At 40.5% G+C, this 72,089-nt stretch overlaps 1 protein-coding gene across 1 annotated transcript; it reads left to right on the plus strand.

Annotated features, from left to right (window-relative positions):
* The first annotated feature begins 21,933 nt into the window (after positions 1-21,933).
* Positions 21,934-54,925, plus strand: GYPC (glycophorin C (Gerbich blood group)). The gene is made up of 3 exons (XM_063161823.1): positions 21,934-22,146; positions 46,717-46,767; positions 49,001-54,925. The coding sequence occupies exons 1-3, from the start codon at positions 22,113-22,115 to the stop codon at positions 49,195-49,197; spliced, it is 282 nt and encodes a 93-aa protein (XP_063017893.1). The 5' UTR covers positions 21,934-22,112; the 3' UTR covers positions 49,198-54,925.
* The last annotated feature ends 17,164 nt before the right edge of the window (positions 54,926-72,089 follow it).

Raw genomic sequence — 72,089 nt, forward strand, 5'->3', positions numbered from 1 at the left:
TTGTTTTGTCCTGAATAAATGGTTCCACAAGTGAGCTAGTGAAATAAATTGCCTTTAATTTAATTCACAAAAAATGAATTGAAAACAAAAGGACCTTCACAGTTTAAAGGAGAAACATTAGGTTCTGGTCTTTCCTTCTTGTATCTGAAAGTCCTGAATATCTTGTAGAAAAACACACATACAATATAAATGCTGCAGCAGATTTGTTTGCTCAGAGAATTTGCCAATTGACTCAGTATAAAGTGAATCCATTCTCAGCTAATACTCCAGCTGAGCCCAGGGGGTGAAATTGTGTGATAACTTTGTAAAGTGCCTTCCATGGGTGAGGCTTGCCTTCAAAATCTAAGCATTTTACTATCATATATCAGAAATTATATTTCATGAAGTGGTAGCTAAAACCAAGCCACCTGTGGCTGCCAGAACAGTGACCTGAAGCACAGAATGTTCAAAGAGGGGTTAAAGGATTTGTGCTTGTTTAGTGAAGCAAAAATGAGGCTAGGATTCTTGCTGGCAGTGGCTGCTGTCTGCTCTTATGATGCCTGTGCTGTGTCTTTTGAGCAGGGGAACAGCAGCACACAACACTGGGACCAGGGGCCAATTGCACAGGGAAGTGTCAGAGATCCAGAGGCACAGACAGCACAACTCAGCCACCCTGACCTCTTTGTTCCTTCTGCTGGCTGAAACTGCCAACTTTAATTCACCCACAGAGCGGTCAGAGCAAGGAGGTCACTGCACAGAGACTGGCCATCAGCTGCCAGGCACTGGCAGTTCTTCATTCCTTCCCAACCCAACTCATTTCCTAGATGTGACAGAGCCTGCACTTTACTGACTCTTCTGTGGGCAAGCCAGTCCTGCCTTACAAGCCTGCCCAGATATATAAAAAGTTTTAAAGTAATATTCTTCTTTTAACTGCTCAGGATTTGACCTCTGACAGTAATAAGAGAGGCAACCTTACATGAAAGTAAACAGCCTGAACCTTTTGAAGAGGGAATTCAATGTTGAAATTTCACTGTCAAGTTTCATACCACAAAAAAACCCTGTTTATGTACCTTCCTCTGCTCTCAGAAGAACATTTTCCTCATCCTACCCAGGTGTCCTGGTCATTTGGTAGGGTTTCCTCCTCATTTTCCTTCTTTTTTCTTTCTCCTTTTTCTTAATTTTTTATTTCAGAAGAAAGCAATGAAAACACAAATCTGCTGAATGGCATTCAGAACCTCTCCTTTAGTCCCCCATAGGACGTTTATACCAACATTCCTCCCTGGACTTGCTTTTTCTGCATCTTTGAGGGTTCTTTTAGCCCCAATAAACACAGTGCATCCCAAAGCATGGATTTGCAGCACTTTGGTGCAGCAGCACGAATATCCACCCCTGGCACTTGGGATATCCTTCCCTCCTACTCAGGGCAACTGAGAGCAGAGTGCTGTGCCATTCAATAGCTGTGGCAGAAGCAAGGCAAGGAGAAAAACGAGGGTGTCAGAACCAGATTTTTGTTGAAATGTATTTTCTTCCCTGGAGACCAGAGCTCCTCCTCCTCTGTTGTGTTTATGCAGGGCTGACTCAGCTCTGCGGACAATAAGAACTAAAATCTCCCCTCACAAGACTTCATGCTGAGCCACCCACCTACTCAAATGTGCATCCAAGGCTGCCTGAAGGTCTCCCATGTAGTAGAGAGACAAGTTTATTTTCTGTTTCTGGCCTTTGGCTGTGAGGGTATCTTACGCTCCCACACAGTGTCAGAGGGCCGTGCTTCTCCCAGTGCACCTCTGACCATGAGAAGTCTTTGCCACAGAAGCTGAAGGCCTGAACAATCCCTTTTCCCTTGCTGGTGACCAGAACTCTTGTTTTACAGCTGCTTACAGATAGTGTCTTATCTTTAATCCATAAAGGAAACTGTTTGAGCAGCATCTGGGAGTTGTGGAGATGAATAGATGTTTATCTGAGTCTTCCTCTTTCAGGATGCCTTAGCTCAGAGATAGGGGAAGGATGCTAAGCCTTTTGTTTGTTTTCTAATGTGAAAAAAAAAAAGACTCTGGGGGATTGAGAGACTTTAAACAAGAAGTAAGCAGGCTTGAGTGAATGAAAGGAGTTCTTACATTTTTCTTGAAAATAAGAAATGGGAAAGTGAAAGAAGCGGAGCAGGGTGAAAAGAGTAAACAGGTCTGATAGGCAATGGAGAGAAGTAATGAACAAGACCAAAGCTAGACATAAATAAAAGGGGAAAGTAATAATTTTTCAAAATGGAAACACAGTTCTACATTCTTCAAGCCATTACCTCTTTCTGAAGGGGAATACTTGAACAGCAAACAAAAAACAAAGATACTGGGATATCTCCCATAGGATGTCTTCCAGAAGATGACTGTGGAGCTCCATCAGTGGGCTGTTGTCCTCTGTGGACAGGAATTCAGCTTTGCAGGATGCACAGGGCATCCCTAGGAAGGGAGGATGACTGCCCATCTTCTGGGGTTTTGGCTCTCATACAGGCTGGGGTTCCAGAGCTGCATAGGGAGGAAATTGGGATGGCAAAATGGTAAGGACATTTTTGGCTGCCTGTTACCCTGCTGGTTACCCAGCATTGCTCTATCCTTCCTCTTGCTCTTCCTCAGGAGCAAAGCAGTGGCCGCCAGAGTCTCCTTCCTGCCTCAGTGGCTGCAAAGCCCCTCTCAGTGGAATCTGAGACCAGGAAGCCAGTGCAAGTGTTAGGGATCCCAGGACTTCATCCTGACCCCTTCCTTTCCTTTCCCATGGAAATTATTCCAGCTGCTGGTTTTGTGCTTCAGCTTCACGGTCTTTGTGTTTGGACCTCACCATGATAAAAATTAGGTCTTCAAGAACAAAGAAGAGAAAGTGAAGAGAGCAATACTAGCAATACTAACAACAACAACAACAACAACAACAACAACAACAACAACAACAACTTATTATTATTATTATTATTATTATTATTATTATTATTATTATTATTATTATTATTATTATTATTATTATTATTACTAGGAATATGTTATTTTGCAGAATTTTTCAGAGATAAGGCAGCTGGCGATGGAAAAAAGGTGAGGAAAATTTTCTGGTGTGCTTTTAAATACCAAGGCCGAAGTTAACCAGAGTTTTTCCCAGGGAAAAAAAAACTTTCTACTTCAGTTGCATTGTGTTTTCTTCTCAATGCAAATAAAAAAACCCAGAGCTCCTGCTGACATCAAGAGATTCTTCAAAACAAATGCTAATATGATGTTCCTCACTTCCCAGAGACAGGCTTTAATTTTGAACAGAGCTTGTGAGCGTTCCCAGTTTCACCCCCTCAAACTCCAGAAGAAATTAATCCAAGCTACAGTCTGGAAAGACAAACACCCACTTTAAATTAAGGCTTTAAAATTACTCTCTATGAGTACTCCAAATGAAACAGAGGATTTGTATTATTGTGATTATATGACTTGAAACATAGCTGGAGAATCTAATCTAATATGCCACACTGCCTTGCAATGCTGAAGTCCATTAAACCAAATTAATTAACCAAGGGGAATTAATTAATTCCTTTTGATACTACCAAGTTTGAGAATAAGTGTTTGGAATTGTTTTTTAAACCTTCAAACGGGCAGCTGAGAGATATTATTTCTTTTAAACAAACACGAAATTTAAAATATGCATGCTGAAAATAATGTTTTCTATGTATTGATCTAAGAAAACTTAGGTTTCTTCCTCATGTTGTAATTTTTCCTATTATTATCTTCTTCCCTCTACCATTCCAGATGTTGGGTTAGAATATAAACATTATTTTTATTGCCTTGGCCCAAAGTAAGCCAAGGCAATAAAATGTTGGGAACAGAACCGAGGTGTGAAAGCAAGTATGGAAGCAGTGAACTAAGGAGCCCTTTTCTTCTCCATTATCACTGACTCCATTGTTTCTTCTCCATTATACAAGACTACTTTAAAGCATTTTGCTTCTGTTACTTCTTGTCTTGGCCCTGCAATCATGAAAAACGGCGTCCCTCTATAAATTTGTATATTTGTGATTGTTTCTGCACTCTGTGTTTTCTTTAGGCCAAGGGCCTAAACCACCAATTTTTTTCAACCAACATTCAATTCCAGATTGTGTTTATTAGAGTAATGATCATTCATTCATACAATCTCCCCTGAAGTTTTCAGTTGCTTCACATCTTTTCTATGGTATAGTATAGAAAGCTCTGCATTGCAGTTCATGTGAAGTCAATGCTCAGATAACTCTATGGATTTTATGGGTGATACCTCTGCTTATATATTTGCTTTTCCCATGACATCATGAATACGACATGATTTGTTCAATTGCTGTAACTCTTCATCTGTCTGAAGAACTATTACTTATTTTTCACCTTGTGTTTGTACTCTTAATTTTTGCTTTCTCATTCTGGCATCTCATTTTTTTTTCTTTTTATGTTGTGTCATCAGAGATTTTTCCCAATCATGTCACCAATATACCAGAATTAGTTTGAATTCTTACCTTCTTCTCTGGTATCTTTGCAAGTGCTTCTACAGTTTTAATAAACATAGATTCTATTGCACAAGGAAGGTTATTCATGAAAATGTTAAAAGATCTGGGTGATACGCCTGCAGAATTACAGGCAAAATCTTATTCTTTTTGAAGATGGAATCACTGAATCACTACATTTCTCTCCCTTGTTATCCACTGGATATCAGTTTCATCACAGAAGCCTTTCTCTCTTCCCTTCATTTTCTTTTGCTGTCTCACAAAGTCCCTGTGTGTCCCTTTCCCTCTCTCATGCTTTATTTCACAACTGAGGACAGAGGGTAGGAACAGGAAAATGCCCTGTGAGGTTTGACTCTTCAGTGTTTCTCACTGCCTGCCCGAGAGGCTGCTGGACCCCATTTCTCCTGCTTCTTTGCTTTGCTGCTAAGCTGATACAAAGTGTACAACAAAGCAGCATCTCATTTTTCTTCCTGGGGCCTGGTAAAATGCATTTTCTTATTAAAGAACATAAATAGTTTCCTAGTATTGTCCCACCAATGATGACCCCAGTCATTTCCTTCTTCCTGGATGTACAAAATAATTTGTCCAGCCATTCCATACTCCCCTTGTCTCATTATTCAGAGGTAATGGGGACATTCTACTTGAGGGGGGGAACAAACCAAATATCTAGTCCAGATTTATTAGGAAAATTGAGCAGAATAAAGAACTGAAGTCTAGGCTGTTCAAAGGCACTAATGCAGTAAAATACCCTTTTTATTGTTGGGTGCCATTCACTGTGGTTTTATTGTGACTGATATACTTTGTATATATTTGTGAATCCTAGCTAGCATTTCCAGACCACATTTAGACCACGCACTGCAGCACTAATGCAGATTCAGTCCACATTATTACATCTATTGCCAAAAAACAACCAGCAATATAAACACAGGTGATAACAGTCTCATCACAGATGATCTAACTTGCACAGCATCTTAACTTGTAAATTCTTCAGGGTTTGCATCCATGGCTGAGGTTTGCTAGACTCCCCTTAGAGACAGTAGACAGAAATAGGAATTTCTCAGTGGTGTTTTGTCAGAGCCTAAATTGCATGTTTCAGAAGGACTAGATGAATCATGGCTTGCAAACACCTCTTGCTTTCCCTGAGTCATAAAATGAATCAACATGATTGTATACATCAATATCCAGACCCTTCCTCAGCCTCACTGCCCTCCTTTGGACCTGCTCCAACACCTGTGTCCTCTTTGTGGGGAGGGGCCCAAAACTGAACTCAGTGTCCAGGTCACACCTTGTCCTACTTCTCTTTGCTGACCTGATGGGCATAAACAAACCCCTGGAAGTGTCACCATTCCCTGGAGGCTGCATTAAGTGTTCAAGCCCCTTTCTGTTGTGCTAAATGTCAGCAGAAGGGTAAGACCTAGCTGGATAATGTCAGATAACTCTGACTTTCAAAAGTGGGTCACAGAGGACAAAAAATTAATTATAAGTTCATTTGGCTAACTTTACTGTAAGAGGCAGCCTTCTGAGTTGCTCACTTAAGCTGGAGCAATGTTTTACCAGGAAAGGGAAGACATTTATCAGGCAAGGAAGAGTAAATCACTTGAAAATAACATAAAGCATGTCTTTGAAGGCATAATACAGCATCCTTGGAAATTCAGGGTAGTGGATGTGACTTACACAGTTTTCAGCAGGATTTAATACATTGTTGTGCATGGGCAGGTGGAGAATGAGATCAGTGAAGGCAGAGAAAAGAATGAGGAACTTGGTATGAAGAAGTCCAAAGATGTAACATTTAGGCATTGCAAGGACACAGAAATCATTGCTGGCAAACACAGCATGAGAATCTAAAGAAAGGAAAGATCTGTTGTTATTCATCCATGCTTTCCTTGGGATTGGTTCTGGATTGGTACAATAAATGGTAACTCTGGAAAAAATGAGACTTGGTCAGGATACACAGGGTCAGACCCTCAGTTTGGAGCAGTCAAACCTTAATTGTACTTAGTTGTTGAAACAAAATATCATAAAATTGCAAACCGTATTTGCTAGCTGGGAAATAACAAACTGATGAGGTGACAGATTTCCAAGTTTACAGAAAGCTGAAAAACAAACCCTCAATTAAGTAAAACCCCTCAATTTCTTTTAAAGGAACTGATGGGGCTGTGAATGAGCAATACAATAACTACATCCATGTATATTACTCTGTATTTTTGTGTTACAGACATCCAGAACCATGTTAACAGTGTCCAGCACAGAGCCAGGCCTCAGTAACTAACAGCCCCTGGTAGATGAATGGATAGAGAGTGAACAGCCTCTGAAATGAGGAGAGGCCACAAAAAGCTCAGGAGAATAAATTTGCTGAATATAGGGAAGAAAACTGCTAGGTGATTTCACTACCATTTCAGACACCCTAGGAGAAAGTGCAGCTCTTAGGAGTGACCCAGCTGGTTTACCTCTGAGAATCCTCTTAAACATTGGTCCTGCCTTTCATGGATCAGATCCAAAAATAGAACAGGAAGGAATGATCTGCTGTTTTTAAACAGGAAAAAACAGTGAGGACAACCTGAAAGCAGGCAGCAAGCACTCAGCTTGCTTCACCAAGTGGACAGCACATCAGAGACACCAGAAGAGGCATAAAAGAAACTCCTGTCATTTTGGGATGTATTGCTTAGAAACATTTCCTTTCTGCCTGGACATTTAACATTGCTCTGTATGAAGTGGCTGCATATTCTGCAGTGTTGAGGGGCACAGACTCTTCAGCCTCTGTAAATTTTAATGGCTGCTAGCATGGTCCCAGCCAGCACAGTGCAGATGTGTGACTGAAGACATGACCACTCTGCAGCAGCCACAAGACACAAGTGGGCAGATAACATCAGTCCTTGGCACCTGGAGGCGTTGAGCTGTGTGAAACATGCTGAGAAGGGCTGCCTTCTCTTCTGGCCTTGGATTGTGACACCACCAGAGAGAACAATGCCCCAGAGCTGGGACTTGGTCCCACGGTGAATGGGGTGTGTTGGACCCACACATGCTGAGAAGTAGGAGGAATAGTTGGCTGGCTGGTGTGCAAATACCACTATTTTTTACATGCAATAAGTGTGTAACTACACTCACTGTTTCCACTAACTGACTAGTGTATCAGCAAACCTCACAGATAAAATGATGAATTTCTGCCATAACCTTCCCCTCAAAGTTTTCAGTCATTTGGGGTCTTGTTATTTATTTCTTTTGCCTTCAGATATTTCTACACAGACAGGAATTACAGGAATTTCCACATGTTTGGTACAGAATTATCTAGACATAAGAGTTTTAAAATTATGAAAAATATTCGTCACAGCAAAAGGAGTAATAAAAGACATCTCAAAACGCAAATTATGATTCAAGATTTTTGTCAAGACAGTTTTTACTGCTACACTTAGATAAGCAATAGCATATCTATATATGAAAAACTATAGCAGGTTCCTCTGCATAAAGGAATAACAAAATACCTGCCCAGACATCCACAAAGCAGCCTTTTTCTAGTGAAAACACCCACCAGCACTAGTCTGGAGAATGAATAGTAAGATTCATCATTGGGATTGCTGGTTTGGAGCCCTCCTTTCTGTCAAAGGGCTTTCAGTGACAGTTCATCAGCACTGGTCTCCATTTTTTTCTTCATTGTCTCTCAAGAATATATTCCCTTCCTGAAGAAATGCACACAGACCTTTGAAGTCTACTGGCAAATCATCATCTGCACTATGATACAAGGATTTTTCCAAGGGGGAACCGTTTGTTTCCAGAGTCTGTATCCCCATCCCAAGGCATACAGACCCACTTTGATACAAGCTCCTTCCAGAAACTTCAGTGGAATTGCACATCACGTAATTCAAACTGAGGAAATTTAGGGACATGGGCCCTCAGATTTGAAACCAGATGCCTCATAAATAGCATTCAGATGTTAGAAAACCCACGGACTCCAGAGGACTTCATAAAGCATAAAAGGAAGAAACATTAATGCATTGTTTGGAGGAATCTGGTGTCAAGAAAAGAGTAGATATTAAAAGCAAACATGAAAAAGAAATGAGTTGTTTTGAAGAGCTGCTATAGTGTTAAGCATTGGGAAGCTGTAAAACCTCCTCAGTCATTCTTGTTGCTTCATTTTCCTACATTGTTACTAATATCCAAGCTACTATAGTGATTTAATTTTACTTTATTGCACTGCTTTTCCAGCCCTTCTAATGAGATAAACATTTCTGACAGTGTTGAAAATTGAGGTGACAACAATTTTCAAGACAGACCAGACACAGAATATGAACTACACATATTATGAAGTTATAAACAAGAGGGAGGAAGGGAAAAAAGAAGTATATTTTGCATTCCTTGGAGTCAGACCAGGGAAGAAGGACTCCAGTTCTCACTGCTGAGAACCGTTTGAGGCACTGGGGAGTTGGCTCAGTGCATGACTATCCATAAATTTGGCTCCCACACAAAACTGGCTTTCTGATTACATTAAACAAGAGGATGGATGCCTTTGTGGTTCATGTCCTTGAACTCTGCTCAGGAGGATGACCACACTGAACCTCCTGGTCGACCTTTCACAGGGCACATAGAAGAGGCTTGCTTTGTGTAGGGAGGGCATGTCATGAAAAGCTCATTTATTGAGTAGAGCTACATCCAGCAGCACTAGGAGTGCAGAGCTCTGCCAGAGCTGCTTTCCTTTCCAGAACTCCCCATGGTATTGGCACACCTGCCCTGATTCTTGAATGCTGAAGGACAGAGACAGATAGATCATCATTCAGAGGTAGCTTTAGAACACTCCTACACTGAGCAGAATGGAAATAATCTCTCTCTTTTCCTCCTTTGACTGTTTCTAAAAGGAGAATTTCTTCTCCACTCCTTTTTCTTCCCATTTCCATCCTCCAAATCAGTTTACAACAATATCACATGATAAAATACTTCAACTACTACTATTTTTTATCTTGTTACCTTCCACTAAATCTCCTACTTCTCACTTTCAGGCACCAAACCATCCCTGACCCCGTTGTTTGCCACATGTTTTGTCAATATAACCTTTGCTGGTAACACCACATCCTTCCGAGAGCGTTTTGGGAAAGGAACAACAAGCAGGTTATTTTTGGTAGAGCACATTTCGTCACACCAGGGAAGAAGAGGCTGCACTGCAAGGACAAATATTTCATGATTTCCAGGGGACACCAGTGTGTTTAGGAGCTGTTGCTGCAGGTGCAAAGAGAGCTCATGGCATCGTCCACAGCAGGGTAGCAGAGAGAGCCTGTAGTGAACGACTCTGCAGCGAGAAATTTTGATGGCTTGGGCTCCAGCTGAGAAAAGCAGTTGTACTGAAATCATGGAATAAAGTAGAAAACAATATATCTTCCTGCTCAATTGTTCTCTCTGGGTAGTTTCTAAGTATTCTGAATACCAGGTCAGAATCTTTTTTATTTGCAAGTGAGTCCCTATTGCTTTACATTAGCTGAGAATTTGGCCCTCTCTTTCACACAGGGATGGGTGATATTAAATCTAACACCTAATATCACTCTTGGTTGCACAGTGATAAATCTGAAGTTACTCTATTCTTGAGCTTAGAGTACTGAGTGCAAATCCAACAGGTTTGTCCCACTTTTACAGGGAGATAACAGAAAATAAGCTGAGCTTTGGTGCATTAACAACAGATGAAAAATACTGCAAAATGACCAACTTTGGACATAAATTATTTGTATTATACAAATACAAGAAACTAAAATTTTCAAAGGCAAGGAGAGAAGAGTTAAGGCACTCTGCCTGGAATTGCAATCTATTTTCTTTTCCCAGTAGAAGCTGCCCTGGACCTGATATGCCAGCTGCTGTCTGATATATGTCTCCTGCCTCCCCATATGCTTCATGTATATGCTTACATATCACTTTGCAGTCAGCCAGCAGCTTGAAAATGTCACAATGATGGCTTGCTTGGTGACACCCTGCACCCTCTGTGCTCATGACTGAATGTGTAGGTCTCAAATCTACCTATATGCACAAAAAAGCAGAACAAAGAGGGTGGTTTACAGTGAGATTATTGGGCAGTGAGCTCTGGAGTGAGCCAACACAGATGGTTTCACCTGCCTGGGGCCTGTAGGGACAGAGGAGACATCACAATTGTGTTGTTGGATACTCTGCCCTTTACAGGCCATAGATTTTCACTGGCTGATTCACAGATTAATATCTTCAAGGCCACTCCAGCCACAGAATGATATTGAACTAATAACTTATGTTGGACTCATAAATCTTTCAGGAAGATGTCTGTAAGATTTCAAGAAATAGAAAAATTCACCCTTTTTCTCAGTGCTTTCTTCCAAATCTTGATTGCTAAAAATTGTCTCTTTCTTATCACTTGCATTGTTACAGAGTAATTGCACAATTGTTAACACTCATTAAAATTTGCTCCACTAGATTAAAAACCTCTTTTAGTACCTGATTTTTGCTTCTCACTAATATCCTTGTGAGCAATAAACATATTGCTTCTTTCTGATAAGGTAAACAGAGACATTTCTGCAGCAAGGCCCTGGCCTTGCATGAACCATGAGTCCAATATACTTTAAGACATTTCTCTTCCATGCTTTAAAGATGGAAAAGAGAGAGGTCTTCCATGCTGTTGCATCTTGTTCTTCAAATGTAGACAAGATCACAGAAGTTAGCTCAAGCCACCAGTTTCCAGAATAAGTGAGGTCAGCCATGGGCTGTTCATCACAGACTTTTTACACAGAACTGCAGCTGATGAGACATTTTTGTAGCAGTGGAAAGACATTCAGTTTCAGAGAGTCAAATGGCCTAGCCAGGAATTTCAGCCAGTATATGAAAGGGAGCTAAAGTCTCTTTACAGTCAACAGAGGAAAATTAAATGACACCAGAAGGCAAGTTAGTGAGCCTAAGAGACATATTCCTGTGCTCCCCTTAACCTCTGTTTCTCCATGGGGTGATCGGACCCTCTGACACTCCATGGGTTCCCACATGGACCTCCCAGCCTGGAAACAGCAGGGCTCAGGGAAACTCCAAATATGAATCCAAGGAAATCCTGTGCAGCAAACATTCCACCTTCACAATGATTAATGCACTATTCAAAACAGATGCCTGATAGTGGAAAAATCAACGAAGAATGAGCTCTAACCACAGCACTATGCCATGACCCCAGTGGAAGGTTAACTTCTCAGCAGAGAGTTATCAATATCTATCTGTGGCAAAGACATCAGTTAAGAGTAAAGTGGACATGACCTTAATTCTCATTGTACTTGTGCATATTTACGAGGAGACAGATCATGTTGGTAAAATTTTTATTCTGGCACGATTTTTTTTACTTTATTTATGTCAAACTAATGTGACTTCTAAATGGAGAAAAGCCCTTTATAGTTCAATATTGTAGGTGTATTTCTCTTTATAGATAATATTTGCAGTGCAAGATGTTTCTAAATCTTTTTTTTTCCCCAGTGATCTAAAAACTCAGCATTTCCAACCTTTTTTGGCAGTACATTTTAGATGATGTTTTGCTCCTCTAAGGGATCCAAATAATAGGTCTCTGCCAGAAAATGGCAATTTTGCAATATCAGCACACTGGCAGAGTACAGAGAATTGTTAGAAACACATAATCACAGAATCACAGAATATTTGGGGTTGGAAGAGACCTCTGGAGATCATCCAGTCCAAGCTCCCTGCCAAGGCAAGGGTCATCTAGAGCAGATTAGGCAGGACCTCATCCAGGTGGGTTTTCAATGTCTCCAGAGAGGAAGGATTCACAGCCTCCCTGGGCAGCCTGTTCCAGGGCTTTTCCACCTGCAATGTAAGGAAGTTCTTCCTCATGCAGAGGTGGAATTTGATTGCTTGTGTTTTAGTTCATGGTCATTGCTCTGTCAGTGGTCACCACTGAAAAGAGTCTGGCACCATTCTCTTGACACCCAGTTTTGAGATATTTATATGCATTGATGAGGTCTCCTCTCCTCTCCTCCAGGCTAAACAGGCCCAGCTCCTGCAGCCTCTGGAGCAGGAGTGAGGAGCCCTCCCACTGAGGAGGAAGGAGCAGCAGTGATAGCATCTGATGGACTGACACCATTCCCTGTCCCCCTGTGCCACTGCTGGGGAAGAGGGAGGAAAAATCAGAAGTGAAGCTGTGCCCTGAGAAGAAGGGTGGTGCGGGTAGAAGGTGGTTTAAGATTTGGATTTATTTCTTAATATCCTACTCTGATTTGATTGGCAAGAATTTTTTTCTTGTCTCCTAAGGGAGATCAGTTTTGCCCATGACAGTAACTGGCGAATGATCCTTCCCTGCCCTTATCTCGATGCACAAACATTCCACTATATTTTCTCTCCTCTGACCAGCTGAGGAGGGAGGGCTGGATCAGGTTTGCTGGGCACCTGGAGTCCATCCAGGGCTAGCCCACCAGAGCAGAACATTTCCAAGGACATCTGAGAATCAGTTTTTGAAGTTAAAAAAAAAAAAGCAGAAGATTGTGGCAGGTGAAAATTCAAATGGTGGAATATTGATAGAGAGTGTTAATTAACACAGAGTGTTTATTTGTGCTACATAGTGCATGTAATCAGTTACACTCACTAAATGCGGATTTGATTGCCCACTGCTCCACGCATACCAGCACTTTCACATCATAAAGACAGGGATTCTGTCCATTTGTATTTGCTAAGTACAAGCAAAATGGCCTCTGGGAGGAGCACAAAACAGTACCAGAATAGAAACAGCAAATTTAAATATTCGTAGAAATGCTACAACATCCTTTATGTCTGGATCTCAGCAAAGAAGGGTGTTGGCTTTTTCTTAGGGGGGACATAAAATTTTGAATGTGATATAATCCACTGCACCCTATTTTAGCCAGAGAATGAATAATCTTCTGGAAACCACTATCTCCTCCTTTGACTCCAGAGAGTATGCAGAAGACTAGGATAGATTATGTGACTAATATTTCAAACACAAAATTTACATAAAATGACACAACCCCCTTATCTTTAGAAAGTTTCTTCAATAGACTGACTCATCATAGAGTCTAATTAGGAAATTTAATTTGGGTGATGATGTAGAGGAAGAGCCCATATATGAATATTTATAGGAAGCCTTTGGTAATCAGAAAAATCTTTCAGCATGCTTTCAGCTTGTAACAAGACCTAATCATATACTTAAAACTTAAAGGAATCTTTGTGTTTTCCTAAATCTTGCCAGCCATAAGGGCATTCTTCAGTGCTTCCCCAATAAACTTTGAGCTCCCAGAGACGAATCAGTAGTGTAGCACTGTGCTACACAGCATTGCTCCAGCTCTTATTTCAATGTTTGAAAAAGCTGACAAGATCCAGGGATCCTAAAGATTTCTGAAATACGTTTTTTTCTCAAGACTGCTTGATATAAACCAATTCCATTCCTGGAGTCTCCCTGTAACACTTTTTTCAGCCTGACTTCACAAGAGAGAATTCATATTTATCTCCCTCATAGAGAAAAGATATGTTTAGATTATTCAGATATTTTCCCTGTAGTTATGTTTATTGTTCTGAATTATAACTTCCTGGGCAGCTCTTTGATTTAATAAGGAAGAAAACTATTTCCAAATAAAGCATTGCATATTTCATAGTGAACTATATATATTTATCTCAGTTCAGTTTGCTTGTAGCTCACTTCAAGAAAGGAGTAATTTCTATACACTGTCTTTCAGCATCTCATCTTTCCCTTGCAGTTTAATGCTTACCATGTCTAACAGGAACACAAGGACAATAAAAAGTAGATCTGTGTGAGCATTGCTGAATTGACAACTGAAATCTTCAACCACGTTTGCACATGCCATTTAAATAAGGTTCAAGGAAGTCCATGACATTGTACCCAGAGGGAAACCATTGTGCCCATTTGGACTCTGCATTAAATGAAAACAAAACTCATTGTGCAATTTTGCCAGCAAAAGCATCCATTGTGTGTCCCAGTGCCCGAGTTGCTGTCAGCGTGAGCTGTTGCAGTCGGGCTTGCTGCCATCCCAGCATATGCACTTTGAGATTTTTTAGCGTTGTTTTGTTTCTTGCAGCTGTATATTCTCCTGCTGAACATCAAAAATCTTGAACTAGTGCCAATCAGATACAGCTGAATTGCCTTTACTGCAGTAAGAAAAATTATCAGCATGCAATTTATTATTAGAACAGACCATTCTAAACTTTTACTTCCATCACAGCAGACAGCTATATCCATTTTTGTATAAAAACTCACTCAGCACAAATAAAAGGAACAGCAGATTAGCTGGCTTTAAAACCATATCCTATTTTCAGTTGGACTCACTGGAGAGTGGACCTCAAGGATAGGCATGTCCAGGGCATTTAGTTGCACTTGGGGAGCTCTTTCTCTCCCACACCCTGTATAAGACCAATAAAACAAATTTCTTATCTGTGGCTTAGGAATCTCACTTCAGTGAGATTAATATTTTATTATACGAGAGAACTACAACCACCCATTTAGCAGGGGTAAGCAGAAAGCAAAAAGTTATTTCTACTGTAGCTGTAGTTTACCCCAGGGCTACGTGGATCCTATACCAATGGCATTTTAGGAGCAAAACAAACAGACAAAAACACCAGCAAAAACAAACTAATAAAAAAAGCCAAAGCAACACTACCAACATAAAAGTATTGATGCTCTGCATGCAGGATATGATAACCACTTGCCACTTTGGGAATTATCTCAAAGAGCCTAAGGATTTGCAAGTGTTACAGTCAGGAAGCAGAGGAGAAAATACCCTGAGGGACCTTGGGAGGACTAAGGTCTGTTCTAATCTCTTGTAAGCCCTTTCTTCCCCCCCTCCTCTCACAGGGCCAAGTTATTTGTGGGATTCTAATGAACTCCATTAGGACTGCTGACTGCATCTTCTAGTTCTTCAACTAATCACTTAACAAAGGAAGCAACCTAGGTCAGCAAACACAAACAAGTTGCAGAACGAAAGAAAAAATTATTGAAGTTTAAGGTTCTTTTAAAGTAAAACCAACTCAAGTCACATTATTTTATGAGAAAAATGAAGTTCGAGCCTCCCTTGGGCTAATAATTTTGCAGAGTTATTTTTAAAGCAGTGATAGGAGCAGTGTTAAGCAACAGGGTCTTGGGGTCATCACACACATCCTCATGGAGCCCTAGTTTTATTCAGTGTAACGGTGACTTTACCACATGCCAGCTTTGTGCCCAGATAGAGGGTTGAAAAAGTAAACTTCACTGAAGAATCTCTGAAGAGAAGCACAAGATTTTTGCTCTTGCACTTATAGAAGAAAGCAATCTTAAACTGATGCCTTTTTCTCTGGAGAGAATAGTACACCCAGGCTAAAAGAGCAAATGCCTCAGTGTTATTATGCTTTAGGAAATACCATCAGCCAATCCAGCTGATTCTGTTTGGCTAAGTGTTGCTGCAAGGGGGGAAGCAGACTCAGGAATGGATTTTGAGCCCACACCCTTATCCAACACCTTAGTTGGATGTAACCCAGTTCACACTGTGATTAGAAAGATCTCTGCTTTGGATGTATCACCTCTGTGCCTGATACGTCCAGGCTAGAAAAGGGTAGAAAAGAGGCTGAAGTGTTGGGAATTTAGAGACTGGAAAAGTACAAGGCCGTAGATAATTCCAAGTCCTGCACCTGCAAGATAGAGTGTCCTTGGGCCTAGCTGAGTATGATAAAGGAGTGGACAGAGAGACGTGAGAAGTAGAGAACGTAGGCCCAAAGGAATGAGGAAGAGTTGATGGTATAGTTTAACCAATAGATCGCTTGGCTTACAGAATATTCATAAGCTTATTACTTGCTGTATAAGTGTCTGATGCTCTCTTCAATAAACGGAACTTGCTTATCACTCATATTGAGTGTCTGAGTCTCCCCTCACCGGCAAATGGCTCATCCCCGACAAAGGCCTCATTTCTGCAACACTGAAGCCCTTGCTAAAGTGCAGCAGATCCAATCTCCCAGAGAGCTCAGGCTGAGACAAGCCCATTACTATGTTACATGAGGACAGGCCAGGTGCTGAACTAACAAACTTTGAGAGTATTTTCACCTATACTTAAATATCCACGAAAGCAAAATTTAACGCTTAGGTAACAAAACACAGCAGGCTCCACAACCATCACAACTCTTGACTTTCAATTTTCTGGCCTTTGGAGTTATCACAGAATCACAGAGCATGCTGAGTTGGAAGGATCATCAAGACCAACTCCTGACCCTGCACAGCAGCATCCCCAAGAGTCACACCATGGGCCCGAGAGCATTGTCCAAACGCTTCCTGAGCTCTTTCAGGCCTGGTGCTGTGGCCTCTTCCTAGGGAGCCTGTTCCAGTGCCCAGCCACACTCTGGGTGGAGAACTTTTCTCTAATATCCAACCTAACCCTCCTCTGACACAACTTCAGGCCATTCCCTTGGGTTCTGTCACAGGTCACTACAGAGTGATCAGTGCCTGCCTCTCCTCTTCCCCTCACTAGAAGCTGTAACTGCAGTGAGGTCTCCCTGCAGTCTCCTCTTCTCCAGGCTGAACAGACCAAATGATCTCGGCCACTCCTCACCTGGCTTCCCCTCGAGGACATTCACCATCCTGGCTGCCCTTCCGTGAATGCTCTCTAATATGCAGCCACTAAAAACCCAAGTTATTAAAATCATGCTATAGTAACAGTCCCATCTATGCAAGGAAGATTAATGATTTTCAGTCAAACTGAAGGTCCAGCTACACCAGATCCTCCAGGAATTACGACTTTCAGTGTTTAAATCTTCCTTGTGTGAGCAAGTCTTCCCTTTTGTTTTAAATTGCAGAATGATTCACTTTATTTATCATTCTGTTCTTTTGTTATGATAAATCCATGTGCCAAAGCCTGCTCCGATTTCTTAACTCAGCAAGAGCTGATAGTATGATTCACCCTCTCCACATCTACCCAGATGACATTACCACTGTTCCAAATATGCACCATCAAACTGCATGTCAACATCCTGTTGACTGCTCTAGAGTGTGAGCAGATGTGCTTTCCAGTGGTGCTGGAAATTAGACTGGAGAGGAGACAGTGGCTCTAAGACATCCTGTGTGCCCTTTGGACATGATGACACTATAGAGTTACACAGACTCTGCAACACTGTCTGCTGAACTCATGACCTTACACATCTTCCCTCTATGGTGTCATTAAATGAACCACAGTTCATGGAAAGCCAAGCACCAGGCTACAGGGAAATGTAGAGCCTCCTTATATTTCCATTTCACAGAGAGATGGCATGTTTGGAGAAGTATTTGCATTGTAGTGACACTGGAGGTTCCCCTGAGTACAGACACAAATGGAAAATAGTTTGGCCCAAACAAACTAACAGATTAAGTGGGAACCTTAAACACAAACAGGCAGACTACATCCTTTATCTGCAAATAATTGTGCAATAAGGTAAATCAGGGGATATACATGTTTCAGGGATAAGAATATATTCCAAAGGTTCAAGCAGAAGTCAGGGGAGTGGTAAAAATAAAGAGAAATGCTTGGGATGCAAAGTAGGAAAGAGAGTTGATCTCTTATCTCCAGGGTAAACTCTTCTCTTCTGGCCTTGTATGAGGGTCAAGAACTACTTCAGTGTTATGAATGCAGACAGAAAATTCCTCCTCTGTGTTCCAACGATTTCACAATCTTGTTGCACTTAAAGTCACAGGCTGCATAGGCAACACATAAAACATGAGTTACACCAGCATCACAGTCCATCCTGGCTAATAAGTCTCTATTGATCCCTTCTGGCATCACAAAGGTTTCATTCTCCATGACTTGACACCAGATCTGAGATGGTCCACACAACCTATGGCAAATATTCCTTGCCCTTTCAGCAAAAAAATAAATGGGAAACAGAAAGGAAACAAGGTGGGGGGAGAACCCCACACACAAGGTAACAAATAAATAAACTATTATTCCTTACAGAAATGGACAGGAAGATAATCAGTAGAAAACAGTATTTCATGGGATGCCCAGAGCCAAATGCTTTTCTATTAAGAGCTCCTCATTCAGGATTCAGCCTAGCGGTTAAATCTCTGATTGTGCTTGATCTGCACAAAGTCTTCAAAATTTGGGATTCCACCCAACCTCACCCAGCTCAGCAGCTTGGCATGTTTAAGGCAGTCTGAAGTGCGTAGCCAGGAAAGGAGAGGAGGAAGCCAACACCAGCTCTCCTGCCAGCTGGCCAGGTGACCATGGCATGCAGCCCAGTGGCACACTGAGCCATGGTTCATCTGAATGTGCCCACCAGTGCTGCCACGAGGCCCATCCTGAACTCAGAGCCAGGCACAACTGCTGCTGCATCCTCTCCTCAAATGTCCAGGTGATGGATCCAAACACCTTCTCTGAAGCTTGCAGGCTGTGCAGGGTGGGCAGTGAAATTATTAATAACTTTCCACTCAGCCCTTTTCAATCTTGCCTTTACAGGAGGAGATTACAGATTTTGCATTATGTTTTGCCATGAAAATCCATCGGAGAGAGGGATTTTTAGTGTGATGTCCTGTTGTTGCAAAGCATAACTTCCTGGAGAGAGCCTCCTTCCTTTGTTTTATTTATTTATTTTCCTCCGAGTGCAACCTAAACCCTCCCTTCCTGTTGGGAACAACAGCTGCAGCATGCAGCATCAGCTTGCCAAGCCTGGATGACTGCGAAATGTCATTTATCTTGGAGCAAGATAGCATCAAAGAGAACAACTATGTGGGCCTGACCATGCATTCACTACATAGCTGTGCTTAGGAGGAGTAGGATAAATTGCAGTATCGGAGGCAAAAGAGGTCCCACTTCTGAGCTAACACTCTTGGACCTGAAAGTGCTGTCAAATCTGAAAGCACCGCTGAGAAAAAAAGGGAATTTTCATTTCCTTATTCAGAAAAAGACTCTTTCAAAGGCTGGAGATGCAAAAGTATTCACCAGGGCAGGAAAGCAATACTTCTTCTGTAGGTTAATGGGAACACTACGGCCTCAAGATCAAGTAATTGGCTGATGAAAACCACAGAGCTGACACAGATCTCCTAACATACCTGTGTTATCCCACAGACCTGGTGAATCCTGTATGAATGCCACAATCCTTAGATAAAAATTACTTTCAGATACTCTTCTGTTATCTTCTCCTTTTAACCCTTTAGGGGAGCTTTCATTTTTTTGCCAGAAGCAACTGCTATTTAAAGATTAGGAGAGAATTCAGTCAAATTGAAAATTAATCACACATTTTCCCCACCAGCACTCTACTCCCATCTTTTGCTCTGGGTTCCTTTGTTCCTCCTGTCCCACATGATCAGTTGGCTGAGAGCACTGAGATGCTTTTTGTTCAGTGCCCAGTCTCAAGGCTCCCCTGGAAGCATGCTGGGCTGCACGGTGCTTCCCTTGACAACATCACATATTTCCCATTAATGACGAGTGGAAAAGGTCAGGCAGGTCTCTTTAATGGCCTTTTTGAGAGCAAACAGCCTTGGGAAATGGCTCTCTGATTTCTGGGAACACCAGTCTATTCAATAAGCAAAGACAGAAGTCCCTGGAAAAGTGAAGACAACAACATATTAAAGGGGACTTTCCCATGTGAGTTTGGATCTGCCAGAATCCTCCTACATGACTTGGGTATAACTCTTCCAGTGATTTTGGTGGGAGGAGAGCAGCATTAATGAGAACACAGACAGATGCAGAAGTGTTGCACAGAGGCAGAGGGGTTGAGCACCAGGATCCAACAGTGCATGCCATTTTGAGTAGTTTGCCACAAAATTCCTGAGACAGTCCAGACCACTGGCTGTAACATAAAGCCATCACGACCACCATCCTTCACATCATCAGCAGCAGCTAGGGAATCTTTTCTCAATAGAAGATCTGAAATTCCTTAGGGATCACACAATCACAGAATCATACAATGGTTTGGATTAGATCACCTAGTTACAACCCTCCTGACATCTTACACCAGACCAGATTGCTCCAAGGCCACAAACTTGTCCTTGATCATGATGAAAGATTTAAATGTAAAAACTTCTCATGACAAAATTCTCATGCCTCCGATCAGAAAGCCCCGATTTTACCTGTGCATTTTGTATTTCTTACATAGAAGAAGCAGTAATCAAAAACATACTCATCAGTATTTTCACAGAGAATCTATCAAGTGTAAATGAACGTCACGCTGTGGAGCTGAAGCCAGTGCAGCAAGGTCAGGAGTTTTTCCTATTATTTCCCTGTCTTTGTTTTGTGCCTTGCTTTGCTCCATCACTAAATGTTCCAGAGATCTCTACCACGAGCCCAGAGTGTGGAAATGCTGAGTGAAGTCATTTACTGCATCCATGTGCACAAACAAGCTGTTAGTTGCTGTTGGTATGTAAATAAGTCACTGTTCTTTCCATCCTGTAGCTGTTAAATAAACACTGTGAGCCAAGTTCACGGCACTGATTTCTTGTAGGAGGTCACTGAGATGATTTTGCAGAAATATCCTGTGACAATTTTGCAAAACAGGATGGTCCCAGCCTGAATTTCATTACTCTGTTTTTTTCCACTTCCATCCTGGTGGTGACTGTGTTTCTGCTGTCACAGGCAGGCTGTTAATTCATCCTGACTCCATAACAGACACCAGGAAAATGGAAACTTTGTCCCCTCTCCTTAGTGTTTAAGGTATATGCATTAAAAATTGCTTGCATTCTGGTATAACCTAGAAGTCCTAATCCATGTCAGCTACAGACAGGCTGTGTATGCACACTTACAGTGACTACATGCCACTGACTGCAGCACAGCATGCAGCCAGCCAAACAGATAGCTTTAAATGGCAGCTATATAAACAAGGCAGCTGGCACCCTAGTCCAGGCTGAAAAACTCACAGTGGAGTATGCAAATTAACCTCCGCAGCCCCATAAATACATATTATTTACAAATAAAACCTGCCTGTACATTAAAATAAAAATACCAAGACTAGGGAGAAACCAGGTGTCTCATCTTTATTCTACCAATGGCAAACTGGAGCAGAAATTAAATATTTTGCCAAAGGTGCTATAGGAAGCCTGTGTCAGAGCCATGACTGGTGTCACTTGTGCTACAGCCTGTGCTATAGCCACAGGTTCCTGCTTGTTTTGAGCGCAGTATAAATTCATGGTACATGCTCATATAGCTACGTGGACCCAGTAAATGCCATCCTCAATTTTCACCTGTTAAAGGACAGAATCAGTCAGACTGTGAGGGTGAAGGGGGATGAGGAGCTACAAAAATTGAAAGTCCTACTTTCAACCTTACCCACTAATGGTAGACATTTTAGGAAAACAAGTCAGCAGCAAGTTTTGCTCTTAAAAGAAATAACATCAACAGCACTGGATAGGGGTTTGGGAAGTGGATTTAATAGGTGTGTCTAGATTTGGCTAAGAATGAAAAGAGCATTTTCTTTCCACTGGTTGCTGGCTAATAAAAGCAGAGGGGTGGAATACATCCAACTTGCAAAACTTGAATACAGTTACTGCTATCTGCAAATGGGTGCCCCTCCCCGCTCATGTGAGCTACACAGGCAAAAGAGAATGACACATGTGCTGTTTCCTTTTCCAGTTGCAAAGGGGTCAGGAGCCAGGCAAGGAGAGCCCGAACAAGAGGAGCATTTTCCTGGGTTCTTCCAGCTGTTCTGTTCAATCCCGCCGTCAGTTCTGAGCAGGGAAGAGAGGCTGTCAACACAAATAAGGCATTTTTCAAAGGCGTAAATTATGAGTTCCCCAAACAATGCGACATCTCAACCACGTGAGTACCCTTACCCCCCTCCCCCCTTACTATAAGAGTGGATTTATCAGCCTGCCGCTTAAGGAACAGATTGCCTAATGCGTTTCGTATGGGGTAAAAAAAAAAATAAGGAATGCCTGAGACTAATCCTGAAGGAAAAAAAGTTGCGAAGAAGCTGTTTTCTTTCTTAATTCTTTGTGTTTGTGTGCGCGCGTATGTGAGGGAAGAACTGGAACAGGCTCTGCAAACTCTGGCTCCTGAACAGGACCCAGCAAAGTTAGCAACGTTTCCGCCTAAACCCCAGCTTAGAAAAGTTTCATTTGAATGTTTTTCCCTCCCCCCGCCTTCAGGAATGAAGTTATAGAGCATTTTGAAAGCGTTCTGACGCTTTTCTAAGACAGTAATGGTGCTGCCCAGCCTGCGTTTGGAGTCTCAAGCTGTCTGTGTGTAACATGAGACCCAAGCCACAAACTGACAGTCTATATTTAAAGCCACAATGTGTTTCTGCTCCTGGAAATTTAGAAACACGGGCTTAAGGACAAGCAAATTGGTTTTTCAGCAAGAGAGAGTACAGGAGGGCAAGTCCTGTGTTTGTGTAACTCTGCATATTTCAGTAAATTTTAAAAGAGAGGATTTGGCCCGAACAGCCAAGGCAGCACAGAGCCTCAGCTGCACTATGGTAGTGTTCATTTGGGGACAGTATCAAAAAGAAGGGTGAAGGAAGAGATGGACTATGATTTGATAAGCGGTGAAAAACTCTTTGAGTTTTTTCTGCTGCAATTTTTTTTCCATTATGGCTTTAGTATGATCTTTCTTGTTTTAATTCAAGAAAGTACATTTGTTTTATTTTTGATAAATAAACTGCCAATAGCAGAATTGTTTATCCTACCATAGCATCAATAACGAAGGCAGAAAGCACAGACAGCTCTGCTGGGATCAGCCTGCAATTCAGAGTTTGATCCAGATACTGCTGTAAGGATATTTGTTCTGTATGACTGTAGACACTGACAGTGTTTCCCAAGCTTTGAATGAGGCAGGCTGATCCAGCAGAAAAGACACAGCAAGCAGAATCTCTGGAATCCCAACCAGCAATTCCTAGTTACCCTATAGTCCTTTTTGCAGATTCTAACCAACAAGAAAGATTAGATGCTACCTTTATATTTTATTCTACTTCATTCTGCAGTTTAGAATATTGCAGCTTGTTTTCTATTGCAGCTTGTTTTCTGTTATAGCCGGGAAAGATACAGGCAGGCTCATTCAGCGTTCTGAGAGCTTGGGTTTGGCCCAGCTTGTGTAAATTACTGCTATTGGTGCTCTCCAAGCATGTCCAGGAGGGTGGTCATGACTCACTGAGGTTCTTCTTGTGTATTGTGAAATATCAGCAAGGGTCCAGATGCAATGTTGTATTTTAGTGACAGGCTTGGCCAAGTGACACATCCAGGACCAGCTCCACAGTTCTGAATACATTACAAACAGCCTCTCTGGCAGACCCAGGTTCAGACCCCACAGAAGGCCCTGGGGGGACACCAGATTAGGAGTCCGTGCCCCATGGGGCCTTTTGCCTGCTCATAATGAAAAAAGGCAGATGCAACAGGTTCTCCGTGTTTTTTTTCCAAAATGTGGACAGGAATTCTCAACTTGAACTATTTTAAGATCATACGATTCTCTCTCCATGAAAATAAATTGCTTGCAATCCAGCTAGGAGTATTCTGGCTGAAAAATAGTCATAACGTATTGTCTTTGGTTGGGTGTTTTGGTTTTGTTTTGTTGTTTTGGTTTTGTTTTCTTTAATTATATGGATAAAATATATAGATTAGGAACAAAAGTTAAAGGGAAGTCTGATAGTACCATATTTCTGTATAATGCATGTTTGGTGCATTGATAACAGTTGAAGTTTTGGGGGAAGTCTTGTGGAAAAGGGTGTTATTTCCTAGTAAAATTCCTGCTAATTTTGCAAGAAACAAGACAAACAATTGAAAGTTCAGTGTATTGACAGGCACTGCGCAGCATGGACAGCAGATGTTTGCTAGAGAAGCAGAATAATTGGGAAAACAAATCTGCTTCATAGCCACAGTGAAAATCTTTGAGATGGGTGTGAAAATGCATAAAATAATAATCAAAACCTTTTTGATACATATTCTGAACATATTAATTCTTTGCTGAATACCTGCAGGTGAGACCACAGTGCAGCTGCCAAGTGATGTAAACTGAACAGTGTTAAGTTACCTAATTGCTCATGTTCTTTGCTCATCTCCTTGTGTTCACCCATGGCTGATAAGGAATTTTATTCATGCTATAAATGCATATGATCCTGTCAATCCAGGGGGGAGCACGCACTGTTTCAAATTTTAAATATTCAGCTCTGTGGGGTCTGTAAATGTATTCTGCCCCTATATGGGGATGCCCCACCATCTCACCTTGGGCACTTCCCATGCCCAGCTCAGATATCCCCCAGATATCTGAGTGGGTTGTCTGTACCCATACCAGAGGTGAGGGAGACAGTAACTCTGTGGTGCACTTGCTTCCTGCTCACATGTACAAGCAGTAGCTGCCTGACTAAACTATGAAACCTGAGGAACTCCACAAGTTTGGCAGTCTCAGTTCAGCTGGCAGCTTTTGCCCTCTTCCTGTTAGACTGCAGTGACCCTATTTTGAGGCAGTGGGACAGCTCAGATGAGGTGAAGGATTAGGACAAGAAACGTCACCAAGTCAAAGGTTCAGCCTGGGCAGGCAGTGATCCGTGCAAAGCCATCTTTATGGGTCAGAGGTGTTCACCCCTTTGGAGAACGTGTTCTGCAATTTACAGGATTTCATCGGTACCCGGCAGGCTGGGAATGTTTATCTGGGCTCTCTTATACTCCAAATGCCAGCTGTCAAAGGAGTTAGTGGTTTAGGAGAACAGTTTGTGGAGGCTTTTCTTCCTCATCACCCATCAACAGATAAGTTCCTCTTCCTGGGGGGACAGGAAGCAGTGTGATGTGTGCACTGCAGAAGAATTGGCCCAAAAGGAAACCAAGAAGCAAGGCTGGTCTTCAGGCCATGCCCCAGCTGCAGAGGGAGGAAGAAGGTGAGGAAGAGGGTGAAGCAAAGTCTCCTTGAGCTGTATGCACTCCCTCTGCATTGCCAGCTGTCCTCCAGCAGGAACCCAGGCACTGCCCTGCTCAGGGAGCAGTCTGGTGCTGCCTCTGTTCCACAAGCAGGAGGTCTTGGCTCCATCAGCCCAAGCTTCTCCACCTGCCCCAATGACAGTCAGAGCTTCTGGCAAAGTGAGTCATGTATGTATCTGTCCCCTCAGAGAGGCTGAGACCTTGCAAAGGTGGCCTCAGATAAAGACAGAGACTTCAGGATGTGAATGGGGAGTGTGGTTCTGAGAACAGCCTTGCCACATCTTCAGCCTATAATGAGATCTATTTTGGGGCTGCAAACTGGTTCTTTTGTATGTTCCTGGAGCAATACCTCTTGCCTTTCACACAGGGCTTGTGAAAAGCCTTGAAATGAGCCCTTCAGGTTTTTAATTGTGTTATTCACACCTTGGCAATATATGTGATTTCATTGCCCTTAATCAACAGAAGTGCTTGCCTGTGACAGTAAGTGATAAACAAAAACAGGGGCTATTGATTATGAAAATCTGGTCTTCGCTGGTAAACCTCTGAGCATTTATACACAAGGAAACCTACAGATTATAGTAACCTCTCATTTTTAGCACAGAAATCTCAAAACATATCCTACCAGCATTGATGTAAATTGAATGCCTCTGCTTGTATGTTTGTTTCCCACCACTGTGCATATGAATTGAAAAATTTGGCTTTATACCCCAGGGCTCTCCTGACACCCTCATTGTGTGACATATTTATGTGAAAGTCTGGGAATTGAAAGGCTCAGAATGCACCTAAAATTTCAGTAATTAACAGCAGAAATGTTGGCAAACCGCTGAGCTGGAGAGAATAGGGAGGATGTTGACCCAAATAGGAGTCTGCTGGTTTAAAATACATGATTTCAGCATTGCTGGGCATCATTAAAAAAAAAAAAAAAACCACAGTAGATGTTAAAGTAGATGTTAAAGATTCAGGTTGTGGCTAGTTGTGTGCTTAAGCTTGTTAATATTATAGAATTATGCAGTGTCTGCATCTCATTGCTGCTACTGCTGCACCTTTCTTTCTAGGCTCTTGTGTAATATACCCTGTATGCATAGCTGTTCAAATGACTGAGTCCAATCAGCAAAGTCTTTTGTAAAACAGGCTTTCAGAACTGCATTGTCTGATGAAAGTCTGTTTGTGTGTGTGCTCTGTGCAGTGCCTGCCTCTATTGTTGGGGAGGGATCAGTATTCCTATAGCGTAGAGAAATCCAAGCCAGCAGAGGGATCTGATTGTGCTAGGTGCTGTACAGGCACCTCTTTTTCAAAAGGCTGGTAAAGGGGAGAGATTACAGGTGGGAGAGAAATGACTGCTCTCCATGGACACTGCTGGTGAGGCAGATTTTAGCTGGGAAGGGCTGGGGAGGAAGGAGTTGGTTTGGTTCCAGCAGAATCACTGGTGCAACAGCTCTTTGCTTCCCACTGCCTAATTCTGTAATGCATGCTCAGGAAAAAAAACATAGCTCACAAGTTATTTAGCAACTGGCCTGCTTGTTTCCCACAGAAAGATCAAAAAACTTCTAAAACAGCATTTGACATGAGTAGGAAGTTTGTTTACAATTTTTTGTTTCACATACAAGTTGTGGTAGAAAATGCATGAATAACCCAAATGTGACAAGAATATAGAAACACCATAGGAGGGCAAGTATTCGGGCAGACAATTCTGTTTTACTTCCTTAATTTTCTAAGTCAGATGAATTTGACAGCATTACCCCAATAATGAGTAGATGAAAAATTCACCAGCTGCTAAGCATTCTGAAAAACTACTTGAAGAATGGAGAAAAGTGTCACTTGGAGAAATCAGGCCTTGTTTGCCAACAATTTGTGAACACAAATGGAGGAATAGCCTCTCTTCTCTGGGTAATTTATTTACAACTGATAACTGCATCAAGTACCAACACTGCAATGCTACAACAACAGACATGCAGCTCATAATTTCATGCTGAAATAAGATCTGGACTCCTCTGTTTCTTGAAGAGTCAGCACAGTCTAATTCACACCAGATTCCTATCTCTGCTATGTTAGCATGGAAATCAAATGCACTGTCTGTGCTAAACTGATCCCTTATTGCAGATGTACCTTGCAAGTGAACCTTCACCAATGAGACAGCTGGCTGAGTGATTTTCCTCTTAATTAATCATCTCATATGCAAAGGATGCCAGTTTCTCATATCTTCTTCTCTTCTGACATATGTTTCACCACAGGGTTCTTCCTGATGAAGCAGAAAACTTCACTAAAAATCTCAATGGGTTAAACTTGTTCTGCTGCATTAGAGTTTTAAAATGATTTTTTCTTTCCTTTCCTCTGCCTCTCTTTTTCATCTTAAGAGGGAAAAAAGAATTCAGTTATTTCATGAGGGTCTCTACCTCTTTTTTCTCCAGATAAGCCCTGGAACTGAGTTAAGCTTTTTATCAGTAAGTTGCAGGGGGGCATTTGAACACACCCTGAGACAGTTCTTTGTTATTGTGAGTCATAAATGCCTATTTTACTGGGGACTACATGTTTAAAATACCTAGTTTTATGAGACAGTCCACATCATACAGTACATGTTCATGAATAGTTCACAGCCATACAGGATCAGACATCAAATCATTACATATGTGCAGGTGTTTATAGTTGTGAGCAGGGACTCTTTCAGTAACACCAGACCTAAAAATCTAGTTTGAATTCTGTTCACACATATATACACACACAGAGTGTGTGTATATACAATATACCTTATATCTGTATGCATACATATACAAAGACGTGTATTTATACCCACCATCCTTTCCACTACTTATATGGCTTTATTTGTTCAGGTTTATATTCCTCTTCTAGCTCATCTGTGCTGGGAGAATTTGGTAGTTGCATCTTTAGCACAGTTTTCTAGAAATGGTGATCATATTAGTATATTCATAACAAAAATAAAGTTATTCCTTTTAAAAACTACTCTCCTTCAGAAACAAAATACTTATTCAAGAATCAATTCAATCCTATTACATAATTCTATGTAATAATTGTCAAACAGTTGAGAAAATTAATTTATGCTGGAAGAGATTTTACAGAATTGTTATTCCAGTTTAACTTTTTTTTGTAGGCAAACTTCTCTGTGGTTCATCTCAATTATTTGAAAAGTGTTCTTATCAAGACAAAAGTAAGACGCTTCTTGTCTGCTAATTGGATGTTTCAAAAATTTCAGTCCTTTAAGAAGGGATGAAAAAGTAGGTCTTCATGGCTGACTTTAGATGAACCAAATAATCCTTAGGTGAGACAAATAGACCATAAATCACTTAAACACAAGTGATTAAAGAGTTATCTGTCTGAATGAGTAAAGGGAAAAAATATTTCTAGTGGATGGTGAAGAGTTACCATAAAATGTAGTCATCCTAGAGTTCAGGAAACTTGTATACATTTTCAAAAATCCTGATGTTTAAAATGACATTGTGGATTTTAATATTTTATTTCTGTCTTCTAGAATATATTGTTGAATTCTGCTTTCAAGATTTTCTTAGCATGTATTAGGGCTAGAAATTTACCAATTTATTATTAAATAGTCTAGTCTTTTATTTCCTGGAACTTTAAAAGGAGCACTCATGAGCTAGCTGAGGTTGCTCTTCCAACTGTCAATGGTTCATGCCAGTGTAATGAGCACACTCCCTGTCCCATCCAACAAAGCAAGCAGGAAATTAAATCCTTGATGTATCTGTGGCCTCTCTCACAGCTGCTCTCTCATGTTGTCTAGTTCAGATACCCTCTGCACCTCCTAATCCTACCTGTCTGTCCCTTTCTTAGCCCACAAGTAAATGGCCATCTCTGAACATACAACAGACACACAGGTCCCAGCTGTTAAATGCCATTTTCTCCCTTCTCTCAAGGACCTTCCACAGTGCTGCAGTGGGAAGGAGGAAAAGAACAGCTCAGGAAAACATAGATCTTTCCCTGTCACCATCTGGGCTGAGGCTTTGTTTCCTTTGGGAGTTGCCCTTTCTTCCACTCTCTTCTCTGTTGATTTCTCTTTGCTCTCTCATCTTCACAGCTTGCTATGAAACAACACATCCCCTCTCCAGATCTTTCCTGTCATCACATAGCAATTTTTTTTTTGCAACTGGGACATGCTTTTTACATTCTGAATCGCACGATTGGGAGAGATTATTATTGTCTGTCTCTCTTGAATTTCCATAATTACGTCAATGGCCTTTGATTTTTGGACTGTATTGCATAAAAATCCAGTTTTCCCCACACGGAACTCATAGGGACCTTTTTTTTTTGGTTTAAAGAAGCTGTGCTACCAGTTATTAATGGCAATTAGTGGAAAGAGGGGCTTTACACAAAATTAGTCTGTATCTCTCTCTACAGAAAACCCTGCACGATGTGTTGAGTACACCAGGAAACAAATGTGCAGTTGGGAACTAAGTCCCAGCTTCCTCTTTGCTTTGGAAAAAAAAGGGTTTTTCACTCTTTTGCAAAACCACTCAGTGTGCTCTGAACACTGTCACTTTTCCTGTTACTCAACCTATCCCCCTCCAGTCATGAAGAGGAGTGGAGTGAACAACTTCTGCTAACATCACCAAAGCCAGGAAGAACACCACCAGGTCAGGGAGAAGAGGGCCAGGCTGGCTGGGACTTTGAGCAAGATGAAGCTGACCATGGGGGTGTGGTTAGAAACAGATGCTTTTTAAGGCTCCTTTCAACCCAACCCATTCCATGATATTATGATTCAAAGGCTGCTTCGTAGGTCCTTTCGTGAAGGCTGTGTCCACCTAATGTGAAAAATTAATTCTTTTGACACCTTGCTGATTGCCTTTGGCATTTTACCATCTCCCACTAAGAGCTGTCTACTCATCATACCTACAGCTCAGGCAATAGGACCCACGAACATCCTTTAAAAAGGGAAAAATACCCTTCTATCTTATCTTTTCTATGATTGAATGGATCTGGTTCCTCACAATACCTCTTCCCAAGTCAACCATCCCACACCCTGACCCAAGAACCCAGATCTGATTTGTACTTGCTGTACAGGGGACAATTTTAAATTACTACAAATCCAAGCTATTACCACATGGTGACTTGGCATGGTGAGAGATGGAAAAGCTGGTGTTGTATAGCCCCCAAAATAAGCTGGTTTTTTCATACCATTGGTTATCTGAGTCTTTCCTCTGTCTCCAGGTCTCCAATTAATGTCTTCTTCCTACTCATGATTAATAGCCAGCTTTCCACTCACATCCTTCCCATTTCTTCTTGACAAAATACAATATTCTTCATTGCAAAAGTGTATTATTTTTATTTTGTTCAGTCTGTAAATTTCTCAGGGCAGAATGATCTCTCCCTCCATCTCCTTTCTAAACAAGAATCACCAAATAATTATTTGACACTTTGGTGCTCATGTGGTGCTGACCACATCTGTCTTCTCAAGTTACCTCATCAAGTTGCTGATTCTGGGTAGAGATTTCAGCCTCCTGAAGCATGAAGATAAAATGCAAAAAACAACCTTAGGTATGACATCAACTGGTAATGCATATCAAGCTGGAAGGATTTTAGGGGTTTCTCCTTGAAAATATTTTTCCCCTAAACATATTTATTTGTATTCTCTGAGATAGTCTCTAGACTGTGGAGATCAAAGAGAACAGAAATCCAGCAGGGTTTTTAAGTGCATTAAAAGTACCGTGTTTCAAAGCCACATGCCTGAACATTTAAGCACCATGGAAGAAATGAAGTAGCAGGTGGTAATACCTGTAAACATGATTGTTCTAATCCTAATACTTTTCAATTTGTCAAAGCCTAACTGTGTGACATAGAGCCAAAATAAAGGATGCTGTGTGCATATGCAGACACGCACGAGAGCATAAAACCCAAGGACACCAGCCAGCTTTGGGTTTTCCCTTCCAGCCACATTTCTGATCTTGTAAGTAATTTGAAGTAACAAGGATGTGTATTTACCAGACTTATGTGGAACCTGGCAAATCTAAGTATGGAGTGCTTCTTGAGGGATTTGAATACAGAAGTGTAATTCCCTGCTGCACTTCTTTTTTGCTGAGGTAAAAAATATAAAATGCCATCCACCATAGAACAGTGGCATATTGTAAATGTCTGCATATTGTGAATGTATAGAGAGAAACACAGTCTATAATGTTAGCAACTGAGACATTATATAAATATTTTCAGGTGCTTTCACAGAGTCAGAGTGAGACAAAATGAGACTATTGTTCTTTTCTTTACCCCTAAAGAAATGAGAAAATATTAACAAGTGGTGTCCACCAGATCTAACCCTTTTCCTACCATAGGTTTTTGTGCATGTTTTCTGCACAGCTCTAGCTGTAAGTTGAAAACTTCATCACCTGAGATCACCCGATGTCCTGGCCTGTAAACAAATACCCAACTTTTTCTGTGTCCTTCCAGTTTCTGGTGTTTCTTTGGCATCCCTTTCCTACTGCAAGCTGCCATTGCAGTGCTGAAATCTGTTGTTGAGATACTTGTACCCCGGAATTTGACATTGCTCATATTAATTTTATTGGACTTTCTATCAGAATTTGCTGTTTTCAGATCCTAATTTTTTAATACTACTCTGCTTCAAATGCCTTGGTTTAGCTCACAGCAGCCTCGTCTACTATCACCACAGATTTTATTGAAGGCAAAGTGATTTATGAATGGTAACTAGAGCTCTTGTAGGAAACACTGTTGAAGACTGGGGGTAGTGGGGAGCAAATAAAGATAAAGTGATCCTGTATGTTCCCAAAAAAAACTTCCCGCTGATTCAAGGTTCTTGCACATTAAGAAAAGATGTCTGCAGCTCCTGAGCTCATTCCCCCTGTGGATTAATGATCCATAAGGGATTCTTTGTGCCAAGGAGGAGTAAATCACCCCTCCTGCTTTTGGCAGGCAGGAACACAACTGGGGAGATAAATACTTTTACATTTCTCTGAACTTTGCTGTTGCTCCTGGGTAAAGGATTTCCCTTCTGGAATCCATTAAAATCTGTGAATCTCAGAAAAAGATTCTTCTTCCTCCTCCCACGTTCTGTGTGAGATGCTTAATCTCAGCATCCTGGGGACATAACCATTTGTGAGCTGGAAGCAGAGCATGAGCTGAGCCCTTCTGCTCTCGAGGTACCTCCTCTGGCTTCCTTTGCTTGCAATGAATGAAACCTTTCATTGTGACAGCCTCTGATTTCTGTCAGAAGGTTCATGACTGACTGGAGCAACAATGGGCTGGCAGAGAGGTATGAAACTCTTTAAAATGTGGCACTGATTAATAAATAAAGATCAGCTTTAAACACAGGGGAGAAAGTGAGATGAGGTACAGCTGCATGACACTGCTTTTAAGACAAAAATGCAGCCTGGACTTTTCCTCCCTCTCCACAAATTGCATTTCCTTTAAGGAAAAGGTCATGCCTTCTTTCCCAGGCTGCCACAAGCCTTCCCCACACAGGAAGCACATCCTGTGTCCTGTTTTCCCCAGAGCCCAGCAGCAGAACAGACAGCAGTGTAACTTCCATGCTGCTGCTCCCACTGTGCTGTTTTTAAGTGACCTGAGAACCAAATCTGGCTGAATCTTCCCCCACCTCAGTCGTGGTGCAGCCCCAGGGCCTTGCAGAGCTGCCAGCTGCTGAAGATGGCCACAGGGAGAAATACAAGCTCCTCCCTTTGGAGGTCTGGATGGCTAATTTTGTCAGATATGAAACTGCAGCAGTCATTGGGGGGAGATGTGGGAGGGGGAAAAGCACATGTTCTGTAATTGAAGATTGTGTCTCTGATTTATTCCAGAAGAGAAGGGTAGATTTTCCTCATTGAATGAGAAAAAGAGACTTGGAAACCGTAACAAGTAGTACATGCCCTTTTTTAACCAAGTGATTTCCCTCACAGCTCACACCTGAGAAGAAGCTGCAGCACAGAGCAAGGCCCAGCACTTGTGGGTGGCCGAGGGAAGTTTGCCAGGGAAATAGGGATAAATGTGGGTGTTCAGCTTTGGAATTGATTTTGTTTTCCACTACTTGGCACTTCAGGGCACCAGCTTGCTGTCTGTGGACATGAGCATCCATATCCCTTAGAGGATAATTTCCTCCCACTCCCCCCTCCACTGAAAATATCCTTGGTGAGAGGAGATGTAGCAAGAAATGCAAACTCTGTCCCTTAACAGGCACAAAGCCATGGCATGTCCGCTGTGGCTGAGGACTATATGTCTCTCCAGACTCCCAGGGCCACACACATCTGTCTTTTCCATTCCCCTTCCTTGCTGGGATATTCCCAATCCATCTTCTAGCTAATGGGATTTGATACCAATTTTCCCTGTCCTTTGTTTCACTGCCACTGCACAATGAAGTGATGCTGTGGCATTACCGGAGCTGCTGCCTGTGTCTCCCTTAGCCCTCACCAGCTGTTAGGTTACACCAGCATTAAGGAAGTGAGACTTCCTTTCCCAGGGACAATAGGAACAACTCTTCCCATCTGCTACAGAGTCCATGACAAGTGATGGCCAATGTGAGTTTGATCCTGATGGTGCTGGGTTTTCTTGACTAACCAGGACTTAAAATCCTTTTAATCTCTGCCCATGGAAGTGTTGCTTGGAGCTGATGGGCTGTCTTAGCCACTAGAGCCAGTAGCAGATGTTTAATGGAGAGTTAAAGCACAGGCCAACCATCAAGGGATCTGAGGAATGGGAAAGTTTTGAGCCAGAATTAGTAATTCAGTGTTTAAATGGGTGCCTTGGGGTATAAAAGCTTTTGCATGTACCAGAGTTTCTCATATGAAGTACTTTAACCTCCTGCTCACATCCAGGCTTGGTGCTTGGCGGGACTGAGCCTTGTCTGCCGCTCTTCTTGAACGAGATCTTTTAACTTGGACTTGAAAGAGTTCAGCCTTTGAAGCTCAGCATTACTGAATGCACAGCTGGTGGCAGGGAGCGGGGAACTCCTCTGTCCACTTCTCCCAGGCAACTCCAGTGCCTGCAGGGCTGTGTGACCATGACTTTATCATTTTGTTCCCTCCATCTGTGCAGCAGCTGCCCGCCCCAGCAGTGATAAAGGCTTTTGTCTGAAGCCAGCTGTGCACCCAGCACAGCACAGAGAGGTGCTGGTAAGCCTAGACCTTGTCTTGGAATGCAGCCAGGGTAGGGAACATCTCTGCCACCCCTTCTTCCCTCCTCATTAATCAGGCCTCCTCCTTCTCAAGCAAAAATATCCAGTGTGAGGTCTTAAAGAGTTAAAGCCAGGCTGCTGTGTATGACCCTTCTTTATAAAGCATGTGCATCTCCTAGGGAGCCCTTCCTGCTGGCTGTCTCCTAAAGGGACTCTTAAGAGCAAAGAAGCTAAAAGGACAATCCTTAGAGCTCCTGCTTGTGGGTTTAACACTCGTGGGCATAGCAGGGGAAGAGGGAAAGACTACCACATCCCATGAAAGGAGCCAAGTGGCTTTAGAGAGGCAGACATTCAGGTCTTGTGGAAGAAGGAATTAAAATTGAAAGAGAGGCCCTGTAAAGCTGGGGCCTGAGGCCTGTTTTATCCACTCCTTTAAGTTTTCTATTTGATCTATGCAGACAGAACCAAAAAAATGCAAAAAGGAAGTGGGCTTTACTCCTCTCTTGTAACAGATACATTCTTGTGTCCAAGCCCTGCCATGGCATGAAGTACAGCACAGCTCCCCCTGAAATAAATTGCAGCTCACACATATCTCAGGGTGGAACTTGGCTCTTAAACAAAATTTAATGGGAGTCTGCTCTGGCTGAACTCTACTTATGACTTCATATTTTCCAGGGCTGTGCTGCTGCTGTTGGCTTGTTCATTTTTCTTTATTTTTTTCTTTTCATTCTCTTTATAGTAATAGGTGTTTCAGTGGGATAACTTGACCTTATGAGACTGTTCCAAAGCATACTTCTCTGGAGGCAGTGGTAAATAGTTTTGATATATTATAAAAGAGCTTTGAGAAATTTTCAGGGTGTCTCATGACTGCTTGAGAAGGCAGACTTCTGCAACCTGTTAGGCAGCATCAACTGGTGAATTAAACTAGGAAGTTGGAAAGCAGAGAAGGTGTACAGAGGCTAGATATTATGTTTCTGGCTTGATTCTATCATGTTTCTCACACTCATAAAATGGAGTTTTCAAAACTTTCACCGTCGGCCCAACTGAGCAGGTGGAATGTGTGAGAGAACGGATTTCAGAGGAAGCAGAAGCAGTTTAGCAGCGAGAGCTCTTGCAAATCCCACCTTGGGCGTGAACCCCTCGGTGTTTCCCTTGGTGTGCTGGGAACGTGCCCTGCTTTGGGCCAGCAGGGCCAGCAGCGAGTGCTGCAGCTGTGGCTTGGCCACGGAGCCCCACGGCTGCTGGTGCAGCTGAGGAGCAGCAGCACCTCTGCAACTCTGCAGGGAGGGTGGCACAGGGTGACAGCTCTGCCCTGGGGTCCCCATCTGACACCTGAGAGAGGGGCCTGACTTCTTAGTGCATTCCAATATAATCTTACACAGGAAATACCAAGCCAAACTCTTTCCATGGCCATGCTGTAGCTCAAAGGAGTCACTGGACTCTGAATGTCTGGAGTTCTCTGCTCTGCTCAGAGCACTCTAGAAAAGAAGGTTCCAGCTTTAACCAGCTGCTTTTCTCTTTATGCTTTTCTTCTGGGGAACTTGTTTTTCCTGCAGGTAGATTTATGATGTACTTCAACCACTCAAAAGAGCATTCCTGCTTTTTGCCCTCTCTGTCTGCACCTAGCAAACCTCTCCCTGTTAATGACAGTCAGACTACAGATTGACTTGGGTCAATTTGCCAATAAGCAAATAACTTTCTAAATAAACAATAAATATGAATAAATAATATTAAATGGGCAAGGGGCTTTCCTTTTGATGAGCTGGTTTTCTGCTTGGAAGGAAAACGTTTAGGAACAAGAATGACCTTTGCTGCAGGAATGTAGTGGCCAGCTCAAATCACAATCCACTGTCAGCTTTCCTCCATGGGTATTTCATACACTTGGAGCAGCCCAAATGCTTTACAGTAAATGAAAAATATGTTGACCAGAGAACTACCATAGCAAGCATTTGTTGCTATTGAAAACTACTAGACCATATTTCTTTGCTTAATGACACACATTAATCCTCTATTGAAATTTCCAGGGCTGTCCAAGCTGAATTTGGCTTTAAAGGCTTAAAATGCGGTCCAGACTATAAAAATGTAGCATTCTGACCAAAAAAAAAGGAGCTGGAAAAAAGTCTCAGCAATGTTCCTTTGTTTTTCCCTTTGCTGTTTAAACTACTAAGGATGTCATCTACAAGCTTTGAAATGGTTTCAAAAACATGGCATTTTATAAATTGGTGACCAGAATATGAATATTATCCAAGTACCCACTGCTACTTCTGTTTTCAGTCCAGTTTCCTAATGAAATGAGTCTTATGTGTTCCTGCTGTCTATCTGTCTGCCTAATCATCTGCTCATCCATCTGCCAGTTCTCATCAGGAACTTTTGGGTCCACTGACCAGTCTCAACCAGATTTGAAAGAGAAACAAGAGCCTTGAAAATTAATGTAATTTTCCATGTTACATGAAAGTCAACACTGTCTACAGAGAGCCATTCAAGTGAACAGTAAAAAGGACTCCTTATTGGGGGATTAAATTAAATGAAGTTCTTTTCTATTTAAGAATGTAGCAGCACCAAGTTTTGGCATGATTAGTTTCCTTCCATAAACATGACTCCAGCTTAACAGGCAGAACACAGAGGGTGAGACCCCATTTAAGCACCTACAGGAGCTATCAGGCCCTTCTCACCAGGGCATCTTGAAAGCTCTGCAAAAAAAATGGGTCTCACTACCTCATAACAAGGTTAAGCCCTCAGCACAAGCTTTGGAGAGGGATGATTAAGAGGTGTTAACAATAATGTTTGGGATTTATTTTCCCTAATTACAGACTCTAGAAATCCAGCCTTCTTTAAGCTATTCTAAGTTTGCTTATTGGTTGATGGGAAGGAAATTCCCACACCATACTCCAGGATTCGCCACACAGTGTGGAGGCTGAATAGATCTTGCAAGAAGGCATGTCAGAACAGGACGGGACAGAAGAGCTCCAGCTGGAAGAGACACACAGCTATCATCTCGACCAGCTGCCTGTCAGTGTCCTTCTGCAGCACCTGTGGAGACAGCTGAGATCACACAGACTCCTTCCAGCAGTCAAACATCTCATCAGGATGATTATTAGCCTCCCACCTACATGGTCCTTGACGTTAGCAATAAACTGTTAATGAACTTCACAGTGTAAATCTGTGCTGAGCAACATTCAGTGTATGGCTTCAGTGCAGGTCTTTTCATGCTTAGCTCTGTTAATCTGTTCAATATGCTATTTTCCAAATAATTCCAGACAGTTGTCCAAAAATAATACACAAATGATCTTATTTCCTTTTTCCCCCAACAATTATTGCACAGTTTGTCTAGAATAGCTCAGATGAATGATAGATGGTAAAGAAGTTCTGCTAAAATTCCTCAACTCTGTTCAGACAGCTTGAACTGATAACGTAAATGCTTTTCAGATAATAATGTGGCCTTTGTCTTTAGAGCAAATATGCAGAAGAAATCTCCATATTCATTGAAGAAACCTTGGGCAATAAGAAATATTGTTGCCCTGAGCTACTATTTGCTTTGCAAGTTTCTAATGTGTTTCAATATGTTTTATTTTCTTTGTTTAATATGCTCAATATTCAAAGCATTTGGAAGATTGTTTCCACTACAGATATCTCCATTAATAATATTAATCTCATCTGTGCTCCAGGAAAGATCTCTGTGTGCCTGAAGAACATATGCTAAACAACCTGACATTTCCACTTGCAATGCATACTAGACAGCCTTAGGCAAGCACTGGTGTATGAGCTGGATGGAGCTGAATACAATTCATATCAAATAAGCCAGGGGACAGAGAACCCCCATTTCCAAAAATGATCACCTGTTGGACTGCTTTGCTACAAAATATTGACAGTGGGAATGAGCATAAATGAAGAAACCTGCCCATGTTGGCAAAATTATACTTTTCTAAGGATAGGAGCCTGGTACTACATTCTTTGAACTCTTTAAAGTATTATCAGGCTTTCACCAGTTTCCAGGTGGTTTCTAGGTGCCATTATGTGTAGTTTGATCATATCACCTCTAGTTTAAGCACAAGGTCAAGCTTTTTCATCTCAATGAGAAATAGGCATTTACCAGCCTCAATACAATAATGGCCGTGTTTCTATCTCAGCATGTCTGTGTTTATTAAAATCAGTTTTCTGCCAGCAACAGAGTCAGTGGAGCCCTCTTGCTTTTGGATCTATGCCCCCTAAATCCCACCCCCAGCATACAGAGGCTCCCTCCCTCAGCAGCTCCCCATGGGTTACTGCACTACTGACTGCTGCTAAACAGAGCTTAAAAATGCTGAGTCCTCACTGCCTTCCCTTTATTACTGGGCCACTCTGGTCTCCCTTTTCTCTCCAGTCTGCAGTTTTCATGAAAATTGAAGCAGTCCTTATCTTTGCCTGCTTTTCCTTTAAAAACAGTTGGAGTTGAATAATGGAGTCAAAATTTGTGAAGGATAAAAGGACAGTCAGGCAGATAGCAGGAACAGAGAAAATCAGTGCAAAAATGCTGTTGAATGTATTTGATGAAAATGTTTCCAATTCTAGCAAGTAGTTCTGACTGTCTTAGTTAGGGGGACTAATTTTAACTAATGTTTGTGTTCATGCCAAATCCATAAGTGCTTAGTGCCATGTCCATAAAAGAGGGTATGTTTCAAATGTAAACCAAAACCTAATCTTTAGAAGTTATTTTGATCATAAAATCAAGCACAACAACATTAAGAAACAGAGATCACCTTATCCTCTTAAGAAACAATCAAAAGGCTTGAGAGTCTGGTCTGAGGCTGCTAGACCTGTTAGGTACAAATTAAAAGCTTGTCTTGGTAAATAATTACAAGCAGTTTAGCAGTTAAGTTGTCTTACTGCTTCATGTAACCACTTACACCAGGGACTGGGAAGAATAATCACCTACTCCAAGATCTCTTGGCCTTTGACTGTTCATTAAAAGATTCTGACTCAAATCTTTATGCTTATGTTTTTAACTTGGAAAGTTTAGATCAGTGGGGTATGCTGTTTTCATGAACTGTTTATTGAGAATTATAAGATAATTATCAGCTGCTGGTCATGAGATGGGCTTTCACTATGTCTGTGGTCAGCTGCTTGGATTACCTGTGGTCATCTGCAAATTTGCAATGATTAATCAGTTAAGCCAGCGACTCCTGTCTTTTCCGCTTTGACCTCAGTGAAGGAGCAAATGGCTGGTTTGTTCCCATTTTGGTTCAACAAAAATGAATAGAACTTAAAATTGTTGACTTCGGGGGAAAGTCAGGCAGAAATTAGCAAGAATCATCCAATTCACTGGATATTTAGTGTTTCTTTCAAAACCCTCTCAATTATAAAGCCTCAAAAGGAGTACTCTGCCCTAATGAAGAGGGAAAGGTGGGAGGAGGAGAGGCAAAGGCAGGAAAATGTCCTGATCATGGACTGTATGAGACAGATTGATTCATACTCCATTTGTCACTCCTTTCTCAATGAAACAATTCCAGGTCAATTTATCTTCCCCGGGAAGATGTTGTATGTGAGCTGGCTGTGACAGCTATAGAGGAAAAACGTAAATGATGGCCTGGTTACATCAACTTATGTTCATGGAAGAGTAAGGAAATTCTGCAGTGATGTAACTATACATATGAAACAGACAAAACAGGACACAACTTCCAGATAGCCACATGTAGCGTTTTTTCAATAGATTGGATCTTCCTCTAGATTCTCACACTTCATGCACTTTTTTATGATAAAAAGGCAACATTTGGTCTTCAGACACTGAGCAGCTTTGCCATAGGAGCACAGCAAACACGTGTCACTGCAACATTTATATTACTTCTAAGGAGGCATTGACCATTTAAATACACTTGCCAGATGGATTTAATTGCCATCAGAATTGGTGGCAATTCTCAGGGTTCCGTGACCCTGAGCAATGAAGTTAAAGTCTCCAGTAACTTCAAAAGAAGAAACCAGTACATGGTTCAAACTGTGAAACTGTGAAAGGGGAACTTGAGGGCACTGTCAGTTCTTTTTCAGTTCTTTTATAGAATATATTTTCCCTTTAAAATATCCTTATTATTTTTAACCTAAAATAGTTTCCCAAATTTCATTAATATTTTCTCCTTTTCCCTCTTATCATTAAGGGATATCATATTATAATTTTTTTGACAAGATGACTTTTAGTGTCTCTCCATCTCTGCTTTTCCCAAGACCCGACGGCAATTCATCTTCACCAAAGAAGGAGAAACTGTGTGAATGAAACATTATTTCCACAAACATTGTAAAACAGATTTTCTGTTATTTACTTCATAACATTTTAGAATGGTGAAAAACTATTTTGCTAACACTGTATACTAGAATCAAATGAGATTAAAATTACGTGACAATCTAATTAAACTAATTTGATAATTGCTTTTTATCCTTTCTGTGTTATAAAGTGTCAAAAATCTTGAACAGACCTTTATTTGAATGAAACTGTACTTAGTCTGTTTAGAATTAATGACAAAGTACTTGTTAGCTGGGATAACAAAGAATTGGACCCACTACAAAAATAACCCTTAATTTCATAGGTATTTTTAATCTGCATGATGTAACTTTCATTTTCAACACAATCCATTTACTTGTCCAAAAGATCATGTGATTGTTGTTGTTATATGACACCATTATTTTCCTTATAATAATTTCGTATACAAGTGGCAGCCAAATTATTCTGTCTCTTTTCCAGATTGACAGATGAGAAACTGTTCCTTAATTTTGAAAGAGCAGCCTTAATGTGTTTCATGGTCTAATGGGAGATGGTGATGACTTTTTCAGCCGAATATGTCAAATTGATGGGTTCAGGCTGATGACCCTTAGGGACAAGAGATGCCAGCTCTGGCAGGGCACTGCACACTTACTGGCAAATATTAAAATAGGTAATGACTTTTTTTTCACTCAGAATGGCCTCAGTGTGATGCATCTGATATTGTAACGGGCCAGAGAGCAGCTTGAGCAATTAGCATATTTCTAACATGAAGTTTTCAGAAGTTGGTTTGACTCATTTTTACAGACGCAGCTGCAGTGAACCAGTTCTAACTATAGCTTGTAAATTAAATTGGTGTGCTGAGGTTAATAGATTAATGATTTTCTCATGAATGCAGTGTGTTGGCAAGGCACAAATATAAACCAAAGGGCAAGGAGGACATACCATAGTTGCATAAACAATGGAGGTGTTAAGACTTCATTAGTTTTTCTATACTAAGTGTGTGATAAGAAAAGTCCTGTGTCAGTGGAGGAAACAGGGACACATTAGGACCTGCTTTTCCAGTCAGGAGGAACCATAGCTGCAGAAGAGCTTACAAAGAACAAAAAGAGCCCCTTGGAAAGGAACAGTTATGATAAATACATTTCTATATAAAGAATATTTTAAAAAATTAAATTACAGTAGTTACAGAAAAGGTTTTTAACAACTACAAAAGCTGCCTGGTGGACTCCATATACTCCTCACTGCTTTCAGAAGTTCATAATGTTTACTGAACCAAATCAAATACCTGAGTACCATCTTGAGTGCAGGCAATTAGAACCTCACCTAAATTCTTTACATAAAAAGGCAGTTCTCTTTTTAAATTACAACTTTTTAAAAATGAGGCAAGGTTATTATGGTATGTTGTGCTAGGTCAATTGATACAAGCCAAGAAAATAGACAAAAATTTATTAGACTCTGTATTACTGAGTAAACTGTATTTCATTTGTTTTGTTGTAACCAAAGTTATTTTTCAAATGTATGGAAGAAGCAAAGAACAATCAATACTGAGGTAAAACCCTCCTCTGAATTCCATCTCTATCTGGCCTGAACCATGAACTGGATTCATGAACTATCATTCAATTTGAACATCTCCCTTGTTTACTGGACATGCATGGATAGATAGTAGGAATGTTTAAGACAAAACCATTAAACATTTAATAGCCAAATTCTAAAGACACATTTCAGCCTACAGACAGAGACTGCTTACACACCACTGCCTGCAACAACTCAGTCAGTATTTGGGGTGGTTCTGCAAAGCAGATCCCTGGGTACACTGAGGTAAGGGTGGCTTGTTCCTCACCTGGAAAGTCCCATTAGCAGCAGATTTTCATAAAGTGATTAGGTGAGTTGATTCAAGATGAAATCTTCCTGTGTGTTTCCTAGCCTGCATGCCTAGGAAAGCCCTGAGAAGGAAATGACTGCCTTAAGGATTTCAACCCGTCATTCACATGGATTGAATAAATTTCAACCACTTCTCATGCAGTGAACGGGAACATCAAGAGAGAGAATGGGCTGCGAAAGAAAGCACTTAAAGACCTACTTGAGTGTAATTTAGCAGCCAAGGCTTTGTCTGAGATTGTAACCGAATGGAGCATCGTGATAAGAGATGCTGGGGTTGTTAAGAATCAAAAGCACAAGCTTGTGGGTAGGAAGATCCTGAAAGACGGGAGCAGGAGCAGTGCTGCCTGACTGCTGTCGAGTGGCTTTGAAACCTGTGTTGTCAGAGCTGCTTATCACAGACAGATATCTGTATATTCACTCAGCCTGACAAACTCCCAGATGCAGGATCACCCACAGCTGCATGGGAACCATGACAATGTGGGTTGTAATCTCGGGCTTTTCATTCTCTACTCAACACTGCCAGCTTCAGCCTGGAGCTTTATTTTAGGAAATTGGACAGGCCTTGAGAAGACAGGGATAAGGTCTTCAGTTACACCATCAAATTGCCCTTGTGGATTGCACAGTAGAGATTTGGCAGTTCACACCAGTAGATTAGATGTATCCTGTAGGGTCATTCCCATGCACTCCTGTCAAATGGGGCTCCCCTTGCAGATATGGTTTTCCTTCCATGCTTTTCCCACGTGTAAATCCATAGCAATCAAACATGTAGGTGCTTAAATTGTTGATTAATGTCCTGAATGCAGAACCATCAAGAGTAAAAATACTGGATTTTATTTTCTGGAAACTAATTTAGCAGGCAAAAATGATGTCTGAATATTAGAAAGCTTGAAGCTTTCTGCAAGTTTATTCTATGTGTCACAAATAATAACGACAGAATCACTTAAAAGTATTGTTTCCTGCAAGGAGCAAGATCTAAACTCTGAGCTTTCTATGCTGAATGGGAGAAAGTATTTGGGGGATGAATATGCCCTTTCCCACCACCATGTAAGTTGAACAGCTTGTCAGTTGGAATGTCTTAACATGGTCAGGCTTCTAAAGTAGAAGTCTTGCTCACTGATAAGTCTTGCATCTTTATCAGGACTGCCTTTATACTTTGTATTTTCCTTAAAGACCTGTTCTCTGGTGTCACAAAATCATGCCAAAACCTCACTTTCCATCTACAAAGCACATTTAGTCCTTGGCATTGTAAAGAGCTGGAAAGATTTACTTGAATGAAGCTCAGATATAAAGAAAGTGAAAATTTTAACAAAAATTTTGTTTTAAAGTCAGTGTCATAATTTTGGGGCAGGAAGTGATTTATGGCTTTTAGTGGTTCAGATTTGCAATTTATAGAACAAAAGAAATCATTACAACTATCAGAAAAGTGCATAATGAGAATAGGAGAGTGCTGAACCTCAAGCAAAGATTTTCACTGCTGGACCTGCCCACTTCAAACAAGTGTTCCTTAGCCAAAATGGAAGGGTATAGATTAAAACTAGGGGGAGGTGGAGAACTACTAAAATTCATAAAAATCAATTTTTATTGGAAAATTGCACCTGAAGGAGGTAGTTTAACAAATTTACCAACAAATTTAGCAGGAATGAGTCACCACTGGCTTTGTGAACATACAAGTCAGTTGAACTGCTGTGCCACCTTGAAGCACAAAGCCAGAGATCTGCCTTCAGTATTTAAGTCAGGAATATTTCTGGGACTTTCACAAGCTGCTGCCTTCTCAGCAGGATGTGATTGATGAGAATGAGACAGGTAGCAATTGTCATTGTATTGCAAAAATTCCTTATCTGTAAGTTTATGAGCAAAACTGGAATTTGATGAATGTCAGGTCATGACAAAAAAGCATTTCTTTCTTATCGTTCTGGCTTTTAGAAACATACTCTCCAGCAACAGACAATTTGATTTGTGTGTTCTGTTCTTGATTTGGTCAACTCATTCTGATGGCCAGAAATTTTATGAAAAACATGTTTCCCCACACTCTTTTGATTTCTGTGTGTCATGGTAACCAGTGGCAGTAAATAACAACAATGTTCAAGCACTTTCTGAACCAGATTGTAGGTGGACAAGGGCCAATATAACAGGGAGAGGAAGTTTTGCCATGACAATATAGCAACAGATAACACAAAAGGTGTCCTTGAAACAAAACAGGTTCAACAGCAGCTATTGAACCACAGACCTCTGAGCACTCTGCATGTGAAGAAGAGCAGAATAAAGAAGGTACAAGAAGGCCAAAGCCATTGCTGGGCTAAATGTTCCTTCAAGAAGCTGGATGGTTTTTTTGCCTCAGAAAGTGAAGGTTCAGTCCTCAGTAGTGCAGGAATGCACTGTATTTCTCACACAGACTGAGTTTAGAGAGGCCATGCTGAGGTTCCTGGCCAAGCACGGATTCCCTTCTGGACAGCAGCCACTGTTTCACTCCTGCTCAGGGAAGATGGTCCCATTCCATCCCACATGCCTTGCATGCTCCTCAGCCATATTTCAGGAAGGATGACACTGCTTGAACCTCGAACAACACTGATACTTTCACACCTGCCTAGCAGTACTGTAACATTGCCATGAATCACATAGCTATTTTTGGACAAAGTGATATTTCAGAGACAGTGAAACAGGATTTAAGAGGTGTCTCTGTGCTCTACATCAACATTGCTCCAAAACTGATCTGGGGAGCAGACCTTGACTGTCTGTCTGGTCATTGGTGGTATCTGCAATGTTCTGGCACTCCAACTGATGCAGCCAAAGGAGGTCTGGAAGCACAGCAAGCCTGTTCTGTGGCCAAAAGGAGACACGCAAAGAAGTAGCCAGGCCCTGGTCCTTGTAGTAAAATGGGAGCTGTGGTGGGAGAAGCCTGCATTCTGCTGCAAACTTAGAAAGATGGAAACGAAGACTTTTCTGCAAAGTGATGATACTGTAATCCATTATCAAAAAGCACTGTGATGGCAAGTCCTAGAGATAAGGCTTGTTATCTGAATCTGAGAGGCACCTAAGAATGCCAGGTATGAGCAGAGAGTTACTCATGAACCTTTTTTTAATTAAGGGGATAATAATTTGATCTGGAATTAATGTTTGGCAGCAAGCTGTGTGGCTTGGGAAGCACTTTGGAATTCACACCTTCAAGTGTTTGCTGCTTTTTTGGCATGCAGCATGTATTTGGTGAGTGAAGAAATATAGAGCATTTTGACCTTGAGGCAATTAATCTCTTCTGAGCACGTGGGTTTTGAACAGACATAGACATAATAAGAGTTTTTAAATTACAGAAGATGTGCTCAATCTTTCCATCGGTATAAAGATGGAAGAAAATGTGGGAAGGATCTCTGGGGGAGAGAAAAGCACTCTTACTTTCTAAAAAAAAAACACCTTCCATGTTTGAGAAGAGGTGGATGCTTTGAATCTCAGCTCTTCTTAGTTTGTTGCAAACTAATGTTAGAGATTGAACATGAGCAAGGAAAGAACTGCTGATAGTGTTTTGTCCTTGAATCATATATACTGATATAGCAAAAGGCAACTCAGGTATCAACTATAGTGTCATTTTAGGGAAGGATTTGGAGTTACATTTTCACCTTTTCCAGAGAACTTTTCTATGTTCTGCATTTACCAAAGGGAAATTTTAAATAAAATTTTAAATAAATTATAATGCAATTGTGTTATTTGATTTATCAGCACTGAATTCAGACTTACTCTATGTGAGGACTGTGTTTCATACCACACACATGAGAGGCTTGCCGTGATTTCAAATGTAAGCTGAAAAGAAAACAAATGCAAAGATTAAAAAGAGGACATTGCAGATAAATAAATACTAATTGAAATCAATACATATAGATTAATTTGCACCAAATCAAGATCCAGACAATGCTCTGAAGAGCCATAAATGGGAAAATAAATAGACATCAACCTTTTTTTCCCCAAAACTACCTTTCTGAGAGTAATCACAGTACCTAAATGCTCTTAATTTAAGCATTCACTGGAGGATGTTACAGGTAAGTGCTCATAATACACAGTAGGTGTTTCCCTGGGGGCCATGATAGTTTGCATAATGTGCTAGCTATTTCTTTTCCAGTGCTGTGATGGCAGATAACTGTTACAGTAAGGCTAACTTTAATGTGAATTTTCATAAATGTCTTTTGCTAACAAGATCTATTGATTAAGTTCCAAGTTTCAAAGGTTAAAATAATACAAAACTGCCAGTACAGTCGCTGTTCCTCCAATTTCGTTTTTATAATTAACTTTTTTATGTTCTAATCTATTTATAGATGGAGAAGTGGAGAGCCCCACAGCTGGAGCAGATGTGGCTGTTATTGGAGGTGAGTAGCAGACCATACTAAGCAGCACCATAAGAATTAAACCAGCAGGTTTGTTGATTTCTTGCATTTTGCAAAACCCCTGCTTTGCTGACAAGACAACAGGAGCGGCACAATTAGAGTTAATTAGGCCAGTGGGAAATCTGCTCCCAGAGGGGCTATTGGCAAGATAACAAGATGAGATAATGAGCACAAACCATACAGTGAGCAGTGCCACCCTCATCCATTCCCCATTTTAGGACAAAATACCAAGCAGTCCAGCAGAAAAGTCAGTCTCTGATTTCCCTCAGTATTCACTGGATCAGGCTTGTCCTTCCGCACAGAGCTGGTGCAGCACCTTTGATTTGAGCGATGTTAGCTCATACCAGCTGACCCTTTATTGTTGCAGAATTCACCACACTCTATTTCCTGGTGTTCCATTAAAGCTCTCTCATGCATTTAAACTAAATACAGTTGTCAGAATAAATGAGCAGAGCTACGTTCACGGAGTGAACCTGTCTTTTTATTTTTATTGTGTTTGTTCATTTCCATGCTAACGCACTAATTTCAGTCATTCACAAGGGGCTATACCAATCATTAGTGCAAATTGGTGAGGTTCTGCTATATTTCCCTCAGGTCCCATCTCCTGTAACTTTAATTTCAGCTTTCTATGAACAAGAAGCAGGTAAATTGATTTGTACTTAGTCCCCTAGGCTTATTAATATTGTGCTACATCTAAAGCCTATTAGAGCCTCTTGTGTCAAGGGATACCACTGAGGTCCTAAAAATTGATGAAGCCCACGCTGCAACCATGATATTATTTTCAACTTGAAGTTCTTTGTATAAGTGATTTCATTTCTGCTAGCAGTAACTTTACCTTCCAGAACCAAGCACCATGAAATCTGGGGGATAATGTTAAGGCATTAAATATACTATATCTTTAAAGACAGAGTTATAATCTTTATTTGCCCTGCTAATATTCTGTCTATTCCTATGGTTTTATGCCAGTAGGGTATCAACACTGAGTTTACTGATGCTGATAAACGTAAAGCTTTGGAGATACCCACTCTTGCCACTTATCTTGAATATAAGATGGAGAAAAAGGGTACTCCACCTTCCTGTCGTTGTCTCTGCAGAAAAGTAGGCATTTCCAGGGAGCAATTCTTCTTACAAAACATAAAATTCACTTCTAGAAGAAATGACCCCACGCACACACTGACAGCAGGGGAAGCACTAAGAATGTTCTGTTCAAGTTCTTTTTATTGTGTATTTTTTTAATATTTGGCTTATTCCTGGATTCATATGAATATAGAATCAGCTCAGTATCATGTACTCATACAGAATCACAGCAAAAACATTTATAAGCACATTCTGGATCCATGAAAAAAATAATGTTTAAAAAATTAGAAAAGACACACAAGTTTAATAAACTTCAAAATACTTAATTTTTTTTCAGAATTTTTAAGTCCATAATTTGATCTGGGAGGAATTGGATAGAGTTTGTAGGTCTTTTAAGAATGGACTTGTCATGAACTTTTAATGGACTTCTACCTTTCACAGTGGAAAAGGATCATTAATTTACTTTTTTTCACTAGGATTGTTTCCATTCACCATTTAGTCCTACACACATTTAGGTCCTCTATAGAAATTTTTGTCCAGTCAACACATAGCTGGAAATTAATCGAGAGGACAAGAAAGATCTACCTGGAACTCTTTCTTCTGCCAGGTGCCACTTTCACATTCATTACAATCAAACTTTCTTAATTAGAGCACAGAATGAAATGGCAGCTTGCAAATACAGAGCAGTTCCACAGCTCTTGCTATTTGTTTAATGTTCCCTATGAAATGCTCAGTGTCCTGAACATTTCCTGAAATTGAGAACACTCGAGAAGGCAGTGTTGGGTTGTCTGCAGCACCCCCCACCCCGGGTGTATGTTACCAGACGGATGAAAGAAACCCATTGTTTTCCCTTTATGTTCTTTGATTTCTCCTCATTTTGAAATGAACTTTTAGCTCCAATATGTTCAATCAAATCAAGCCATTGGTTTAAAAGAAAGCTAGTGAGAATTTTTGTGGTATTCCTGTAGTATCTATATCCCACCTTGGTTTTTGTAGCATGTTCTGACTCTGCAACAAACAAACCCCTTATGACACATGGGCTTTTCCCTGCCCAGCAACTCAGGTCATGATGTCTGGCTGTGGGACACTCCTCATGTTTTACCACTGGTGATAGATTTAAGTGGTTTCTTTGCCCTAGGTGTGATTGCTGCCGTGGTGTTCGTCCTCATCTGCCTGCTGGTGGTGATGGTGCGCTACATGTACAGGCACAAGGGCACCTACCACACCAACGAGGCCAAGGGAACCGAGTTCGCCGAGAGCGCCGACGCCGCTCTGAAGAACGACCCCGCTCTCCAGGAGGCAGTGGATGAGAGCAAGAAGGAATACTTCATCTGAGAGGCAAGGATTTCCATGGAGACTTCCCCGAGGGAATCAATCAGAAATGTAACGTCAACAGAAGTACTAAGAGGTGGATAATGCGAGGATACAGGCGAGCATCCTAATTGAAACGTATCTCTCTACTTTTTTTTTTGTCACTGGGTTGTTTCTTTTCCTCTAGCAGTGAAGAACTAAATGCCAGATACTTGCCTGTTGATTTTATTAGCAACACAGCTGGTCACAGTTGAAATCAATATCAGATAAGAAGAAACAAAATCTCAGTATGAGTGATACACCAAAACCAGATAAAGATAGCAAATGTCAAGCCTTGACATTTGGTGAAAATAGCAGATGCCAAATGAAAACATCCTCTTAGAGTTAATGATGCATCCTATTCTGATATGATGAAGAACTACCTGAAATTGAATTTCAAATGGTAACAGAACAAACATTAAACTAGATAATGGTGATCTAGCTTGAAAAAAATAAATCTATAGCCCAGATATCCCCTCCCATCCCCTTAAATGTGCATTTTTATTGGCACAGGAAAGTTTATGTTGGTTTTGGGGGGGATTTACACTGGGATTTCTTTTTTTAATATTAGAATTTTATACATATATAAAAATCAAAGACACTTCAAAGAAATAAAACCTTGGAAAACGTGGTAAAGGTAAGAGTGAAAGATTTGTTACTGACTTTCTCTGCATGGCAGCTTGAGAACTGCGAGATGTTGGAATTTACACTATAGCATACAATACTCAGTAGATGTACAAATATGATTCCAGTTAGTCTGTAGGCTTTCTGCACACATGCATAACTAGATACATACTAAAAGGTAAAGCATCCTGGTTTGAGCAGGCCCTTTGAAACAATGGAGCTCAGCTACATTTTTTCCATGTAAGATATTTTTGCCTGAATATTTATTTATTTATTTTGCATTAGAAAATTCTCTGAGTGCCTGCCAGCAGGATTGTAGATTTTTGCAGGGAGAGGAAATGCAGTTCTGGTGCAGATATGAGTACATCTTTCACAAATGCAACCTTATGACTGTCACTATAAAGAAGCTTGTTCATCTGCCTCCCACTGGCTTTATTTCTCACTCTGTATGGCTTCTGTGTATCCTTTGCAGTATGCTAGACCAGAGAATTACACTGACACCAGTGCTTTATTATAAATAAATAAATAAATAGATTATTCATGGTGGGTCACATGAAAAGATCTTATTCCTCACCTAAGAATCAACGGTGATGAGTTTATTTACCCCAGTAAGTTGGCTTCCTAATTGAAGCCCACAATTACCTCCAGAAATAGGATAATTGTTCTCTGCACCTGCTCATCCACAGCTGTCATGGTGCCCTGGACTACTGAAAATAGAGGTGGAGAAATGCAAGATAACAAACAAGATACTGATGAGCTCTGCTCAAGCTGATATATTTTTTCCTATGCTTTGATCTATATGTGTGTGTACATTATATATAAAGTCATCTACAGCTGTGCTTTCAAGACACTGTTGCTGATCACTTGTGCTCATTCTTGGCACCAAAGCTCTGGAAAGATTCTGGACTCTGGTGTTCATTGCTGACATTGGCCTCAAAAATGCTGTAAGAGATCTGAGCAAGGTAAGACTCTGAGGTCCCAACTGAAGAAACAAGATATTTTTGTCTTTCAATCACAGTCTGGTTTTGGTCAGTACTTGAAGAAGATGGACTCTGAATTATTTTTAGAATCCCAATACCTTTAATTTTGAATGTTAATCCACATGCGTTAGCATTTTAACCAAAGAATGTGAAACTTGTGCCAAATTTATTAAATGCTTAAGATACTTTCTGTAACTTACCATTGCAGAACCACATTGTATTCCGTGGCTAGTGCAGTATAAAATGCACAAAACACAGAGCTGAAATATTTGATATTATGCATCTATCTCCTTCTTAGACCCATTAATATTTTAATCAGTTTAAAATATTAATAATTTTTAAATCATTTTGCTTCTGAAATAGGAACTATTTTATTTCTCTAGGACAAGTATTAGAAAAAAAATCACCGATCTTAACTGTAAGACTGAGTTTATAAAACTGAAGACCCTTGATCCTCCAGTTCAATAAAAATATAAATATTTCCTTTGGGAAAAAGATAACTGGGGTGACTTGAGCTCTGCTGCATCTCCCACAAAAAGTGTGGGAACACCAAAGAATTTTCCTCCAGCCCTAGCAGGACCTATAGATGACAACCAGCCTTTTGTCCCCTTTCATACATTCAGAACGTGTAACATTATCGTAACTGTTAAAGAAAATAGACTTAACAGAAAAGTGTGATGGACATAGAGAATAAATTCCTGCCTCTCTTCTCAGTCATGAAATTCTGGCTTTTGCAAGTTGAGCTTGCAGATTTTCATTAGACACCTCTGTCGTACCTGTTACACATGGGAACCTGACTTGGTGTTTCTTTTGGTGTGGGTGTGAACTTTTAAATTATGATTTAGACAAAATGCCACACTGGAATTGTAGAGGCCAGATTTTCTGTTGGTATAGCATGAGCTCAGCGGAGCTCAGGCAATTCTTACCAGTTCAGTCAACTTCAGACTTGGTGTCATTGCTTCCCTTAAATCTCAACTGAAAGCAGCTTCTGGTCTCTGACTATATGCCTTCTTTGTAGCTTAGTTAACAATCTTTATCCCATTTTCCCTATTTATCTAGGCTGACAAACAGTCCAAGCATTCAGGAACAGCTTCCCTGTTGGTAACAAGCCACTTTGAATAGTTGGGCAGCAGCACTTCTGTCATGAGCTGTGGTTTTAGTGAATTTATTTCTTTACTGTGTCCTTCTGGGTTTCAGGGCCTTGTGTATTTAGAAATTACTCAAGCACACTCAACAGAGAGAAGAAATGGTTTGTGGAGATTTTCTGTTTCTTTGTTTTCTTCAGGAAAACCTTAGCTTTGTAATGAAGAAACCTCATGATATCAGGCGACTGGCACGTTCTAATGGCCTCATCCTGCTTGTTTTTTACTCATACAATAACTCTACTGTCTTGAGTCATTCAATTTAGTTGTAAAAAGAGTGCATTACAAACTTCCTATAACTTTAACAACTAATTAGCAAAACATCCCTCTGCAAGCAGCACGCTGTGCTAAAACAAACGTTATGTACAGCGCTGACACATCTCAGTTGGCAGCCGTAGCTTTTCATCACTGATGGTTAAATGATTTTTACAGTTTGCTGCCTGAATAGAATAATTAATGAAACAGATTCTCCTTCCCCCACATGTGGGATCCCTCTAATGCTGTGGCCTGTTGTCCTGCAGCTCTTTGGTGCCTCATTTTCTCAGCTGTGGCTGCTGTTCTTGCTTGCACTCCCTCAGCTCCCATCTGGATCTCTACTGCCTTCTCTATGGCAAAGGATTGGCTATTAACTTATGTAGTTATTTACCTATTTTTATCTATGAAGTTGCTCTGCCCCTCTGTGCTACCCAATAAAAATTTTCAGAAGGGTTTTAGGTCTGGATTGCTAATGCTACATCAAATTTGAGGAAACATGACTAATATGACCTGAGACAGATTTACAGAGTGATCACATATGCCACATTTTTACAGAAAACAGGTCTAAAAATAGCATTGTAAGTTCTGTAGTTGTTAAATATAGTGCTATTAATCTGCAGTGATCATCTCCAATGTTTCTCCCCAAACAAGGCATCATTATGATGATCCCTCAAGCTGGTTGATTTTGTCCTCATGCCTTAATGCCCTGTGAAAACTTGTTGAATCCCACTTTGCATAGGAAGTCACAGGTCCACATTTACAAGTATAAGTAAGTAATTTTTCAATGATGTATGGGAAAGCAGTGCACCAAAATGACCAATATTTGCTGAAGTTGGCAGGCAGAAAATAAATATGATCCTGTAGGAACACATTATATTTTTTTTAAGATACATGGAAATTACAAAAATTAAACATAGTATTTCTGGTGACATTAGTGAGTTTTAAGAGCGGGTTCATGAAGCTTTCAAATTCTTTCACTGATAAAAATAATCCCTTGCAAAGGGAAATTTATCTCCTTTAAACCATTACTTTTTGTCAGTGTTTGAAAAAAGTTTTCACAGATTCAATATTCTGACATTCCGTCTCAACGTCTTGAGCTCAATTTCTTCAATGACTTTATGAGCATAACTGACAGTCCCCCACTGCACAAACATGACTGCTTGCCCATCTCAGCCTCTGAAGCATCATTACAGCTCAGCAGAGTAATTCTGTCCAAAAGAATTCAGTCCCAATTGTGTGTCTGGCCAGCCAGACCATGGACCTGGGGTGCATTTTTCTGGGGCTTGGCCTCTGCTCTTCCAGGTTTTCCCCAGTTCCCATATGCCACTGCACATTAATACAGACCTGAGGAGAATTTAGTCAGGCACTTGTCAAGGAAACAAGACATACAGAGATATACAGATGTGTAATTTTTTTTCTTTTTAGAATACCATGACCAAATCACTTTGGGCTACTATTAAAAATAGGACTATGGTATTTCTCAGAACATCAAGTTTTCTCTTAAATCAAATCTAGGGATCACAGGGGTACACCAGTACATGGAAATAAAAATGACTATTTTCTTTCAACAAGGAATGCAGACAAAGTGCTGAAACATTTATAGTCCCAGGATAACCAGAAAAGGACTGCACTACTTAAAGCCTGCACAAATTCCTTACAGAACAGAGGAAACACTGAGACAAGATGCTGAGAAAATCAGTAAAGAGGTGCAGAGCAAGAGAAGGTAATCTGATGTCAATAGGGATGGAGAGAAGTTTTTCTTCAAATAAAATAGATATTGCTGTTTGGATAAATCAGTGTATTTGCTGACTGTAACTGCTGACAACAAATTTCTTTGAATTTTATGAGATGTTTTCTTAGAATTAAATGAGATGTTTGGATTCCTTGTGTGTGCAAATCCAATCAAAAAATGATGGTACATACACACCAACAGGACATCCCCGTTAAGTGTATTAAAAGCTGTTTATTGCATTTTCTAAAATCTCTCGTTCTTCTCATAAGAAATCTTTGTATGTTTAGAAAGTGCAGAAGCCTCACAGTAGCAGCTCATTCAGGAGTTCTAAATACTTGAACAAGCAATGGACTCACATCTGATGTCTGGAAATTTGGGTATATAAAGGAAGATAACAATATCAAAATAAAACATAGATGGTGAGAAAAAATTCCAACCATATTATAAAGAAGTTAGTTTTTTGTTGTAATAGAGATTCTTCTCTAATTAAGGACAGTAGTATTGTAAGCAACTTAAAATAAGGAATCTTTATGCTAAATGCCCATTCCCTTGGGACAGAATCCCACTGCATTCAGTGGGACAAGCATTTTATTCATGACATTTATCCTCCCTGCAAAAAAAATGTATTTCCACACAGGTCAGAAAGAAACACATTAAATTAAAATGCAATCTTTATAAGTGCTGATCTTTCAGCACAACTTCTTGCCTTTACACCCTTTCTATTGTTTCAAACTGTATGTGTAATGGAAAATAGCTGATATGTTATACTAAGTCTATTTGGATTGCAGCATTGCTATGAAAAGAATGGAAAAAAAGAGCATCCAAAGCTTACTGCTGATTTTATGTTAAAGCTGACTATGATGTTTGTATTTACCAAAGCTATTAATACACTGATGGTGTAAATCTACTATATTTTGAATGGAAAAAAAAAAAGAAATTAGTAAGTTTATAATTAAAGTTCTAATTTTCAGCATTTAAAAGGCTCTTCTCATATTTTTCTTCTTTTTCAAAACATCATAAACTTTTAGAATTGCCAATTATGTTACTTTCATGTGAATGGAGATCAAAAAGGAATAGTCAGCTAGAATTTTTCTTAATAGAGCATACAAACCCTAAAAGATATACTGCTGGTGTTTGCATTAAAAAGCCAGAGAAGCTTTTGATGGATCTAAGAAGGAGTCAACCTTCAAATGAGAAATCAAACAATTGTTCTCTTTGAAGAAACATTACCCTATGGATGTTGGTGTGGACCTGTCACTGCTCTGTGATCTAAAGCATACTCTTAAAATTCTGGGCAGATTACAAACATCTGATGGCTATTTGCTTTTGGCTGACCTGCCTTCCACCCAGCTGGTACCAAATGTGAATACTTCTGCTTTGTTCTTCATTGCTGTCCATGCAACTTATCTTTTATCTTAATACATCCCCAGTTTAAAAGTATTGAGAGGATATGCCCGGTATAACAAGTATTGGAATAGAATCATAGAATTGATAAGGCTGAATATCCTGCTGGATCATCACTTCCAACCATTAACAATCTTGCCACTGCTAAGCCCTTTTTCAAAGATTACTCCTGTCAGTGAGAAAAGCTCCTTAGGTAATTTGTTATTGGGTCAAGATGGTATCTCAAAGTGGTCAAACCTGGAGGCTCCAGAAGGACAGTGGATCACCTCAGTTTTGATATCTGTACAGAAACTATTCCAATGGGCCTCTAATGTGCCATAGGATTTGATGTGTAGACTGGAGGCCAGCACCAGCCAAATGGTTCATCAGCAATGTTCTAATGCTGAAGCAAAGATAAGCAGAGAGGAAATGCTACTGAAGACTATAAACCAGATCCTTCATTATCAGCCAGCACACTGTGGAAATTGGACCTTGGCTTGGTACCACACCAGACAGCAGGATCCAGTGTTACTGGAGGTGCTTCCAATTTGGCAGCCCAAATCTGTGATGTCTTTTACTGTTACCAGTGGCCCTGCATGGCAATTCCATGGACACTGGCCACAGGCTAACTGCCAAGGAATTATCAAAGTGTGCTCACACCAAATGAATCTTTAACGGATGGCCAGTTATTGACAAGCTTACAGCAGAAACAGAGGTGAATAAAGAAAAGATTAGCAGATAAAGGGCAGTACATGAAAATAAGAGCTTTCAGAATGAAGTGCCATCACATAGCATCACCTTACACATACATATGATTTGCTTCATACCTATTCTATCAACCTAAACTTCAGCACAAGATATTTTGACTACATCAAGAAAGACCTCGAAGTAATAAATCTGTCTCCCAGCAAATATTTTGATTAACATTTCTATTTCAGCTTCAAAAGAAAGGTTTCCCACCTTAGCAACTAATCTTGCTAGGACTATACACAGAGATGTTTCTTAATTTCTGATGTTTGCTTAATGACCAGGAGCACCTGAATGGTCACTCACTTACCAGTACCTTGTAAACAAAGTGTTTAATCTCCCTGAGGGATTGCTACCAAATTCACTTGGAAGGATTTCTCAGTGTGACAAATGAGTATGTTGATGAAATGCAACTCAGCATCACATTCTTAGTTACTGGAAACAATCACCTTTATTCATTCTAACACCTAATGGAGTGATCAATAGGATTTTAATAAAGCCCCCTGTTATTCATATTTAACATAAATAAGATTTTATATTGTATTTCAATTAAATTAAACTTTCTGCCATTCTTTACTGTCAATTTTTTGCTTTCTTCTCCATTCATAGGTTTTTTGTTTCACAAATGCATGTGAGACCCTCAGGGCTCTCCATACCTTTTCTCATATTCTTGTAATGTTCTGCATAAATGGAGCCTTGTGCTCAGAATTTCTTCCATAGAGAAGAAATACCTCTATTTCCTTCTGTTCAGCAGCAGCACAACTTACCTAGCAGAACAAAGGTTGAAGAATCAGAGATTATTACATCTCTCAGTTTTCTGGTAAAGAGATAAAGACCCTTGTTCCGTGAAGGGAGCTCGGGACTCTCTCAGTCTTTCTTCATGCATGACATGAGTGATGCTTCTGACACCAGGATGCAAGAAAGCAAAATGAAAAATGGAAGGCACAGCACAGAATCAGGAGCAAGTGCATTCCCCTGAACAGCAAGAAGCTGAACACTTGCCAAAAGCCCCCACAGAATTATTTCTCTTTTTCTTCTCATTCAATACTTATCTCACCTCCTTCCCTGCAAAGAAACATCTGGCAGCTGTGCTTAACTTTAACCAGATCTCTGCAGCTTCTCTGACTGCAATGAAAAATGGATTACAGGCACAAGGATAAGAGCAAATAGTTCAGGATCAGATTACTTCAAACCTTATCAGACCCACCAAGTCAGCTCACTCCTAGCCTTACTCACAGGTATAAGTCACATGAGCTTTGAAAACCTGTCCTCATTTTTTCATTTTGTTCCAGCCCTCAAGTCCTGTTTTCATCCTCTCCTGCTATAGGATTAGGATTTTTCTTATTAGACTCTGGCTGAACTTTTCATGGATACAATCTTCAGGGGAGAGAAGAGAGTGTTGTTGTATTGGCTGTGGTGGGATTTTTTCCCATACAAAAAAACTTAAAACTTGAAAATATTGTTTTGTTAAACTCCAGTTAATCAGGCTTTTTGGTAAGGAACATAATGGAATAGTTGTGAGTGAAGGTCATATTCCCAAAGATCAACTGCCTCCCCAAAGCATAGGAGCATTAAAGATTAAAAAGAAAACAGTACCAGAATATTTTTCTGACATGGATCAAACAATATCTTTCCTATAAACTAAATTCTTGGCCAAAGTTGAATTGTTTCTGAAAAAATCTTAGAACTCCTCATAATTGTCTTTTCTCTGAAATAAAGAGTAAATAAATAATCAGTCTGAAGAAAAAGCATTTTTAATCAACCAGATGAATAGAGGTCATTATTCACTAAAACAATTTCTTTTCCAGCAGTTCTGTGTTGTACAGTAAAATTTGTTAAGACTGCACAAAGAAACTAATAGTTGGTTTCATCTTCCCTCTGCAGGAACATTCATGAAATGTGTTTGTGTCATTTTAGCTAATAAACATTTTTTTTTGTGCAGTGTCTTCCAGGGTCTTGCCCTTTCTCTCTCTATGAATTGTATTTAAGGTGGAGATGGGAAAATACATATAATCATTCACTGTCTAGCTCCAAGTCCAGACAAAAGTTCCCACCTTTTAAGTGTTCTTTTTCATTTTATTGATGTTATTATGGCAAATTAAACTGCTGAGAAAATTCTGTACAGTTTCCTAAAATTTTATATTTAGTATGTATCTTTCTCAAGTTGGAACTCTCAGCCAAAAAGACAGCAGAGTCTACAATGAATTGGGAAAACAGGATGAGAAATTCCATTTGTCTCATAAGGAATGCCTCTGCATGTGCCTTGGTATGCCCTGGATTTCAATAAAGAGGGGGAGGCTATGGGGTTTTTTTCCTTGTTTCTTTGTTGGTTTTGGAGGTTTTTCCTAACTGCAGTATGGAAAAATTGGTTGGCAAAATTCCTGATAGGTGTAAAATAAGATAATCCCTCCAAAGACACAGAGTCTTCTCCTCCAGCTGCTGGGATGCAGAACACACACAGGTCCATTCTTAAAGTCTAATGCTAAACCCAAATAGAGAAAAATTAAGCTTTGCTTCACTATTCCCAGTAACACCATTCTGGGCAAGATCAGAGAATTATTTTTACCATTATTTTTACCATTTTAAAAAATTTTTATTATCAGGGAATTAATACACACCCCAGGTGTTTATGCCCTAATTTTGGATCATTTTAGAGCCAGAAGCTCTGTAACAGAGCAGCTGCTTCATCCCATCTCTATCACAAGGAGCTCTGATATTTCATGTGTCTGATATCAGTAACCCCCACACCAACATCTGCCACCAACTTGTGAGGGCCATCAGCTACTGACAAAATGCTTTCCAGAGGGTCTTATTACCTGCAGCTGAAACTGGACTTTGCATTAACTTTGGCAATAGCAGAAAGAGGCCACAGATGCTGGGCAGAGTCCATAACTTGTAGTAGCAATGGGATCAGGTGTGGTAAAACCACAGCAACCTATGATCTTGAAATGCTGTATTGATGAGTGAACACACAAACACATAGACCTGGGAAAGCAATGAGTTTTCCCTGGTACCTTGGGAAGGTGAAAAGTGAATTCATACTGCCTGCCTAGCACCCCACTGTGTAAACAGAGCTATATCCCTGTATTCAAGAGCAGCATGGCCACAAAGACAGGCTGAATTAACCCAGCCCCCTTTATCTGTGGTTGTTCAAACTCAGCTACAACAAAATCTAAGAGAAATATCTTCTGACAGCTGAGTCAGAAAGCAGCAGGAATTGATGGCAGTCACTCGCTGTGAAGATCAAGCTGTGGCTCTCACAAATATTTTATCACCATAGAGCACAGAAAACCTCTCCATGAAATTCTCTGCACCTGCACACTGACAAGCAAAGTCCAGGCAAGATGTCCCTGTAAAAGCTTTGTTTTCTTATTTGTGTCCAGAGGTTTGCCTCAGCCCACAAGCAGCTTGTATAAATTAACACAGGTTCCTTCACTTCAATACCATTCACTTCAGCTACTTTGACTCAAAAAAACACACCACAAACAGAACCAAAAACAAGAAAACAAAATAAACATTCATGTAAATTTGTCAAGGGCCAATGAACACATTGAAAAGGGAGATCTGCATGAAGAGAAGTTATGAAAAGGCTTGAATCCAACACTTGGAGCTCAAGTGTACTTTTTGTTAGGCTTCCAGGAAAAATTAATGTTGCAATAGGTAAACTGGAGAATGAAAATGACCTTAAACACAGCAAAAAACCAGCATCTTTGAAAGCAGAGGGTTCTGATCCTTTCTAAATTATGTTGGCAGAGTCTTAATTTTGCAGAACTGATGGCTTTTGTTTTATCTCCTCACCACAGTTAATCTGACAATGTGCTACTGTAATTATAAGCCAAGACAAACTTGCATGCATTCTAGGGAGACCATCATGAAAAAAAAAAAAAGGAAGAAATATGCTATTGTGCATTAATGACTTCATTAAACAAAATTTTCATGATTTTGTGATGGAGGACTTGAAATGATGGGCAAAAATTATCTTCTTCAAACATCTGGGAGCAAAGCACAGCTGGCTCTCTATTGGAGTTTGGCACTCAGCGTGCTATGAGACATACTCGAGTACATAAGAGAGGCTCTTATAAAGCTGAATCATTTGGGCAATTAACACTCAAAGCAATTTTCACACAAGCTCTTGATACATGAAATTTGAGTTTTCCATAAGTGACAGGCAGGCTGCTGCGTGCAGACAGAGCCAGCTTTGCTGTAGCACTTCAAGGTTTATGAGGGGGAAAATGCATTCAGAGATGGAAGGTGCTTTAAGCAAGTTTTCCTGCTCATTTGAAAAGGAAGGCTTACTGACAATGTTTTACTGTTATGGGCCTGTGCAAAGTTAGTTACCTCACAGGAATATTCAGATCAAGGGGAAAATTCTGTAGGTTTTACATCACAAGAGTTTAATGTCTTAAGAGGACCAAAAAAATAATTTTAATTGATTTTTCACCTCTTGCACAAAATCTTGCATTGGGTATAAGCTGAAGAATCTCTCTTAAGAAGGCAGTCGGTCCTGTTTTCTGTGAAGAGCAACAGCATAAGTTAGTGGCAATAAATTGAAACAGATGAAAAAAAATGGATTTTTTAAGTGCAATTACTTTTGATCAAAATTCCTAGAAAGTCATTGATTTAGAAAAAATACATTTCTAAAAGCCAACTATATTTAAGTTTCCTATTACTGTTAAAAGGCCACATACAATATAGTTTCTGACTCAGAATTCCCAGTGATCTGGGAGTTGATAGATGGATTTATCATGCTTCAAATGGTTAATCCTGTTCATATGGCAGCCAGGAATTACCACACACAGAAAAGTATGGTAAAGTACGGAGTTAGTCACAGATAAAATTAGAAATGGAAAATAAAATTTGTTCTACCATCATACATAGCCCAAGCACTTTTCAAAGTAAAGACATCACCCTTAAATTTAAAGCATAAAATGAGAGGAAAATCAACATTCTTCTCCTACACCAATCTGTGAACCAGAAGTGAAGGTCCAATGTTCACAAAATTAGTTTTGTTTATTTTTTAATGATTAGAATTTTTTTTCTTCTTCTTCTTTTTAATTAAGTGCTGGACTGAGTAAAACACAATCCAGAAGAATACTCTGAATTTTGCTGCTCCTTTGGTTCTGCAGAGCAGTGATTTCAGGTACTCTTTGAACTGGAATATAGTGATTTAGTAGCAGCACAAGGAAGGTTATTTAGAAGACAAAGTCACATAGAGCAGTTGCTGCCCACCATTCTGCTCTTAAACTATCAGCTGGTTTTGATAAAGCTGCTCAATTTCCACAGAGATAACTGAGAACAGAAGCTGTCTGAAGACCCCTGACTTGATTAGAGTTTTTAAGTCAGAGTTGAACCCTATCTTCTGAAGCAGCCTTCCTATCAGGAGCTGCTTCAGAGTAAGCAATAGAGATACCCAGCTGGATCCTTCAGACCTAAGAGAAAATTGAACAGAGGTGCATTGGACAGGTAAACCTCTGCACCTGAGGTAGCTCAGAAAGCCTGGATTTACTGACAAGTAGGGTCAATACCCAAGACTTTATTTATGCATTGCTGCTTAGACTGACAATAGCACTTTGCCATTAAGTGCCTCAAACTCATTTCGCCTAAACTCATATTCCACCAAAGCTATTTTAGGCTTCAATGACCAGAAGCATTTTATCAATGACTCAGAGCTCCCAGCACACCTTGCTTCTTAACACTGACTCAATTGCTGCACACCTGGACTTCATTCCCCAAAATACTGCTATTATCCAAGAGTCACGAATCCTGCGAGTCACCCAGGGTTTGCAATCTAGCACAGCAACTGGGTGTAGTTAACTTTCTGTGCTTGCTTCCACTAGGGAGCAAATCCTCTCTTATTTAGCAAATAGTCACAGCTGGGAAAAAGATTTTATAAGGAAGTTTTTCAGTCATCTTTTGATTTGACTAGAGGGGTGCAAAACAGCATGGTTTTCATTTGGGTTTCAGAATGTGTTTGTAGCCAAAAATGAAGTATGGAGAAAAGTTTGAAGGAAGAAAAACAGTAGTGTGAAAATACAGTGATGTTTAGTGAAGAGCACCTAAAAATAGCTCTTGGAGAACAGAACACTGAATTAAAAGACCAAGTCCATATTTCTGTATAATTCTCAATGGCTGTTCTATGTAAGGCTGATTTTCTGGCAGACCAGGATTCTTAGAGGGAGAGCAATTTCTTCCACCCTCCTTTTCTCTCTGTGCTCACCTCATCCAGTGTGGAGTGGACTTTTCAGCCAGACCCCAGCATTGCACCATTCCCCTTGAGGAATGAGCAGCCCACACACTCTGGTGTGTGCTGGGCAGTGCCTCTCCTACCCTGCTCTCCTGTTGTTACCCTGCTGCCAATATCTTGATTTTATCCAGCCCTTGTTTCTTTGCTACCAGCGTGGTTGCTTCCCACCAGTGAATACTGAGTCTGCTTCCCTGTGTGGTGAGCTTTCCTTTGAACTCATTTTGTCTCTAGTGACTCAGGTCAGCAAATCACTCCCACCTTCCTTGTAGTGACATCTGAGTGAACTTCAGAAGCAGTTAGAGGCTGACTGGTAATGTAGGGAATGTGTGTAGCCCTGTAAGACAGCTGCAGTGGGACACAAGAAAGGTCCATGTAGCCTGGTACCTCATCTCCAGATCTTTACTGATAGCAGGTCTATAAGGAAAGGCTACAAAAACAGAGGAAACTTACAGTGCAATTTCCCTAAAATGTACTCTGAATATTTATGATATAGAGATGTCTCATATCAGAGTAAGGTTGTATTTTCAGACTGTAAGGTTTTTTCCTCCATTTATTTTTAATTCACTAATAATAGGTTATGTTTTGAATTAACATAATTCTTTTTTGTGTCTCAGACATGCTGAAGCAATAAGCTACACAATTTTATTTATATAATAAAGCGGTACTTTCTTTTCTTTGTTCTGAACCTTTTCCTAAGTTTCTCACCAGATTCCTGAAAGTCTTTGCATCAGAACAGATGAAGAAGAGTTATTTCCCTTATATTTCCTTGGTGGTCCTCACATCATTTGGAAGCCCTGTCCACCCTCTACAAAGCTATTCAAAACAGCAGCAGTAACATGACATGTCTTGTGTGAGGAAAACCACAGCAGCAGTTTCAAAAAATGTTAAATTAGCTGGAAAGTTACGTTCTTTAGATTTTTTTTGTATTGCTCTCAACTTCTGTTCAATGAGTCTTTTAAAGCTTGACATCCATTCTCTGCATAATACAGTCAGCAAGACACCGCCTTTGTGGCAGCAGCTTTATTCAAGAATATAATGCTCTGCAATCCATGGCTTCTATGCAACAGACAGCATTTTAATCTTCATGTTATTATAGACCACTAGAGGGTTTTCAGGACTGTCTTCATGTGTAGTTTTGATAGTAAAAAAACCCAGAAATTTGGCTTCCACACTTTGTAGTAAAGCTGTTCTCTTTCCCACATAATGAACAGAACTCATTGGACTGAACTGAGACAATTTGCAAGGCAAAGCACTGATGGGTACATGAGAAACTTGAGCCCTAAGTTTGTCTTATTTTGGATGGGCTTGGTTATGGTATCCAGATAAATTGGTGGCAGGAATCTCTGCTAACACAAAGCAGTTGCAGGCTGCAGGTGGGGTAAATTCTAGTTATGGAAGTAGCAAATGTCCCACTAGCTGACAGCATGAGAACATTATCAGAATGTTTCACCCATTGGGGTTTCACACATCACTCTACAGTTTCTTTTCACAATCATAAAGCTGTTCTTTACCAATGTTAAATAGAACTTCTCTTGTGTTTTCATGAAACATGAATCAGCCCTTCATTAGAACCAGGAAATTTTGAGCCTGCAGAAGTCCTAGTCCACCTTCCCATGGGGTATCACATCAGGGAGCTGGAGGTAAATATAGAATTGCTCCTTATCAGTGATTTGATGAATACAGATCAATATGGGTAGTTACAGATTTTGCACTTAAAGCTTGGCCCATCTCACAAACTCCATTTTCATTAAGTGAAATGTAATATTACTGACCTAAAGAAGTGAGGAACAGAACACTAATAACCAGTGTGAACTATATTTATAGTTCATAACAACAAAACAACTCAACATACTTTGCAAGGGTGATATAATGGGTGAGCACCTTCCTGGATGCACCAGCAGACAAGAACTGCAATGTTTTTTTTTCCCTATTTGGCCCTGCTCACCTGATGCTGACACATTTCCTGCATAGTGGAATGACATGTCCAGTTCTGGTGTTGACATTTTAAAGAGGATGTTGAAAAACTACAGGGTGTGTAGAGAGGAGTCACAAACATAGCTCAAGGGATGGAGGGAAATATTTATGGGAAGCGAATTTGATCTTATCTCAAAGAGGTCCTGAGACAACCATGACTGGTGCATTAGTAACTTTCCTCAAGAGAAAACAGAATATACAAAATCGTCTTTTAATCTTGCAGAGAAAGGCATAACATAAAATTTACAGAAATTGAAATTGAGCAAATTCATATTAAGCATTTTTTAATGACTATGATTAACCACTGAAAAACACAGAATCAGAGCATAGCAAGATCTGCATCTCTGTGCCTGTGTCTGTGTTAATACTTAAAAAAAAAAGGGCTCTCATCAGCCAAGTTATAGTCTTTCAGCCTAGATGTGGACTTAAATGGATCACAGTCACACTTTTATGGATTCAGGTCAAGACTGGCTTACACATTTCTGAAGCAATATGTAAGCCAAACACAGTACAGGCCGTTGGACTCCATCCAGGAATAAAAGTGGCCAAGCACTTGGTCTTTTCCATCCAAGGGTGATATTTTGTTACCAGATATACAGATCTTGACAGCCTTCCCTGTTCACAAAATGTCTCGAATACCCACACTTGCCCAAAGCAAGCCTGATTGCAAAAATCACTTACCTTCCCAGAGGCCAAGTACCACAAGAAGTAATAAAACCAGCATCACAGTTGTGCCTCATGAATGAATGAAACCAGTAGCTATTGCCTCCTGGAAATAAAAGTGTAGGAGGCCTCTCAGCTTCTCAGGTGCTGTTTAACCTGCAGGTATTGTTGTTTGTGTTGCTTAACACAAAAACGCGTTAAGGTGTTATCGCTCACTCCAGCAGATATAGCATTGCTAATTATCCCATCATGAGCTGCTTTGCAGCGACATAAATAGCCCAGTTAGTGTCATTTTACATTGTCTAGCAAAGAGCCTCCGTAGCCTGCGCAGGGAGAAGAACTGCTTGAAAAGAAAAGCAGGTCACTTTAAAGACAGATGCTGTAATTTCTCTGTACATGCTTCAGACGCTATGGTTTGCTTTAATCAGTTCAGTAGAGAAGGAAAAGGGAAATGACAAATAGGGTGATGAGAGAGATTAATTAATGAATAGTCTTACTGTTGAGAATTCACCTAAAGCAGAGATGTAGAAGCTGATGCAAATACTGTTTGCCTCAGATTTCCCTAGATACAATACTTCACACATCACCCCTCCAAATTAAATCCATAACCTGGATCCCTTTTCCCTGCCTGCAAAAAGTCATGTTTCATTGTTGCCAACAGAATGGCTTCTTCTAGAGCCTGGCCTTAGGCACTTGTTGTGTGTGCACCTGAGCTCTACCCCACACCTGAGAAATTCTGCTCTATCTGATCTGGGCTGCTTACTCAGCTTTGGTGCAATGGCAGACTCTGTATGGGAGATTATGCCTGATCACCGGGACTCCCAAATTTCAAGCTGAGATTTCCAGGCTATAAAGATAAAATCAGGAATAAACTGTGAAAGACAGGATAGTTTGGGTCATTTGTGCTCATGCATATGTATGGAACAGCTAGAAATTCTGGACAAATGTTCTACATCCTCAAATTCCGTCTAGGTAAGATTTCCAGGCAGTAAACATATCTAAATGGGAAAATATGTAAAGAGTATCATTATTAATCTAAGCATCTATAAGAAAATATTAGAAAAACTGGGACATGTAGACCTACCTCTTGGATAGGGAATCAACTGAGAAAGTTATTAAAACCAAGCTGAGGGAAGGAAATTTTATTCTTAATGAAAATTTGCTGCTAGTGAGATATTGTGCTGCATATTTGAATCACTGAAAGGAGGCACTGTGGGCCTCATTTCACAACTGGAGAATGAAGAGCATAATCCCAGTTAGATACTGGGAAAAGGAGGTGACCCAGGGGTCTGAAATTTGTTTCATCTTTTTCCAAGTTCCATAACCATTGTTGCCATCACAGTCATTTATCTGCAGTACATCTTGCTTGTGCTGTGTGTCTGGTATGCAAGGAGGAATTATTTACTGGGAGCCACAGGGGTTATTACCATGGCCTGCTTGGTTCCAGGGACACCATTTGGCTACCTCATGGCAAAAGGCTGGAAGTTCTTCCAGGCAGGTTGTCATCCATGAACTTAGGTAGCACAGGTTAGAGAAATGAGGTCTGTTATCTTCCAAGGATACTTCATTCTGAGATTGGCTTCTGTTCGTTCTCAGGGAGCTAATTTTCCTTTAAGAATTGAAGGAATAAATATTTTCCTGGTGTTTCTTTTCCAATTGAGCAGCCGTGTGCATTGCCATGGGGAGAGTTGGCTGACAGCAGGAGGGAGGACAGCTCAGACCACATCCAAGGGTGGTTCCTCTCCTCCAGGGTGCCATCCACACTCTGGAAACCTGAGACCTTCTGCCAATGGCAACCACAGGAATTGGTCAGAATGTAGTAAAGGCGTCTTGACAAGGAGGTGTGGCATCACTGATTAAATGGATTAAGGGCAATCTGGATTAACATCTCTTCAAATGTACTCATGGAAAGGATGACACTTCCATAGAAGGAAGCACTTCTATACAGGAATAAAATTTCTGTAGTGTTGGATGTGAAGATTTTCCCCAAACTTGCACTGAAGTTACCTACACTTTGTGTCATAAATTCTTTAAGCTGAGGAAACTCCACAACAACCTTAGCATATTCTTTTCTGAGCAAACACCTGTATAAGGAATGTTGTAAATCTCATCCTTTCCTTGAGATGACACTCAGGCACCTGCATGTCTCAAGAAGGCAGAACCAAAGTTTCAAAGAGCTAGTGTGCAGTTGTTCAGGGAATTTTTCATTCATGTCTCAGGCTCTATTTGCTATGCAAATTGAATAGCAGCACGCCCAAAATAACTTACATGTGTCTGCCTATTTGCAAATTGAACTATATAAGTTAATAGGCAGGAGAAAACTGTGTCCCCACAGCAAAGTACAGAGATCTACAACTCATATATCAGCAGGACCTCTCTGTTGCTGTCTCATAACTCAGTTGCCCAATGAAATTACCTCCCATCTCAGATACCTCTAGCAAATTTGGTTTTCATCTACCAGTCTTTCTAGCACCACCATTTGCAAGTATGCCACCCCTGCACAGGCTGGCTCCAGAGCCCAAGGTCAGCAATAGAAAACCTCTCATTTATTTCAGCAGCCCTTAGAGTAGGCAGGAAATAAATAAGCACATTGAACACATTGTCCTAAAGAGGCTTTTCTTCCTACCAAATTAGTCCAGGTACATTTGTGAGGAGTTCAGAAGTGTTTTGATGGGAATTAATATGTGTCCTGAAAAAGCAAGAGAGCTGGAGGTGAAGTCCAGGAACTCCAAACATAGCATGTACTCTGTGGGGTTTTTTCTACAGATTAATTTACAGCACTTCTCCGGAGACTCAGCCTAAGTAGTTGTGACAGAGCAGACAGAATAACCCTTTTATGCACATTACCTTGACTTCTAGCAACACTTCTGTGATGTTCTTCTTAAGTTTTTGGTGTTTTAAAGAGAGATGGAAATTCTATTACCAAAAAGTTTTAGCTTTCAAAAAACGGCTGTTGTCTTTGAAAGAAAAGCTTTCAGCAAGAATTAGTCTATCTAGATGAAACTCCTACATGAAAAGCATTCTTGGTTGAAAAAAAATAAAAGTTTAAATTACCTATTTTGATGTGCCTGACTTAAGGTTTTATTGGCCACTCCATCAAAATTCTGTTTGCAGATTGATTTTTAGTAAAATAAGTAAAACTGAACTAACTGATACTGTTTTGAAATTGCAGTGGTGAATTTTTTTCTCACACCAGTTCACAATCATAATTGTTTCTATTAATCAGGTTTTGCACCTCTCACCTGTGCACTGAAAACGTGACAAGATTATCCTTCCTTCCCACCTCCTGCTGACCTTCCTGGAGTTGGGAGAGCAAGGTTTTGACCACCTGTATTAGCAGCTCTTCACTGATCCCTTCTTTTGTTCTGTGCCCATGCAGGCTGCGGCATTTTTAAATCCTTTAGCCAAGAACTTTTCTCTCATATATCCTGGATCACTCTTGCCTAGAGCAATGCTTCAATGGATCCCTGCCCTTTTCTTGGATGAAGTGCTCACTGCAGCACTGGGAGCTCTCACCATGCCTTGGACACAAAGCATTCTAAGCATTTTGCAGCCCTAAATTTAGCTTTTGCTGGGCTGTGAACTCAGCCCAATGGGCAGTACATGCCAAAAGTCCTGGCACACTTCCTGCAAGGTAACACTACAGTAGAAATAAGTGAAGAAGAAGGTATTTCTATACCTCCTCTGTGTAATTTTTCAGAAGCTTTTGTTCAGCATGAGTGCAAACAGGAGGACATGGGCTCTGGGGTAACTCTTGCATCCACCCCTCCCTACCCAGCATAAATAAATTCCTTTTTATCTCAGTGTGACTTTATGACAACTGAGACATTAAGACTCAATTGACTGAAAGGTGACAGAAATAGCATAGGCCATGCATATCAACATAAACAGATTTTAGACCTGCTGACCACCCTCCTGCAAGGGAATTAAATACAATTGTCTGATACCTGATCATTAAGTTTTATTCCAGAATAGCAGGGTTGCTTTTATTTATTGCATAAAGCTCTTATGATCATAGGATACTTGATAACACAGATGAACTGCTCTGAAGTAGGCACCTACAGACAGCTGGATTTTGGGAAGCCCAGGAGGTCTTACCTCTCTCTCTGAAAACTCTTACTTCTTCTTTTCAATGGGGATTTTGAAAGAAGAATAAAAGGAGTGAGCTTTCTGCCACCCCCAGTCTAAATCAGCATATTCCCTTTTGCTGCTGGGAGCTCATGTTGTGACAGGTCATTGTGAGCTCTGTAAATGCAAAGATTAAAGTAATTGAACCTCTTGAGGGAAAGGCAGAGAGGTTAAAGCTGGAGGTAGCAGCAGGATGCCACAAGGTGGGAGGGGAAGTCTAGAAAGAAACCTTGAGATTTGCTTTTCCCTGCGTGGCAGGGTTTGAGCTGCTCTTGTCTCCCCTGAGAAATCTTGCTGTTTCTCTGAATGGGTTGTTATAATATGAAGACTAATTGTCCTTCTCTGAAAAAACAGAAAAAACTGGAGGTGTTGAGAGAGGAGGAAGCTCTAACAAAGTGAAACCTGGCAGAGACGTATGACAGAGCCCCTCCCCATCCTTTTCAAAACCACAAATCTGAAGAGATCTCCAGTTATATTAGAGAAGAGAGATGCCACTATCCTACATTACCCAACCTTACCACATGAATTGCTGTTTTCCAGCTCTTGGTGTTCTCTAAGCATGCAGCTCTCTAAGCTGTTTGTAGCTGAGCATGCACTGAGCTGATCATCCCTCCCTGACTTTCAGACTTTGAGTTTTACTAAAATTCAAAGTAGCGTGGGCTTAGGAAAGGGGAGATTAATTTTGGTTCTTTCATCTGGGATGATTCATAACCAATACAGGAAAAATACTCAATTAAAAGGTCTTTTAGAAGAAAAAAAAATGGGTTTGCATAAGTATAAAATATAAAAAATAAAAATTAGATTTTTTACTTTACCAAAATTAACTACCCTGTGCCAATTTTGTCCTTTTCCATAAAAAAATTGTTTCCATAAAAACTGTGGTGTTTGTGGAGGACCACATCTCTTGTGTGCCTTGCCCCTTCTTCGTATGTGTTGCAGGGTGTGATAGCATGGTTTCATCTCCAGTACAGCCCACTCACTGCTAAAAACAGCAATATGCTGCATCAGACCTGCAGATTTTGGGCATCATGCTCTGTGTGTGTGCTTGGCCAAAACCTCTGACACCTGGGCATTAGTTGAGAGCACAGCTGCTGTTGTTGTTGTGACACAGCAATTCCTCTGAGTTCTGTCTGAGTTCCCTGCAAAATGAAAACAAATTCTCCAGCTGTGGAAGATGTACCAAAATTATTTAGTTTGTAACAAAAAGCATGTAGATAGAGCAGGAAACCCTGAAGAAAAGATCCTTCTTCATCATTGGCTTTGGCAGAATCAAATCTAGGTATGGAATTTGCCATAAGGAGCAGATGGAGGATTTCTCAGAAGAAATCCACGGGAGACACCATTAAAAATGTGTATTTGGTGACTTCATCTGGCCCAGCCTGACTCCTAACATTATGTGTGACTCACAGCAAAAATAAAAACTGGTTCCCTCTGAGCTGAGAAAGGATTCTGAGGCACAGTCAGGGAAGGAAGCTGGGAGTCCTCACACCCCCCTGTTCCAGCAATAGGTAAAACACACATGTACACTGAAGGAAACAGAGAAGTCTTTTCACTTTAAACACTGTTAGAGCTTTGGTGCAAGCTGTTGATTTTTATGGCCTGTCACTTTTGAGACAATAGAAAAATTATTGTTACCCTTATTGAAAACTGCATCTGCTTTTGGGATCAAGCACTGTGTGCTGTCCTCATGATAATGTGTGACACAGCTGAAAGTTCAGAGCTTGATGATATCAAGGGGACTTTTCCACTGACCTCCATGGGTACCATATAAGTCCTTTATTCAGCTACTTCATTAAATGTTTCTTTTTTACAGGGTTATTACTGTATTGGTCTGATGTACACAGGACCCTGGAAAGCATTTTTACTGCCAGCCCTCTGTTTGAACCAATGGGCAGTTTGGAATATTATGGTCCATTATTTTTGACTGAGGCTCTAAACTTCACTGTAAAAATGCTGTCCTTGTAAGTTTGCTGTCCTGAGTGTTGCCATAAACACAGGTTCTTGCCAGCTGGGAGACATGTAAGGTAATTTCTGATGATCTGATCAATGCCTGGGTACTCCCAGGAAGCAGCAGGATGCCTGAGCTGGGATCACTGCAATTGAAGCAGTGGACTGAATCAGGAATGGGTCTGTGTAGTCCTTTCAGAGATATATCTCCTCCTTGGCTGTTTATGCTCTGCATGCCAGCAGCTCACGCATGAAAGGATAAACCAGAGCCCAACTCACACATTTTACCTGAGGTCTAAGCTTTACATAAATCCTGTTAAAGCTTTTAACGTGCAATATAGGCGAGCGAGCAGGAGATCCCCTCCAGGCTGGTGAACATGGAATTTATTGACCCTGTTTTACCAATGGCATTCTGGGGAAAGCTGTGGGTTTGTGCCAGCAGCAGCACTGGAGAGAGAGATAACAAACTGCACCTCCTGGCAGATTCCCACCAGCTTTTGAAGAGCTCAGCTGCATTTCATCTAACAGCTTTATTGATCTAAAGCAAAGAAATAAGGAAAACTTAAGGAAATTATGCTAGGCAGCCCTCCTATAAAGTTTTGGTCCAGATTTTGCCATAGTCATTGATTTTAAAAGCTGACATGGGTTTGAAATGGAATTTGAGTCAGTAATGGAAAAATAATAGGAATGTAAATAGTGATGCTAAATATGAAGATAGCTGCCCTGGAGGTTGGGATCATATTTCTGTGTGTGGCAGCACCCCATCTTGGAATTTCCTATTGGCACCATTGTTGATAGGATCCCACCCCTGGCTCCTCTCTTCCACCTGTCTTTATGACAGCAAGGTGCAGGGGTTTTGTGACAAACTAGAAAAAATATGAAAGCTTTTAGAGATTGAAGCATATCAACATTACAGCTAAGCAGTGAAGCTCTGTATTGCTTCTTCTGCCTTTTAAATCAAAGAACATTTCACAACTGCCCAGTCTGCATGCTTTTGCAGAACTAACTTCTGCAGTAGTACAGTTAATAAACAGCTGTGCTCTTTTATCTACCAATTT

This window comes from Melospiza melodia, chromosome 8 (genome assembly GCF_035770615.1).
Source record: "Melospiza melodia melodia isolate bMelMel2 chromosome 8, bMelMel2.pri, whole genome shotgun sequence".
Taxonomy (NCBI): Eukaryota; Metazoa; Chordata; class Aves; order Passeriformes; family Passerellidae; genus Melospiza; species Melospiza melodia.

What these genes read in the sequence shown, in the direction of transcription:
- GYPC (XM_063161823.1), top strand. Translation starts at nt 22,113, where the DNA reads ATGAGTTCCCCAAACAATGCGACATCTCAACCAC. An exon ending in CAATGCGACATCTCAACCAC is followed by an intron (nt 22,147 to 46,716) that starts GTGAGTACCCTT and finishes ATCTATTTATAG; the next exon opens with ATGGAGAAGTGGAGAGCCCC. An exon ending in AGATGTGGCTGTTATTGGAG is followed by an intron (nt 46,768 to 49,000) that starts GTGAGTAGCAGA and finishes TCTTTGCCCTAG; the next exon opens with GTGTGATTGCTGCCGTGGTG.